The 71,741-nt window shown below is 44.2% G+C and overlaps 2 protein-coding genes across 2 annotated transcripts; one reads left to right on the top strand and one right to left on the bottom strand.

Moving 5' to 3' along the window:
• Nucleotides 1-578: 578 nt before the first annotated feature.
• LOC131920084 (glyceraldehyde-3-phosphate dehydrogenase-like) lies at nt 579-1,511 on the bottom strand. The gene has a single exon (XM_059274502.1). The coding sequence runs from the start codon at nt 1,509-1,511 to the stop codon at nt 579-581; it is 933 nt and encodes a 310-aa protein (XP_059130485.1).
• A 17,040-nt stretch (nt 1,512-18,551) lies between these two features.
• On the top strand, nt 18,552-54,854 carry Gch1 (GTP cyclohydrolase 1). The gene is made up of 6 exons (XM_059274503.1): nt 18,552-18,941; nt 36,568-36,677; nt 40,503-40,558; nt 52,001-52,032; nt 52,905-52,989; nt 54,542-54,854. The coding sequence occupies exons 1-6, from the start codon at nt 18,605-18,607 to the stop codon at nt 54,666-54,668; spliced, it is 747 nt and encodes a 248-aa protein (XP_059130486.1). The 5' UTR covers nt 18,552-18,604; the 3' UTR covers nt 54,669-54,854.
• Nucleotides 54,855-71,741: the final 16,887 nt, after the last annotated feature.

Here is a 71,741-nt window from a genome sequence, read left to right on the forward strand (position 1 = left end):
AAATATGTTTTATTTCCTTCCAGCGAGAACATTGCAGCGCAGAGAGACGAAACATTTCTCCAAGGCCACAGAGTAAACGAGGACTCGGGAATCCCAGTCTGCAGGGCTTCAGTCTGAGCTCTTTGCCTTGTTTTGGGCTCCTTATCACAGTGGCCAAATGGTCAGATTTTTGTGGTCAGAGGAAAAAACAATTATTTTTTGTAGTACTGGAGATTGAACACAGTGCTTCATCCCTGCCAAGCAACTAAGCTACACCCTCAGCCAGAAGAACATATTTTCAAATAAAACTTTCTTTTTCTTTTCTTTTTTTTTTTTAATGGGTGCAGTGAACTTAATTGATGGTGTTCAAGAGAGTAGGGCTCCCTAAGCCCCTCCTGTTGTTCTGGGGGTCTGGGACAGAAACTGAGGGAGATGCTCAGTATCGGGGGCTGAGATGGGACAGGAACTGCTCAGCAGCCGAGGGTCTCTCTTGCTGTCTTTGCTGGGGTGGGTGGTCCAGGGCGGGCTTCTTACTCCTTGGAGGCCATGTAGGCCATAAGGTCCACCACCTTGTTGCTGTAGCCAAATTCATTGTCGTATCAGGAAATGAGATTCACAAAGTTGTCATTGAGAGCAATGCCAGCCCCAGCATCGAAGGTAGAAGAGTGGGGGTCACTGTTAAAGTCACAGGAGACAACCTGGTCGTCAGTGTAGCCCAGGATGCCCTTTAGTGGGCCTTCTGACGCCTGCTTCACCACCTTCTTGATGTCATCATACTTGGCAGGTTTCTGCAGGCGGCATGTCAGATCCACGACAGACACATTAGGGGTAGGAACACGGAAGGCTATGCCCATGAGCTTCCCGTTCAGCTCTGGGATGACCTTGCTCACAGCCTTGGTGGCACCGGTGGATGCAGCGATGATGTTCTGGGCAGCCCCACGGCCATCACACCACAGCTTCCCAGAGGAGCCATCCACAGTCTTCTGGGTGGCAGTGATGGCATGGACTGTGGTCATGAGTCCCTCCACAATGTCAAAGTTGTCATGGATGACCTTGGCCAGAGAGGTTAAGCAGTTGGTGGTACAGGAAGCATTGCTGACAATCTTGAGTGAATTGTCGTACTTCTCATGGTTCACACCCATCACAAACATGGGGGTATCAGCAGAAGGGGCGGAGATGATGACCCTTTTGGCCCCGCCCTTCAAGTGGGCCCCAGCCTTCTGCATGGTGGTGAAGACACCAGTGGACTCCACAACATACTCAGCACCAGCCTCACCCCACTTGATGTTGGCGGGATCTCGCTCCTGGAAGATGGTGATGGCCTTCCCGTTGATGACAAACTTCCTGTTCTCAGCCTTGACTATACCATTGAACTTGCTATGGGTAGAGTCATACTGGAACATGTAGACCATGTAGTTGAGGTCAATGACGGGATCATTGATGGCAACAATTTCAACGTTGCCAGTCTGGAAGGCAGCTCTGGCAACCAGGCATCCAATTCGGCCAAATTTGTTCACTCCGACCTTCACCATCATGTCTCAGGAACAAGGCTGGCACTGCACAGAAAGATGCGGCTGTCTCTGGAACAGGGAGAAGCAGAGAGCCCAAATAAAACTTTCAAATAAAATAAAATACGAGAAAATTCTCTTTGGGGCAGAAAGAAGTTGATCATGGCTTTGAATTCCAGTTTTTTTGTTTATTTGGTTGGGTTTTTTTCTGGGGGAATCAGATGTATGTTTGCTAGGAAAAATGTTTTCTGGAGTTTATCTGATACGTTTTATGGGAAATATTTATGGTCTCAGTTAGGTTTCCAGTGTGCGGACAGCATCCTTCAATTACGTGTTCTTGACACAGTGTAAAGGGAGGAAGTGTGGAGACTCCTAAGATGGGAACAGCCACATGTCACTTAGTAGTAATGTGACCTTGAGGCATCCTCCCAGGCTGATGGAACTTCATCTTTGTGTAAGGATTACGACATCTAGATTGCAGACGTGTCTGCGAGATCTGGATTTCCACAACCTTGGGATAAGAGCCACACTGTTTCTGAATCAGGTTTAGCCTGACCCCAATCCCATTTGTCAAATCTTTGTGTGTGTGTGTGTGTGTGTGTGTGTGTGTGTGTGTTACCAGAATGGGGAGTTAGGGCCCTGCTTTGGGGTGAATGGGACACCGGAAGGTCTTTGCCGTTCAGTCCACCTGTTTGCCAGAGAGATGCTCTTTGGCCAAGCCAGCCAGCTCCCTCCAGGCAAGCACTTCCATGTGCCCTCTGAACTTGAACTCTTAGTCAGCCTTATAGACCAAGTGCCGCTGTGACCCAGAGAGACTCTTCCAGTCCAGGGCATGTTTCCATATGCATGGCAGGTCGGTTACTTGGCAACACACTGTGGTTTCAGAGAGAGGGAGAAAATGAGAGGGAAGGGAGGAGGAAGACAGAGATTTTCAATGTTTTATTCTTTGACGGTTTTATACATCAGTATAATGAGTTTTTCACCCCTCTTACCCTCTCCTATCACCCCCTCTCTCCTGCTGAAAACCTTTTCCTAATCAGCCCCCTACTATTTGATGCCCCTTTTTCTCACTGAGTTTAATTGTGATTGCTTGAATGAGCACGAATTGGGGGTTATTAGTGGGAGCACGGACAACTTATCCATGGCTATACCCCTGAAAAAATGGCCCACCTTCTCACAGCATCCCTTAACCGCCCGTGATCTCTTGTGATGGTTAAACAGTGACAGGTGTGGTGAAAGTCTTGCATCGATAACTAACCACCGCGGCAGCCAGTTTGTGAATGAACTGACCACGGCACCATTTCACTCGTCCCCAACTTCTGACTCTTACATTCCCCCAGGCCCTCTTTCTGGATGTCCCCAGAGTCTTGGAGGGGGTGATGGTAGATGTCTTGTTAAGGGCCAACACTTCTCTGTACTGCTAGGAGATGCAAGCCCTACCATTGCTCTTCAGAGAGTACACCCCTCCCTCCAAGCCCCACACCAAAGCACCAATCCTTACGGAGAGTTTAAAGTTAAACTTCATTCTTCTCGATTCTAAGTCGACATACCTTCTTTTTTTAAAAAAAATATTTTAAATTATGTGTGTAAGTGTGTGTGTCTGTGTTTGGACACGTGTATGTGAGGGCTTGTACCCATGGAGGCCAGAGGTATTGGATTCCCCTGGAGCTGAGGTAACAGGGGATTGTGGACCAGCCAACGTGGGTTTCGGGAATTGGATTTTGATCCTCTGTAAGATTAGTTAGCATTTACTTTTGACTGCTGAACTATATCTCCAGCCCTGTCTTTTATTTCTTTCAATATAATTAATACTGTGTATGTCATAAAAGGGTAAAAACTGATTTTGACATTGTGGAAGAGGAAAGAGGAAACAGGTTCACTAGAGTTAGAGAGTTAGAGCAAGAAAATGAGATTGCTTGTGTGCCAGTTTTTTTCATCTGTGACAAACACCTGTCAATCCCCTTAACGGGGAAGAGTTTCTCCTAGCTCATGGTTACAGAGACCCAGTCTGCCATGGCAGGGGATGCACAGTGCCTCCAGCTGTGTCCAGGGGTACAGCCCGCCATGGCAGGGGAGGCCCAGTACCTCCAGCTGTGTCCAGGGGTACAGCCCGCCATGGCAGGGGAGGCCCAGTGCCTCTATCTCTGCATGAGCAGAAGTACACCTCAGTGGATTTAGAAGCAGACTACCTTGCCGGAACCAGAGGGGTACCTCATTCTACAAGGAAGCCAAAGGCACCTCTGTTCAGAGGCCACAGGATAAATAAATAAATATTTGTGTGTAATAAACATAATAATAATAACAATAATAATAATTATTATTATTTCGGCTTTTCAAGACAGGGTTTCTCTGTATAGCCCTGACAGTCCTAAAACTCACTCAGTAGACCAAGCTGGCCTGAAACTCAGAGATCCACCTGCCTCTGCCTACTGAGTGCTGGAATTAAAGGCATGCACCACCCTTCCAGGCATAAATAAATATTATAAATAAATATTTTTAAACCCACAGAGTCTTTATTGTATCCAGGCAGTCAGCTTGTCAAACAGGGACTTTGAGGGGCATTCCCCAAGAAGACACAGCTGGCCCCACACCATGGACTTCATAGGCTCAGTCCAGGCCCTTGCCCGTCGCCACAGCTGCAGGTGGTCAGATGAAAAGGAAGCACCCAGATAGCACACAGGCCCCTGCAGGTACCCCTACTTGCAGCTTGTCTTCCAACAATGGGAGATGTTAGGAAGAATAGAAGGGAGGAGGGCTCAGGAGCAGGTAAGGCGAGGTTGTACCACCCAGCCTGGCTAGACTCAACACCTATTTCAGCCAACAAACCAAGTGTGTGGCCCTGACCTCCCAGCGGGACAGCAACCAGGGACACAGGCACATTGTGACAGTCTCTGAAGCTCACCTTTAGAGATCCTTGCAATGTGAACAGACACTCCCTGCACAGCCAGAGCTCCAGGCATGGACCTGTGTAAGTGAAGAGGCCTAACTTAACATTAGTAGTGCAGCCACAACAGGCTGCAGACTAACAATGCTAAGACTGGGCCTCACCCTTACAATCACCAGGAAAAGCCACAAACTGTACCCTGTGGGGCACAAATCAGAGTGGAGACAAACAAGTACTAGATGCTCCAGAACATTAAGGATAGCTCACATCACTTATATATATAAGTTGCCAATTTCCTTGCAGCAACGCCAGCACCAATTCCTGTTTGACAAGACTTCTGTTGCCCCACTCCTGCCCAATCAGGAGTTCAACCCCCGTCTGAATCTGGAATTCCCCTACCCGCTATCCTTTACTCCTTAAAATTCCTGCCTCAATTGAGCTCAGAGCTCTCTCTGATCCAACCACTGTGTCTGAATGGAAGGGAGCCCCAAGCTCGAGCTTGCAGTAAAGGCTCTTAGCTTTTGCATATGAACTCGGACTCCTGGTGGTCTCTGGGGGGGCTCATGACTTGGGCATAACATAATTTCTACAAGTCACAGGTTCAGCTCTTCACCCAAACACAGCTGGACAGAGACTACATTGGTGGGCCACCAGTAGGACCAATCCTGCCATCACAGAACTTAGGTCTAACATTTTTCCAGGATGGCCTTGCAATAGCAACAGATACGTGCTCAACCTGTGTGGCACTTGCGCCTCTGTAGAACATCTGTACCATCAGCGCACTGGGGGTGGGGTGGGGGTGAGAGTGGGGGCAAGCCTGGCTACAGAAACAGTACCCTTAGGGAGTAGACAGCCAACCCCAAGCTTGTTGCTGCATGCAATAGCTGCAGCAAGCCAGGCCACCTCCATGCAGCTTGGTCAACGCCTCAGCTGAGTGTTTGAGATCCATGGCTGGAAGACACTGGGTTCAGCGTTGCCCTTTCCAGGGTTCTCAGCATGGATCCAGAAATGACTGTCATCTCAGAAATCAAATACTTTGTCTTTTTGAAAAATTGAATTAGGTATTTGAGCAGTCCTGCACATTCCAGGAACAAGAGGACTATAAACAAATACATATCACACATAAATTAGCATATTCCTTACACTCAGGAAAACAGTATATACTTTGTAGTTAGACACAGAGAAACTGTTGGAGCTTTGGATCAACTCAATCTACACATTTTTGGTCAGGAGTTTCCTTTGTGGGTCAAACTTTTCCACAGATATTAAAGGACAGAATTTTAGCTAAAGGTACTTTGAGAGCCAAAGTTACATTTTAAGTTTTAATTACTATGTCTAAGAGATCTATAAAAAAAAATGCCTCTGATCTGCAAGCCCCTTGCCCAAGGACAGATAGTTCCTGAAATGCTGGAGGCTATTGTTTATGGGAGATAACAAGTCACAGGTTTTCACTCCCCTAAACAAGTTTGTTTGACCCATCTGCACCTGATGTGCTTGATCACATGTGGGCAGGAGGTTCACAGGCAGGAAATATATCAGGATGTATGCTTGCCCCTGATTGGATGTAGGCTGGAGGTACCTCAAGATGTGTGCTTGCCCCTGATTGGACCTGATGGGAAACGCAATGAATTATGGGTTTTCCTTCTTAAGCTGCTGCAAACCATGACTTGGGGCCATTTCCCAGGAACCTGGGTGTGGACATGGCCAGAGCCCATCCACCTGGTTAGTATTTAATTAAAGCTTGCTTCGAATTTGGCTTTAAATGGGAGTGGTAGTAGTCTGATTCTTGATGGGTAGGATTAACAGTAGATAAAGAAGCTTTGAGATTTTGAGGTAATATAGCAGAGAGGATTCATTCATTTGAGTTAATATAGTATTCTTAGAGGAGAGACATACCTTTGTTAAGCAAAACATCACTTTGGGGTGAAAAGTACATGATCATCCGGGCTGAGTCAGGCTGGGGCATTAGTGATATGCTGACATTTATTAGACGTCTCTGCAGTATGAATGGTTTCTTGATTTTTAAACAGGAACAGAAGGCTTACAAACTTTATCAGAGCATTGCATTTGTAGTGTTCTTCTACCATGTGAGTTGCTTCAGGAAATGAAAGGAATTAGGAAAAGAAACTGCTAGCCTTTGTGTGCAATTGAGCACAGTGGTGATAAATGAAGCTTTTACTTCTCTACTTACACATTCCCATCTGTTCTCCCCGGGGTGGGCGGTGTCATGATTTCAAAGGCTCTGGAAGGTCTATCTCTACTGTGCGTTCGATGTCTCTCAACACATTGGAGACAGCTGAAGGCTTTCCCACATGTTTACAGTTATAGGACTTCTCTCTGGTGTGAGTTTTCATGTTTTTGAGAGAACTAGACCATCTAAAGGCCTCATCACATTTATTACATTCATAATCCTGATATTGACATGCTACACAGGTACGGACGGATGTGATGTTTTTCATAAGTGTTTAGTGACCAATGGCTACTTCTCCACAGACATGGTAATCACAAAGTTTATTCTAGGGTGAAGTTTCTAGTTGATAACAAAGCCATTATGTTGTCCTTACCATCTGCATCATGAAGGCAAGGGCCCAAACACCACCAACTCAATAAATTGTTTTATATTTCTGAAGTCATGGGAATCCTCTAAGGGAGAAGTCCAGGGCTGTTGTTTTTGAGGACTGGGATCTCTCTGTCTTTCTACTCAGTAATCCTGAACTTGGGCTTGGGGTCTCCTGAACACAGGAAGGCTAATATACTTCTAGTATAGCTTTGCACTCTTGTGGAGAGAAAGACTATGCGGTTGTAATTGGATTTATCAGCTCAGTATTAGCTGTCCTATTTATTTATTTATTTTTTGGTTTTTCAAGACAAGGTTTCTCTGTGTTGATTTGCACCTTTCCTGGAACTCACTCTGTAGCCCAGGCTGGCCTCGAACTCACAGAGATCCGCCTGCCTCTGCCTCCCAAGTACTGGGATTAAAGGCATGTGCCACCACTGCCTGGCCTATCTGTCCTCTTTAAAGACTCAAATGCCATCTGGCAACAGTAATAACTTATTGAATAAACTATGCACATGGCCACTGTAGCTGTAAGCATTTGAAAAATGTGTGGTTTGTTGTTTGTGGTATTTGTTTTCTTAGTCAAGTCCAGGAACATGATTTCTTTAAGCAAAATTGAAAATCTTTTAGTAAAAGAAAAGATTTAAAAATATTTGACTGGGTATCTAGCACTGACTTCCATAAAGCAGAGGCCCATTGGTACATGGCTTCATCTTACTATTCAGCATCCACTGGTGAGACATCATTGAGTTGGCCATTAAGATGCTTTCCTGCAAAAACTGTTGGATTACCACAGTTTTATATGGGTCTTCCTTGGTTCTTCTAGTTATAAAGATATTTTCAATTTATATAAGCTTCTTCCTCTGGTTATTCAACAAATTAGTAGGATTTAGGGAAAAAAATGTATTAAAATTACTTCAGATCCATCACTGTCATGAGTGATGCCAGAAAATACTTACCAGAAGCCAAACATTTGAACAGCTTTAAACAAGGCATCAGATAAACTACAATTATATCCAGGGAAGAACGGCTTGATGTGTGACATTAAAATGCAGTTCCCCAGGCAACTGGGAGGAAGAGTCATTCACTAACAAGAGAGCTTCCAAGAATCACTAAAATTCTGCAGCACCTTTTTATTTTTCATTGACAGTTAAATTACTACTTGGAAGCATTTGTTGACTAGAAAACAGATCTTCCATTCTTGGTAAACCGGAGATTCTCCACAAACAGCCGCCATCTAAGTGACAGATCAGGCAGAAGACACAGGTTGGATGTGTGTGGCCTCACTCTCAGACGGCGGTGAGCTGACGTCACTTTTTACAGGTGGGTGTTCGTCTGTGTCTCGATCGTTGCATCCCAGGTGAGAGCCTGCCCACTGTTCTAATCAAACGTAAGCTAGCCAAGCTTTCTTGTTCAATGGTTACATTGCACGATGCCTGGGAATGTAGTGTATGGACATTCAGTAGTCGGTGTTATTCAGTGAAATGTATTTATACCTTTTGAGATATAATTCCCTATTTTACAATCAGGTATCTTACTAATTGAAAAACAAACGAACAGAACCAAACTCACGGTACTTAGAGTCCAGTTTCATCTTTCAGAAGACCAAGGTGCTGTGAGACTTTCTGAGCACCGGGTTTTGATTTCACAACCATTCGGATTTCAGATTTTTACATAGGACTCAGAAAAGCTCATGCAGATATTTCTACTCCCCAAACCTCTGAAATATGAAACACTTCTGGCCTTAATTATTGCAGATGAGGGATACTTAATATGGTGGTTAATTTTTTTTTTTTTTCGAGACAGGGTTTCTCTGTGTAGCTTTGCGCCTTTCCTGGAACTCGCTTTGGAGACCAGGCTGGCCTCGAACTCACAGAGATCCGCCTGGCTCTGCCTCCCGAGTGCTGGGATTAAAGGCGTGCGCCACCACTGCCCGGCTTGGTGGTTAATTTTTATGTCAACTTGACATAAGCTAGAGTCATTTGGGAAAAGGGACTCAATTGAGAAAATACCTCCATAAGACTAGCTTGTAGGCAAGTCTGTTGGGCATTTTCTTGATTAATGATTGATGTGGGAGGACCCAAGCCATTGCAGGTGGTGCCAAACCTGTGGTCTTGAGTAGCCTGAGAACGTAGGCTGAACAAACCATGAGAAACAAGTCAATAACCTTGATGGTCTCTGCTTCAGTTCTGCCTTGAGTTCCTATCCTGACTTCCGTCAGAGATAGAGTGTGACCTGAGTGTTGTGAGCTGAACTAAACCCTTTCTTCCCCAAGTTGCTTTTGATCGTGGTGTTTTATCACAGCAATAGAAACCTAAGACAGAAATTGGTGCCAGGATCATGGGGGTATTGCTGTGACAGTCCTGACCATATTGTTTTGTGGAGGACTGTGGAAGTGTTTAGAACTTTGGGCTGGAGAAAACACTGAATATTTATAACAGGCTTTCTCTCTCTCTCTCTCTCTCTTTTTTTTTTTTTTTTTTTTTTTTTTTGGTTTTTCGAGACACGGTTTCTCTGTGTAGTTTTGGTGCCTGTCCTGGAGCTCGCCCTATAGACCAGGCTGGCCTTGAACTCTCAGAGATCCGCCTGGCTCTGCCTCCCAAGTGCTGGGATTAAAGGCGTATGCCACCACCGCCCGGCAACAGGCTTTCTTTTAGGCCATGAACCAGCTCCCAAATCATGACTTGGAGGTTTCTTACTGGTTATGAATGCCTGCCCTTATCTTATGCTTGTCCCACAAGCTGTTATAACTTAATCTCTTCTCTTCATCTCTGTTTTGCCTCAGGGCTCTTTACCTTTCTTTCCTTCTGTACATCTTACTTTCACTGCTTCTCCTGTCTGACTGGCTGGCGACTGCTTGGCTTCTGGCCCTGGGCATGTCCCTCTCTTTCTCCCTTGTTCTCCTTCCCTCTTGAGCCTAGATTTCTCTTCCTCCTTATTCTCTCTGCCCGACAGCCTAGTCCTCTCTTGCCTAGCTATTGGCCATTCAGCTTTTAATTGGACCAATCAGGTGCCTTAGGCATATAAGGTGAAACAAATGCAACCCATCTTTACTTAACTAAACAAATGCAGCCCAATCAAATGTAACACATCTTTACATCATTAACAAAGGCAGCAGAAACAAATGTAACACACCTTCCAATAGTTAAAGTAATATTCTGCAGCATAAACAAATGTAACTTCTTTGCCTAGTAAAAAAATAATACTCCACAAGTATTCAAGGCCTATGGGAGCTTGGAAGACAAGAATGTTGAATGAAATGTAGGTGATGGAGGTCTGGTTTGTAAAGTTTCAGAGAGTTGCTCATATGGGTTTTTTGTGTTAAGAATCTGTGGTTTATCCAGGCAGTGGTGGTGCATACCTTTAATCCCAGCACTCGGGAGGCAGAGGCAGGTGGATCTCTGTGAGTTCGAGGCCAGCCTGGTCTATGGAACCAGTTCCAGGACAGCCAGGGTGACCCAGAGAAATCCTGTCTCAAAAAACCAAACCAAACCAAACCAAACCAAAACAAAAGTACCTGTGGTTTCTGGTCATCCAAAGATGAAGAATCAGTTGCAATTAACACTACTGAAGTGAAACCTTTTCTTTGCTGAGTCAAAGGTTGAGTGTGAGTCAGCCAGGGCTGAAGAATCAGCTTGATTAAGAACAGCTTTATTGAGGTGAAAGCTTCTGGGACGTGTTTCCTCAGGGTTAGCATACAAAAGCTCTAATTCCGAGGGGCCCAAGGTTGTGCCTCCTGCTGGCAGCTGGACTTGGTAATGTGTAAACATTTCCCAGGTAGTACTGGTTTTGAAGGAATGAATGGCTCAGGGAGAGCAGTTGGGGCTCAGCATTCTGAGAGGCCAGGAAAGACGGTTGTTGAGTGTTCAGCCTCAACTGTAGTAGAAGTTTTAGGATTAAAAGAATCGTGAGGAGAAATTAAGACTTGGCACCACGTGGCAGGATCAGAGTCCCTGAAGAGAGGCAGGGGGAGGTCATTGGTGGCGGTAAAACCTTAGTTGCAGTGAAGAGCCCAGCATTTTGGAGATACTAGTATCAGGGAATGACCACCAAGGACAGCGGCAGCTGTGGAGTAGAGGAGGCAGGCTGTGGATGCTGTGCAGGAGAGAACAGGAGAAGCTGCCAGACCCTTTGGAGCCCGTGGGATCGTGTGTGGGGCCCAGAAGCCGAGCACTGAACCTGTTACAGTGTTGACATTTTGCTTTGTCTTGATTGTGACTGTGCTCTGGGTTTTTCCCCTATTAGAATAAGGAAGTATTTAATATGTTTTTTATCTTTTTTTTTTTTGGTTCTTCGAGACAGGGTTTCTCTGTGTAGCTTTGCGCCTCCCTGGAACTCACTTGGTAGCCCAGGCTGGCCTCGAACTCACAGAGATCCGCCTGGCTCTGCCTCCCGAGTGCTGGGATTAAAGGCGTGCGCCACCACCGCCCGGCCTGATCTTTTTTTTAAATTTAACTTTATTTTACATACATTGGCGTGAAAGTGTCAGATCCCCTGGAACTAGTGTTACAGACCGTTGTGAGCTGCCATGTGGGTGCTGAACCCAGGCCCTCTGGAAGAACAGCCAGTGCTCTTAATGAAAGGATGAATGGCACTGGTGGGTCGGCGGAAGAGTCACGGCCACGGCAGAACCCAATGTTAGTTTTTAGAGCTTTAATGGAGGGAAGGGGGTGGGAGGAGCCAGGCTTGGCAGGGAAGGGAAGCGGGGCTGAGCAGAGAGGAAACAGAAAGAGAGCGTGGGGGGTCCGTGTGCGGCTTTTTAAGGCGGAGATTGCGTGACCATGCAATGGTGACCCCTGATGACGTAAGACATTAGACCTGGAAGAGTGAGAGCAGGATCCTGACATTTAACCCCTGAGCCATCTCTTCGGCCCCTGATTTTGATCTTATAGTAGTTCACAGTTGAGAGAAAAGTTTGACTGTCCTTAACATGATAATATGATCTCAATATTAACTTGAGGTCTTGGGGATCAACAAGAAAGTAAAGTTTATGGTATAATAATCCGTTTGTGTGTCGAGTTGACAAGGGGTCAGCTGTGTTGTTTAGTCTTACCTCAACTTGACACAAGCTAGAGTCCTTTGGGAAGAGGGGTTCAATTGAGGAAAATACTTCCATGAGACTAGCCTGTAGGCAAGCCTGTTGGGCAGTTTCTTGGTTAATGATTGATGTGAGAGGGCCCGGTCACTGTGGGTGGTGCCAACTCCGAGCAAGTGGTTCTGACTTGTATAAGAAGGTAGGTTGAGCCGGGCGGTGGTGGCGCACGCCTTTAATCCCAGCACTGGGGAGGCAGAGCCAGGTGGATCTGCTGTGAGTTCGAGGCCAGCCTGGACTACCAAGTGAGTTCCAGGAAAGGCGCAAAGCTACACAGAGAAACCCTGTCTCGAAAAAACCAAAAAAAAAAAAGAAGTTAGGTTGAGTAAGCCGCTAGGAGCAAGCCAGTAAGCATCACTCCTCCATAGCCTCTGCTTCAGTGTCTGCCTGCAGGCACCTGCCTTGGGTTCCTGCCCTGACTTCGCTCCAGGGTGGAATGTGACCTGAGAGCTGTAAGATAAATAAACCCAGGCCGGGGCGGTAGTGGTGCACACCTTTAATCCCAGCACTCGGGAGGCAGAGGCAGGCGGATCTCTGGGAGTTTGAGGCCAGCCTGGTCTCCAAAGTGAGTTCCAGGAAAGGCACAAAACTACACAGAGAAACCCTGTCTCGAAAAACCAAAAAAAAAAAAAAAAAAAAAAAGATAAGTAAACCCATTCTTCCCCGAGTTGCTTTAATCATGGTGCTTTATCACGGCAATGGAAACCTAAGACACTCAGGTTAAATAAGACCTCCACCTCCTCTTAGTATAGTTTGGCTTTGTTTGGCTCTTAGATGTTTATTCTGCTGTCTTGCTATTTTTCTGTCTTATGTCCATGTTTGTCTAACTACTTACAGACCCTCGATTTCTTTGATGTTATTGAAAGTGACATCTTCACATTTCCCATCCCTACCCCCTGGCTCTGCTATAGTTCAGAGCTTGAGGAATTTGCATTAATGACCTTTCTTCCATGAGTGATTATGAAGGTTAGGACAGAGTTTAGCTATCGTAGAGTCCAAAGATAGCATCCATGTTGCTAATCATCCTTTTAAGATGTCGAAGTGCTTCTACTGGAGCAGCCAATGGTTTGGATTCTGTCTACTCTTTCCTCGTGAGGGGACTTTAGTCTTCTTATGGACTCCTGACTCATATGGAGCCCATGAGTCTTAACTAAGAGCTTTCATTTTCTTACATTCTCCCCAAGAGTTATTCCATTCCCCTTCAGAAGAGAATATGGCTTCAGTTAAATTCTCCATATAATGATGGATTATTAGCAGCATTTTAGGATCCTGTTGACTCCACAGTCCTGCTTCTAGCATCAAGGTGAAATAAGGACAGCTTTCATGTGTACCTACCTTAGGATTTCCTCTACTGCGCTAAAACACCATGATCAAAAGCAACTTGGGGAGAAAAGGGTTTATTTCATCCCACATCTTATAGTTCATTATCCAGGGAAGTCAAGGCAGGAATATGTGGGCAGGAACCACGGAAGGGTGTTGAGGAATATTATTTTAAGGTGTGTTACTTTTGTTTATGTTGTATTTGTTTAACTCTGTGAAGCTGTGTTACTGTGCCTGTCTAAAACACCTGATGGTCTAATAAAGAGCTGAATGGCCAATAGTGAGGCAGGAGAGAGAAATAGGTGGGGCTGGCAGGCAGACAGGATAAATAGAAGGAGAAATCTGAGATCAAGGAACGAGAAGGAGGAGGCCTCAGCAGTTGTATTTCCCAAACCTCCTATAAAAACTCCAAGTACCCCCCTCCCCAATTTCTTTCACAGACACCCCTTTCCCATGGGAGAGTGTCTGTCCTTCACTGTTTGAAATACAGTCAAGTCTGTTAAGGTCAGTCTCAGGTCTCTTTTCTGCCTCCTGCCTCTTTAAACTGCTTTACAAATCTAACAGTATGCCAATCACTGCAATGACTGGTTTTGCAAAGGAGAGTTTATACATGAGGTGCCAAGTGTGTGTATGAGTGTGTGTGTGTGAGTGGTAGCCTCAAGTCTCAGATCCACCTCCCTGAAGACTGGCGTGTCTATGCGACTGAGTTGTGGGGAAGGGTATCAGAGGTAAGGAAGCCGGAAATGACTGATGCTCTACATACATAATCAAACTGCATAGTTCTTCATAGGATGCATGCTCAGAAATAGTGGCATTAGTGTGCCCTGAGGGTATGAGGCCACCCACTAGCCATTGGCAGGTGAAGTGTTAGTGATTTTAGCCATTTTGAACTTCCTTTAAGTTCCTGAAAAATCAGCTGTATATTGTTATTGCAAGCCACCCATCACAAGTTTCATGAATCATACTTTGCATTGTTCTGAGAAAAGTACCTGAGAGAATAAAATAAAGGGAGGAAAGATTGTTTTGTTCATTCTTTTAGGAGGTTCAGTCTGTGAATGAGAGTTCCTATAAAGAACTGCCCCTTATGCTGAGCCTTCTGCAGGGCTGACTCATACAAAAGTTCAAGATTGTGGGAAGTTTGGGATGTTCCAATCCAGAGCCAAATTATCTTGGGCCATCTTTAACGCTCTTCATAGACGTTTATTGCCTTTCTCTGTAAATGACCTAACACCTTTGTGACTATTAGGTACTCTGGTGGTTTGAAAGAAAACGGCCCCCAAAGAGAGTGGCACTATTAGGAAGTGTGGCTTTTGGAGTAGATGTGACCTGGTTGGAGGAAGTTGTCACTGTGGGGGTGGGTTCTGCGGTCTTCTATGCTCAAGCTACTCCCAGTGAGACAGACCACTTCCTATTGCCTGCAAGTCAAGCTGTAGGACTCTCAGCTAATTCTTCAGCACCATGTCTGCCTGCACACCGCCATGTCACACCATGATAATGGACTGAACCTCTGAAAATGTAAGCCACCCAATTACATGTTTTCTTTTTTAAGAATTACCATGGTCATGGTGTCTCTTCACAACAATTAAAATCCTAATAATGAGATTTACATCCTTTGGAATATTCACAAACATCACTGGTTCCTCACCAACCAAAGGGATAAGAATGCAGTCAGGTATACCTGAGGGGTATAGGCAAGTTTTCTCCACTTTTCTAAAGCCTGCCTATCCAGTGCACCAAATTATAAGCATTATATATAGGAATTGTAATGATACCATATTTCTAACCCATAAGAGACTCATCAGCAGGTTGTGCCCAGTCTAGTAATTTCTTTCTTCTGAAAGGCCAAGGAACTTTTTTTTTTAATCCTATCATTTCTATGGCATGGGGCAGAAAAAGAGGTAGATAAGAGAGACACATGGTTGGTGTCAAAGACTGATTGCTGCCAGACTAGGGAGACAACCTAGTCAGTTGCCAAGAACAACAGATGAAGAGGCATTAGATATTGAGCAACGCTGGTTAGAAACATGCATATGTCTTCAGGTAAACTTGCTAAAGGCTCTATATTTGAAAGTCAAGCTTTTGGGGAGACTCTGGGTCACAGTGGAATGGTCTTGTGCTAGCTAGTTTTATGTCAATGTAACACAAACTAGAGTCACTTGGGGAAGAGGAACCTCAAGTGAGAAAATACCCCCACCAGATTGCCCCCTTGTGCATTTTCTTGATTAAAGATTGATGTGTGAGGACCCATGTGGGTAGTGCCACCCCTTGCAGAAGATTCTGGATTCTATAAGAAAGCAGGTCAAGCAAGCCATGAGGAGCAAGCCAATCAGCAGCAACCCTCTGTTGTTGGTTGGTCTTTGGTCTTTTGGCTCTTTTTTTTTGGGGGGGGGGTGCTGCCACCCAGCTCCCAAATAAATCACACACAGAGGCTTATTTTTACTTATAAGTGTCTGGCCTTAGCTTGACTTGTTTCTCACCAACTTTTCCTAACCTTAAATTATCCCGTCTACCTTTTGTCTCTGGGCTTTTCCCATTCTCTTACTTCTGTAAATCTTACTCTTACTCCGTGGCTTGCTGTGTAGCTGGGTGGCTGGTCCCTGGTTTACAGAGAGAGTTCCAGGACAACCAGAGTGGTTACACAGAGAAACCCTGTCTCAAAAAACAAAGCAAAGCAAAACAAAACAAAACAAACAAACAAAAAGAGAGTCCAGTCAATCTGGGTGGTGGTGGCACACGCCTTTAGTTCCAGCACTCTGGAGGCAGACACCAGCAGATCTCTGAGTTTGGGGCCAGCCTGGTCTACAGGGTGAGTTCCAGGATGGCCAGGACTACACAGAGAAAATGTCTCAGAAGAAAGAAGACGAAGAAGAAGACGAAGAAGAAGAAGACGAAGATGAAGACGAAGAAGAAGAAGAAGAAGAAGAAGAAGAAGAAGAAGAAGAAGAAGAAGAAGAAGAAGAAGAAGAAAACAACCCAGTTGATCAATAACATTTCAGTTTGTACCAGCATCTGAGGAATGGATCTTTGTACTTAAAATTGATCAACCTCCTATTTCCCCACAAGACACATGTGTGTTTTAAATGAAAGCGCTAACTTTTTTCACTTGCAAATCAATTTTTCCAGGGTCAAAGTTCTGGCCACCACAATGTTAGCCAGCAGGAGGCTTACCACAGGCAGGAACATCATCCGAAAAGCAAGTGAGGCAGTGTTAAACTCGGGGGTAGACTCAGCTGACGGCAAGGAAGGGCTTCTCGCTCTAAAGTGACAGTCTTTGGCCTGATGGAGGTGGTGCACACTTTTGATCCCAGTACTTGGGAGGCAGAGGCAGGCAGATCTCTGAGTTTGAGGTCAGCCAGGTCTACAGAAACATTCTTGGGAAAGCTGTTAGGGAGGCAGTTTATGCAGGAGATGGGTGATTGCAGACTGGTGAGTGCCTTCTCGTGTCTGGAGGTTTGTGGCCAAAGGACTCACAACTAAACTAATCCTAATTGCTGGTAAGAAGATGGTTTTCAGTTATGCAAATCTCAAGAACACAGATGCCTACTTCTTCATCTACTCGTTTTTTAAATGATTAAATTTTTTTTAAATCATTTTTATTATGTGTATGTATCTGTGGGGGGGTTTGTGCGTGTGATTGCTAATGCCCATGGAGGGCAGAGGGGTTGGATATTCTGGAGCTGGAGTTATAGATGGTTGTGAGCTGCCTGATGAAGGTGGTGGGAACTGAACTCAAGTCCTCGGGAAGAGCATCAAGTGCTCTTAACTATCACTCCAGCCCCTCTTGTCTACTCCTGTCACTGATTAATTTGCCAAGGAGCAGTTCCTGGCACATTACACACTGTCAGACTGGAGGATGTAGCTAACTGCTCCAGTCCTCTTGCTGATCACCAGACTCAGGGTAATGAAAGAAAACAACCTTCCCTAATCATTGTGAAAGACAAGGTCAGAGGAGGTTAAAACAGTGGAGCAGAGATCTGGCAGCTTACAAATACTATACCTTCCTAGGCAGAGGTACTTCCAGGACTGCCATTTACTCTAACTCATGCCTTGATGGTGGCCAGAGGGTTCTCTAGAGTGCCAAGTGTGTTGTGTACATTTGAAGTCATTGAACAAGTTTCAAGTCACAACTTCTCTAGCCTTAAAAGCACCAGAGAGGCTGGGCACATGTCTTTAATCCCGTCTGAGGCAGGCAGATCACTGTGAATTCAAGGCCTTCCTGGTGGTCTACATACCAAATTCCAGGCCAGACAGAACTATATAGTGAGACTTTGTTTCAAAAAATAAAACAAGGATGACACCAATGGACATGTGAACATGGACTGGGTGATGACGGTGAATGGGATGACTTCATGAGGCCCTTAGCCCTAGCTGAAGAAGGACAGGCAACCAAGAAATGTTGAGACAGGGAGAGTCTTCCCCAGGAAAAGCACACTAGTATCAAATGGTCAGCTCTGAAAATATATACATACAAGTGATATTATACAGACTGAGCAGGTTGTATTTACATATTTAGGAACACACACACACAGATGTAACAACTCTTAAAGAAAAAGAGGCTGTGAATTTGAAAAAGCAAGGTGAGGAGGGGACAGGTATATGGGAAGGTTTGGAGGGAGGAAAAGGAAAGCAGAAATGAAGTTAATTATAATCTCCAAAAATAACTAAAAAGTAAAAAAAAAAAAATGTTTTTTAAAGAGCGCTGGAGTTGTTTATCACCAGCTTATTTGCTCCACCCTGCCTGCCCCAGCAAGGTCACCTGTTAGCTCATCTTCACAGGGCAACCAGACCACAGCGGTTTTTTTTGTGTTTTTTTTTTTTTTTTTTTTTTTTGCGATCACGCCCCTTTTGTGGAAGTGAAGTGGACCGGACGTCTCTATTCACTGAGGTTCCAGCTCCCTGGACTCCTGTCGCTTTGCTGACTCAGTTCTTCCCATCATAAGCCTGGGGGGTCCAACCTGAAGCTAGTCTTGTGCAACCGCGGGGCTGAGGGGCCAATCGGGAGGGCGGGGCGAAGGGGCGTGGCGAGAGCCGTGACGCAAGAGGTTCGGGCCAATGGGAACACCCTGCGGCGCCGGCGGAGTCGCCCGGGCATAAAAAGAGAGGCGCGGCGAGGCTCCCCAGCTGGCCGCTGCCCTTCACTCGGAGTGTCTCTCTCCAGGCTGATCCCCGGTCCCCTTGACGGCCACAGGTCCCGGCCGCCGGCGAAGCGGAGCCGCAGCGCTTGCAGCACCCCTGGGTGTCTCGGAAGCAGTCGCGCCGGGTCCATGGAGAAGGGCCCGCTACCAGCGGAGAAGCCGAGGGGAGCCAGGTGCACCAATGGGTTCCCCGAGCGGGAGCTGCCGCGGCCCGGGGCCAGCCGGCCTGCCGAGAAGTCCCGGCCGCCCGAGGCCAAGGGGCCACAGCCCGCCGATGCCTGGAAGGCAGGGCGGCCCCGCAGCGAGGAGGATAACGAGCTGAACCTCCCCAACCTGGCGGCCGCCTACTCGTCCATCCTGCGCTCGCTGGGCGAGGACCCCCAGCGGCAGGGGCTGCTCAAGACGCCCTGGAGAGCGGCCACCGCCATGCAGTTCTTCACCAAGGGATACCAGGAGACCATCTCAGGTCCGTGCGGCCGCCGGAGGGAGTGTGGGGCGTGGGGAGGCGGCTTCAGGAAGTGGGGACAGCTCCGGGAACTTTCCCGAGTTGCTCCACTTTTGGCACTGCGAGCCAAGCTGTCACCTCCCAGCCCCAGCCGCAGCCCCGGAGCGTAATCGAGGCGAGTTCCCCTCCTGGGTCGTGTGGCTGGCACCCAGGGACCTTGGGGAGAGGGGGCTCGTGTGGGCCTAGCCACTGACCCTGAGCTCCGGGGCGGGAGGCAATGCGGGACCCCCTCACCTGAGATCTCAGAGCCTGACGAAGCAGGTGCAGTACCCACCCTCCCCACATAAGGATCCCCTGGACACTTGTTGAAAGGGACGCTTCTTCTGTCAGTCTGAGATGCAGCGCTTTTGGGTGAAGCCAGGCTTCCTGTACATCCTGTGAGCCTGTTAGTGAGCAAAGTTAGGTACTTGTAATGGGAGAGGGGGACATCTTCACAGAGTTGTAATTCTCATCCTACCACCTCAAGTTTACTCCAGTTCAGGACTTTGCCGGAATTCGGCACACTTCTGGGTTCGGGCTTCCGCGGTTTGAAGTATGGGGTTTTCTTGGACTAATGTTGTTGCTGAAGGCCATTCACGCTTGCTCTCTCAAAAGAAATAGAGGGACCCCCTTGCTACTGCTCTGAGAGTCGGGGTTCAGTGGACCTGGGAGTCCGTGCTTGTGTGCCTCCCCCAGGCTAAAATCAGCAGTCTGAGCTTGCTGGTAGCAGTCTTTCCCACCCAGTGATGGGGAAGCAGTTGGTGTGGGTAGGGTACAGAGGCAGGGTGAAGAGGAAGTGGAAGATGACGAGGACCTGTGCTACCTGTTTGGTAAGCAGTGTTGGTCTTTATTTTAAAACAAAAAGCTTCTGGTTCTTTTAGCTGAGCTCAGTTTACATCGGTGGATCTCTGACGTGGTTCTTGGCCTCCACCGATTTCTCCTGGAAAAAAAACACAAAAACAAAAACAACCCAAAAAACAGCGCTGCTTTGACAGGTAGTCCACCCTGCCATTTTCCTGCAGGTGTTGAGAGACTGAGAACCCGTCCCAGAAAGAACAATTATTTCTGCCCAACCTCCCCCCACCTCAAAGGAAGGGTGGGAGGGAAATCAGAGCCTGAGAAGGGTGGGGCCCCAAAGGAAACGGAACCGCTTCCTAATGCTAGGAAGCCGACCTAGATCTAGTTCTGAGTCTGGGTTTCATTGTTTTACGTTTTGATGGTGCAAGTTTGGATCTCGAAAGCAGAATGTGAAAACGCAAAGACTGATGAACAGTCATTGGATTTCCTGTGGGTTCAGTGTCTGAGAGTGTTAGTGTGTTTGGTAGTCCAGGATGTAACAAGGAGCATCTGATCTTACATCTGCCTCTTGTAGATGTAAAAGGTGGTCCTCACCTCTAGATCTCATCACTCCAAGGGAGAGGAATCTCTAGTCCTGGTACACGGCACACAGTTCTCTAAAGAGACTGGCCTGTTATTTGAGATCTGCCGTCAAAGGCTTGTCTCATAAACTGAGATTCAGCTACAGAGGCGTCGGGACTCCAAAGCACGCTTCCTTTCAATTTATTAATAAAAAGTCCACTGGCCTGGAGACAGAAGATTGGCATCCATCAGCTGAGGAAGACAGGGCTAGAGAGTGACAGCCTAACACGGAGTTTCCTTTTCCAGTGACAGAAATGCTCAGGAGCTAGACGGAGGTGGTGGCTGCACAAATCGTGAATACTACTGCCGAACAGCACACTTTGCAAATGGCTAACATGAAGGATTTTATAGATATTTTACCACAATAAAAAAATCACAGACTATTTAAGATTACTGTTAGCTGTTCATTGAGATTAAAAAAATTATTATGTAGCCTTGGCTGGCCTGGTACTGGATATGTAGGCCAGGCTGGTCTAGAACTCACAGAGGTCTGTCTGCCTCTGTCTACAGCCTGCAGGGATTTATATCTTTTGTATGTCTGGTGCTCTGTCTATTAATTCCTTGTTGACTTCTGTCAGAAATCAAGTATTTCATATCCTCCCTTTTCCCATTCTCTTCCAGTTTCTTTTCTGTTCATTTCTTGGCTCTGGGGAGTTGGTCATTTTTCCACCACCCTTCTCTGTCACACCTTTCTTCTCTTTCCAGTACCTGCCTTTCCTTGGGAGTGACTGTGGCCATCCATGACAGGGCTGGGTATGTCAGGGTTACCAAGTCTCCCTGTGGCTATCACTACTGGGATGTACCTTGTGGGCCAGGAGGCAGGGTGGAGGAGAAGTCAGCACCTCGGCCAGGGCTGGCTGCCCTTTGAATCTAGCACCAGACTGATGCTTGGTCTAAGTCAGACCGAGTCCCCACTCTCTATTTCTGTCTCCTTCCAGTTTAACCACACTCCTCTTCTCTTCCAGACTTGAGGTTTTAACCTTGATGAGTTCTTCTATGCAAGGCACTTTCTCTCCTCCTCCTCCTGAGTGCTGGGGTTACAGGCGTGCGTCACAACCACTTTGCCTACATTTCTTTTGTTCAGAACCTTAATTAAGTTGGAAGGTCCACTACTCCATTCCCCGAGGCCCTTTGGATGGGCCTTTTCTCTGTGTTATCTTCTCCCAGGTATGAATAGTGACAACCCTCTTGTTGTCATTAGCCACCAAAGGTTAAGTGCTATATCCGGTCCCATCATCAGATGAGCCTTTTCTGAGTTTATGGAAATCCGAAAGTCTTGACTCTTCTGTCGCATTTCTTCATGAGCATGTTTCCACTTGTCCTTCCTGGACTGCCAAGAGTTTTCATGATCATGTCAACAGTGTCCCGGATTTCGGGAAGCATATGGATAATCCAGCATGAGGTAATGGCACTGTTGGGGACATTAAGCCATGGCCCTCCCTCAACCATTTGTGTTGCAGATTGTTCCTGCTCCCTGAAGAGTGTATCCTGACAATGGGATACTTTTTTTTTTTTTTTAAATAAAAACAGAGTCTTCACTACTTCAAGAGAAAATTTAGTAATTGTGAAAGATTTTTCTTCTGAAATCACACATGTATCTGATTTATTAAATCAGGTTGCATTGGTGAACTAAAACCTGATAGCTCTGAAGTATCAAGATAGACAAAAAGTAAAATTCTTAAGATTTATTTTACTTTTTAATTATATGTAGAAGTGTGTGTGAGAGAGAGAGAGAGAGAGAGACAGAGAGAGAGAGAGAGAGAGAGAGAGAGAGAGAGAGAGAACACATGAGGACATCATATTCCTTGAAGCTCTAGTCACAGGCTGTTATGAGTGAGCTGTGCAGTGTGGGTGCTGGGAATTGAACCTGGGTCTTCCAGAAGAACAGTACTTGTTCTTAGCCTCTAAGCCATCCATCTAGTCTCAAAATAAAATTCTTTCCTATTCCCTCCTATATCAGATGGAAGGTAAATTCATGCCCTTAGTTTTAAAATACATATTATAGGGGCTGGGGAGATGGCTCAGTTGATAAAATGCTTACTGAATAACCATTAAAATCCGTGTTTGATTCCCAGCACCTACATAAGAGAGCAAGGCATGGTGGCACACTTGTGTTATCTTAGCACTGAGGAGATAGAGACAGGAGGATCCCTGGGACTTGCTGGCTAGTAGTCTAGCCAAATTGGCAGGCTCTAGGTTCCTGGAGAGACTGACTTAAAAGATGAGAAATTGAGGAAGACAGCTGACATCAACAACACACACACACAGAGAGAGAGAGAGAGAGAGAGAGAGAGAGAGAGAGAGAGAGAGAGAGAGAGAGAGAGAGAGGAGAACAGTTCATTTTATTAAGGGCTGAAATGTTGAAATGGACAAATATGAATGTGAAGCTCTTTTCAATCTTGACTCACTAATACTTTCTGTTGTTAATTTGGTTAGAGAATTATTAAATAGAGCCTATTTGTTGCCAGAAAGAGAACCATGAGTAAAGGAGAAAATAAGAAAGCCGTTTATGTACAGTAGTTTATGTAGATCAGAGCTGTAGAGAACACGGGAGAAAAGAAAGCCAGGAATTAGGCACGTAAAGGCACCACACACAACTTCGAAATGACAAACAGGCATGGCACTTGCCCCAGTTACTTTTCTATTGCTGTGAGGAGACACCATGACCAAGGCAATTTATAAAAGAAATCACGTAAGTGGGGGCTTTCCTATAGTTTCAGAGGGTGAGTCCATGACCATCATGGCGGCAAGGGTAGCGGCAGGCAGGCTGGCATGGTGCTGGAGCAGTACCTGAAAGCTTACTTATCCTCAGTTGGAGCCAGGGGTCTGGGCGTGGCGTGAAACCTCAAAGCCTCCTAATCCTTCCCAAATGGTTCTACCAAATGGGGACCAAGCATTTAAAATGAGCCTCTGGGGGCCATTCTCATTCAAGCCACTACCACAGCATTGGTACTGGTACCAGTGTCTCAGGGCTGCCAGAGGGAAATACCACAACTAGGGATTTCAGCAGCAAACATCAGATTTTACAGCCCTCGAGGCTAAGTCTGAAAATGAGGAACCAGCAAACCCTCTGAAACTGTACTGGAGACCTTCCATGTCTCATCCTGGTTTCTGGTTGTGAAATTCAATCCCTGTTCCTTGGTTTGCATCCATCACTCTAATCTCTGTCCCTGTCAGTGTCCACATTTTTGTCTTCTGAGGACACTGGTGATGGTAGATTCATATTCTAGTCTGTCTCATCTGAATTTACTGAGCCACACCTGTAGCAGCACCGTATTCAACAGAATCCTATTCAGAGGCACCCAGGACTTCAGCATGATTTTCTTTGTAGGGTTCAGTCCAAGCAATTATGAATATTATGTCTTCATATTACCTGGGAATTTTACCAGTGCTTCACTTAATTTTTATTTTTGTTTGTTTGTTTATTTTGAGGTAGGGTCTCTCTAGGTAGGCTGGCCTTGAACTCACAGAAATCCACCAGCCTCTGCCCCATGAGTGCTGAGAATTAAGGGTTTGTACCACCAGGCCTAGAGTCACTTAATTTTTTTTTAACTGTGTTCCAGTAATTGTGCTGAATACTGAGAACAGAATGGGTGAAGCTGAATGTGGTTCTTGCCCTCACAGGAACTCTGTCTTTTAGAGGAAAGAAGCATTAGCCAGTCAGAGGAAGGAGATATGTGACAATAACCACATGGCTCTGTGAGCATTTAGCAAAGGCACTTGACTCGTGCTGGGAGATGGCCGCATGGAAGGTACAGCCGTGCTGGGGCTGCCTGGTGTCTTTGGTCACTGGCTTGGAGCCCTCCCTGAGTCCTTGAAAGGTGTCACCTTGCTCTATCTTCATAATAGCCCTATGGGGCATGCAATATTCCCATGTTATAAATAGGGAAACGGAGGCACAGGGAGGGCTAGCTCCAGGTGGTGGCTGAAAAGAGGCAGAGCTGAGAGGATAATGAACATCATGGGTCATGGATTTCCGTTGATGACAGTGTTTTACTAATTAACTTGGCTCCCTTCTTCTCCTTTGTGGTTTTTTTTTTTTTTCTGCCGCTTGCTTTGTCTGGCTCTAGAAACTCCTCCACGTCCTGGCACCTCCCCAGGTCTACATTTACAGCAGCATCCTTTGGTTCAGTGTTTGGGTGAACAGGACTGCAGTACCAAAATTTACCAGGAGAGGGCTGATGTCTGAATCCTGGTTTCTGGATTAGGCATCTTGGATTGCAGGGACCCTAATTCCAGGCTATGTGAAGGGAGACGTTTCTGACAGTTATCGATTCTCTATTGAGTCTCTGGCAGTTATACTCAGGGATAAGCTAGAGTGAGTTAATTGAGATTATCTGAACTATCTGGGAAATCTGTTATGCTCAAGGCTGAAGATACTGATTTACTAGAATTTTCTTTTACAGTAGAATGTGTTCAGAAAAGAAGGGACTGTAGGCATTCCTCTTTGAATACTCAGCAACTTGTCCCTCACAAGTGACGGACTTAATGGGTATTGGATTTGTTTTTGAAAGAGAGAGAATATTTGGTGCTTTGTCTTGTTAGGATTGTGGATTTAAAAATTATTTTTAAAAGACTCTTATTTTTACTTTGTGTGTGTGTGCACTGTGTATGTGTAGTGCCCATGGAGGCCAGAAGAGGGCATTGGATCCTCTGGAGCTGGTGTTACAGATGGTCGTAAGCCGCCATGTGGGTGCTGGGAACCTAACCCTAGTCCTCTGGAAAAGCAGCTTGTACTTTGCTGAGCCATCTCTCCAGCCCAGAATTAGAAATTTTAAATCTTTTCTTGTAGAATGGTTTCAGTATGCCTGAGAATAGGCTGTGTCCCCATCATGCAGCCTCTGTTACTGTCAACATGAATATAGGTCTGTCCTGCTTTGTCCCTCCTGGCCTCACAACCCTTCTTCACTGAGTCATCTTAAAGCAAGTCCCTGATGTGACATTTCATTGGTTAAACAGTCTTGAAAAACAATAATGTATGCTCACATGTGAAGTTGACCATAGCCCCCTAATATAAGTATCTAGCAAACGTTTGCAGTTATGATTCTCTCACAGGTTTCTTTGTATAAACTGGTCTTGATTTAAACAAAACTCCCACATTATACTGGGAAACTCTCCTTATGGTCCTGTGGTGATATATTGTGACATATATCACCACATGGTCCTTTTGTTGTTGTTGTTTTTGAGACAAGGTCTTTCATGTAACAGCCCTGGCTGTCCTGGAACTCATTATGTAGACCAGACTGGCACCAAACTCACAGAGATCTGCCTGCCTCTACCTCTGAGTGCTGGGATTAAAGGGATGTGCCATCACTCCTTAAGGTTTTTATAAGTCACCCACATTGACTTCTTAGACTCTAGTAAGTTGCTGAAGAAATGGGCCATTTGTCATGCAGGATTTCCCACATTGTAGGCTTTGTTTATTTTATTCCCAAGTTGGTCTAACATGAACCTTTATTTCTTGTATTGCATACACAGTAGTTATCAGATTGGGAGACTTACTCATCTCTCAAAACCAATACTTTTAAGGTTAGGCAAGACTGATTCATAGAAGGAAGCATACAATTCTGTCCGGAGGAGCCAAATATTTTCCTTTTCTGGCATTAAGCTTGATCAGCCTGAAGGGTCTCAGTTGAACTTGTCAATGACAGAGTTCCCAACCAGCTTTTCACCTACTGCTTTAGGAGCTATTGGTGACTAACTAGACCTGGCAATTATTAGAAGTGACAGACTAATGATCTTTGGTCATTTAATTCATTTTAAATTTATTAGTTGGAATTCTCTAAAGGTTTAACAGGACTCTTGCGTCCCTTTATAAAGGGATATAACTCAAAGAGTATAACTCTTTGGCAAGTTTTAAAGTATCTGAAGCTTAAAAAAACATAAAAAAGTTGTAATTTTTTAATGCATTTAATTCTGTAACAGAAAGCTACTTAATTATGGCTTCAATCTAGAAGCCATAAAATATGACAGACATCATAAAAATGAGGAATTTTCATATGTTGAATACCAGTACAAATGGAGTCAAGTGATGAACTGTGAGGAGACATTTAGCACCCCTGTCCTGGACAGTGGGCTGATAGTTACATAAGAAGAGATGCTGGGAAGTGACGGGGAGAAGGGTGAGCCACACAACTGGAAATTGCCAAAGCATGTAAAGAGAAGGTTCTTAGTAAAGGAAATCCAAAGGTCTCCTAAAACCCCAGAAAATATGATTGGTTTCACTTTCCACAAGAGAAACACACAAATCCTAGTTATAGGTACATTATTCTTTGTGGGATTGACAAACATACAGAAATTTGATACTAGAGTATTGAAATTATAAGAAAACATAATGTGTGTTCAAGGTTAGTTACTATCTAGAAATGACTTAAATACCTATTGTCTTACAATGGCTAAATTGAAGCTGAAGTTTTACTGTGTCCCGCCCAGTCCTCAGCCACTCAGACCCAAGTAAACACACAGAGGCTTATATTAATTAAAACTGTTTGGCCATTAGCTCAGGCCTACCACTGACTAGCTCTTATACTTAAACTCAGCCCATTTCTGTTCATCTATATGTGTCCACGTGTCCATGGCTTACCTGTGTGCCATTACATGCTGCTCCCTGGATGGTGGGCTGGCGTCTCCCGACTCAGCTTTCCTCTTCCCAGCATTCTCCTTATCCACTTATCCCGCCTATACTTCCTGCCTGGCTACTGGCTAATCAGCTTTTTATTTATCAACCAATCAGAGCAACACATTTACAGCATACAGAATATCCCACAGCAGCTAAATAGTGCAGAGGTTGAATTTTGTGTGAAAATGGTGTGTATAGGAACAGAATGTTGTGTTAAGAAATTGAATGATAATACCAGCAGTTGCATATTACTGAGGGATAGGGCAAGGATAGAAATGCTCAACAGCACTCCATAGTTGTCTGGTGAGCAATGCTAGTGTCAGGGCACCAATCCCTGTAGAGTTACAAGTTCATGTCTAACTTTGAAATCTTCTAAAAGTTGATAATCTGCTATCGACAGGAAGCCTTACTAGTAACAAACAGGTTAATCCAGAGGTGATATGTTATATGTATTTTTAAAAATATTTATTTATTATGTATCCAGTGTTCTGCCTGCATGTTTTGCCTGCAGGCTAGAAGAGGGCATCAGATCTCATTATAGATGGTTGTGAGCCACCATGTGGTTGATGGGAATTGAACTCAGGACCTTTGGAAGAATAGCCAGTGCTCTTAACTCCTGAGCCATCTCTCCAGCCCTATATGTATTATACATAGTAAAATGTTTATAAACTATGAGAGATCATTTTTACTAGGTTATATAACTTGCTAGAAAGAGGAACTGCTCGAGAAAAGATTGGCAGATAAGTCAACACAAACTCATGAGAGTAGCAATGGGAGGCAGCTATGAAATCATGATGGTTCTACAGTTAATAGTTTTGCAGTGTCAGGCATTGAACCCAGGGTCTTGTGCATCCTAGGCAAGGGCCCCACCACTGAGCTTATCACCAGTCCAGTTAATGCCTTTCCACTTATGATTTAATACTGAAATGTTTATTTACACTTGACTACAAATGGCACAATGTGGGCTATACTTAAATGCATCTGGAGGAAGTTTCACTTTGTGTGCATGTATATGGCTGTGTGTGGAAGTCAAAGGTTCACATTGAGTGTCTTTGTCATTTGCTCCTCCACCTGATTTTTGGGATAGTGTCTCTCCTTGAATTTGCAGCTCTCTGATTGGCTAGATGGCCTGCAAGCCTCTGGGGATCCTCCTGCCTCTGCCTTCCCAGTGCTAGGATTATGACCACCATGCTCATTTTTTTTATATTGGTTCTTTTTTTTTAAGATTTATTTCTTTATTTTGTACACAGTGTTCTGTCTGCACGCCAGAAGAAGGCACCAGATCACATTACAGACAGTTGTGAGCCACCATGTGGTTGCTGGGAATTGAACTCAGGACCTCTGGAAGAGCAGCCAGGGCTCTTAACCTCTGAGCCATCTCTCCAGCCCCTTATATTGGTTCTGAGGGATCTAAACTTAGGTCCCTAAGCTTGTACAGCCAGCACCTTACCAACTGAGCTATTTCTCCACCCTAAGTATTTACTTTCAAAATGGATTTGTGCATCTTGTCAAGGAAGTAAATGATTAAAGCAGATTGCTGTCGGTGTATATTATATATATACCTTAATTTCAGAAATGTTGCTAAGCTAGCTGATTCTGATACCCCCCCCCCAAATTGTCAGAAATATCCTAAGCAACCTATATATAAGTAAATTAACACAGTTCAGTCTTATGGGTCAACTGTACATTAATATATTTAATTTTCTAAGTGCATGTTTGGATTTTCAAATAAACTGAAAACATTGTGACAGCCATGGAATGTAGCTTTAGCTCAGTGAAAGAAGAGCTCCATGCTCATCTCACTATCCAGTGTATGTAGAAAATGGCAAGTGTCTGAACTATGCCCAGCCCTGTAATCAACCCCTGCCAGCCAGTACCTCCTCAAGTCACTCCATGGTGGCTGCCCCACAGACTCCAAACTTGGCTCCACACTGCCGAGCCAGGTTGGTCAATCAAGACCAGGCCCTCACCGGACTGCTCAGGGCTCATCCATTCCAATATATCTCCAGTGCTCTCTACCCGGTTGCCGGTAGACCACCATTTAGCACCGTGAGACCAGTGTCCTCACAGGCTGCACAAATAATGTCAACACATGTAGCTAACACAACACAGACAGCAGGTCCAGCCCTGCACCAGCAGGTGCTGTGGCTGTTCTTGCTGTTCACACTGTTTCCCAGTAAAAATATGCTGCAGGAGTCCCCGGTCCACAGCAGTATCTTAATACACAGCCACCATGCCACAGCCTGCTGTTCATGTACAAGGCCAAGGTCCTTGGACGGCTTCCATGTTGGCATCGGTCCCCCACCAAGAGCAAAGGCAGAAGTCGGGTGAACAGTTGTTTCTCTAATTAAAGCCACACACCCGACTCCTGCTGGGAAGGTCACTGGCGTGTTGTTGGAGGTTGATGACTGGGAACCACGTCATATGGTCGAGTCTCCAGAGTCTCCCCGAGCTATGGCTGATGGGTAGACTGCAAACGCTTCAAGCTGAAGAGGCTGCCTAGGAAGCAGTTAGCCGTGCTATGTTGCTCAGCTGTTAAAATTGCTCAGGGACCATGAATAGAACGGCATGCTTCACCAAAGAAAAATATCTAAACACCAAAATTTAAATATAAGGAAAATTTTGCAAAATTTAAAAATGAAAAGGAAAAGAAACTTTGACTCTTAACATCCCAAGAAAATGCCAAGTCTGGCAAGGAGTGCCAGTCCTATATTACTTGACTTAAAAACAACAAACTCCCACAAAATATTTTATTTTGGGAAAAGCATTCTTTTATTCAATTGTGTATATACATATAACATCTCTGTGGCATCTCTTTTCCTTTTATCCTTTCTTTTTTGAGTCTCACCATGTAGACCGGGCTGGTCTTAAACTCACGGAGACCCACTTGCCTCTGCCTCCTGAGTGCTGGGACTAAGGGTGTGTACCACCACACCTGACAGCAGTTCTGTTTCAAGGAACAGAATTGATAGTGAGTAAGGAAATGTAATTTGAATTATAAAATTCTTGCTTTCATAAAAATTCCTCAATATTACAGGAGCCTGAGCCTGGACAGCTTCCTCACAGGGTTTCTGATGAAGTTGGGAGGATGATGAAGATGTGAGGGGGTGCAGAGGTGGGTATTGACAACAGGAGACTGTGATGAGGCTGTCTAGACTCAGGCGTTGGATGCTGGGAGAGAGGACGAATCGGGGACAGGGAGGGCTAAGTGCAGTGGGCCAGACAGGCAGCCTGGAAGAGGCTCAACAGCCCAGCTCTTTTTTTGAGTCAGTGGCATTTTCAAAACAAATGCACTGAGGTTTCACCTAAAGTCCAACTAGCTGTTGTGAGGAAACAGGTCAGGGTGAGAAACACACTGACCAAGCTAATTCAAACCCAAGGCTGGAAGAGCTGCCGTCCTCTCTGTTGGCTACTTAAACAGTCATTACGGCAAGTCCATATGAACCACTGGACGCTTTGCCCTGGAATTAAAGAGAAGTGGATGCATATGCAGTGCTGTGCCTCCTGATGCTCCAGTCAGCATCACTCACTACACCGAAGTAACCCCATAAGATTTTAATGGAGCAAAACACCCCTGATCAGGACAACCCATTGCCGACGTGTGTCAAGCTCCTCTGTTTCAGTAGATTAAGAGCATAGCACATACAGCTATGTACAGCACCAATACGTGACTAGTAACAAGCCACCGTGTTCCAGGGTGGTGTATTATTATTATTATATTAATATATTAATAATTAATTATTATTTCAGGGTGTGCTCCTACTTATTCAAAACACGTAACAATGGAACAGTCTGCCTCGTGCCTGCAGAACCTCTTCGTCTTGCGTTCACCATACCACTTGATTGCATTATTTTCTCTATGCTTGCTGTAATCTCGTGTTTTGTCTGTCATGGCCTTAAAACAATAGAATATATGCATAAATATCTAAGTATACACACACAGATACACACCATTAATGTCAAGGAGTCTAAGTGATAGCAGATTGTGTAAGCATGTTCCATGGTATTCATACAGTAAAAAACTGCTCAATGGTTCATTTCTCAGAGCAGAACCCCATCATAACCAGGCATAGTGGCATATCCTTGTAATTCCAGCACTTGGGATGTGAGGACTGGCCTACACGAGACTCTTTAAAAAAAAAAAATCCCCATCATTAAGCAATGCCAATTTTGACTTTATTGAATACAGGAAGATAAGAGCTTACACGTGACCCTGTCCCTTAGCTGTATGATTACTGGCATGTCTATAAATTTGTCCTCCTTTTCATTTTATATATGGTGGTAATACTGCTTCACCTGACCTCCTAGAAGAGTTAAGAAACTGCAAAAAGCATTGGAGGCTTGATATACTCCCCACTTCGTGATGAGAGAGAACCATGGTATATTGGCTTACAATGTGTCTTAAGAATGTGAGCCACTTTGGGGCTTTGAGTCACCATATAAATAACCCCAAGGCTTCTGCTCTCTGGGGACATCTTGACCACATGGAGAAACCACTTGCTGGTGGTTGAGACGTAGCTGAATCACTGGACATATGAGTAAAAGCCCCTAGTTTGACTCTAGCCCCAGGTGGAGAGGAGCAGCGGTCAGACACTTGCTCTGGGTCCTGTCTCTTTCTGATCCACAGAACCTGTGGACCTCATAAGCTAGCTGTAGAACACTTCTGGCTATGCAGCAGAAGCATCTGGAACAGCTTCTGAGATGAGGCTACATAGAATTTGCATTTGTACAGAGTAAAGGGAGCGCCTTAAAACAGTTTTAGGCTAGAGATTTAAATGTGTGGATTACGAGTGGAAGGCTGATCCTGGGAGGGTGCCTGAGTACGTGAAGGAGGGGAGGGAACTTTAGATGTCTGAACTGCTAGTGTGAAGTGTGAGAGAACTCCCAAGCTAATTCTGAAGGGACCTTGTGTTGAACTTTGTCTTGGTGCATGGTGCTGTGAGGGCACTGTGGAAACACCAAAGCGTGAAGATGGAGCGTTTACTCTGGCAGTCTGGAACCCCGCGCTCTCAGTACAAGTAGCTGTGGAGGCCTGAGGCCCAGTGACACAGTGCTGTGAGCCTTGACAATTTCTCCTATGTTAGTAACACTGCAGGGTTAGGCCTGTGATACAGATTTTTTTACCCCTCAAACATGATAGGCTTATCTTTGATGGTGCCTTTAAATGATTTAATTCTGGGCAAGAGCCAAGAGTCCCCATGTGCTGGGTTGCACTGCTGCCCCCCTAATCCCTGAGCTCCATTGTTCCTCCCCCTTACCTTTCTCTCTGTTGGCAGACCCTGTAATGTCCTTCCTGTCCCTAGGATGGATGGATGCCGAAGGTTCCAAAGCCATCTTTCATTAGGTTTGAATGCTGGAAGATACATCGAGGATCACACCCTGGCCTTGCCTGCCTTGCTCATGCTCACAATGAAAACAGTAAAAACAAGCTCCACGGACAGGAGTTTTTTAGGGGGCAGAGTCCTTCCCTTTTGCCTTCCTCCCTGGCAGAAACAGGTCTGTTGGTCCTAAACATGCGTGTCCATATTCGAGCATCTAGGAGATGTGAAGGTTCTGTATAGAAATGCAGCTTCAGAACAGGAGCTCTCAGAGCGTGGATCCAGTTAGCATCATGGGTCTGGGACCTTTTCAGAAATCAGATTCTCAAGCCCACCTAGAACTACAGAGAGCCGTGTGCAGATGGGACCCAGCAATTTGTGTTTTAACACAACCACTGGAAGGGTCTGGCAACCCCTGCTGCAAAGGATGCTTAGAGAACATTGCATTGTGGCCTTACTGTATTTTCAGGGGGTTCCTAGCAGGCTAAAAGCTTGAGGGATGGGTGCTGAGCTGTGTTGCTTCGTTGTTTCAAACTGGTAAGTGCAGTGGTGGTGTGGACAAACTTCAGGAGGCTGCTCTGGCTTCCTTTGTGGTTGTGACTAACAGACGGTAGAAGGGAGAGTGCTGTGAACCCCGTTTCCAGGGTTACCTTCTTGCTACTGATAACAGGCAGGAAATTAAAACAATCTGTGATAAAACTTTGTTCTTATTATCCACAGATGGCAGCTTGCAGATATGTGGGAGCAAAACATAAGTAAATATAGCTGGGAAACTTCATTATTGAAGAAAAATGACTTGGTGTGGTCAAGTTTATAGTCTGGGTTCGTTTTAATGAAATGTGATACAGGCAACATGCTAGTGTCTCAGTTCTACACAAAGCATTAAGCCTTAGGAGGACAATTGGGTTTCTTCCTGGTTTGATTTTGAGTATATAAACATTTATATGAACTCAAAGTCAAAACTACATGGCATGGGCTGGAGAGGTGGCTCAGTGGTTAAGAGCACTTGCTGTTCTTCCAGAGGACTCAAGTTCAGTTCCTACCATTTCTAACTCCAGCTCCAGAAGTTCCAATACCCTCTTGTGGACTCCACAGGCCCCTGTGTTCACAGGGGCACACACCCTGCCTCCATACACATAAATTTTATGTATACGTGTGTGTGTGTGTGTGTGTGTGTGTGTGTGTGTGTGTGTGTAATATAACTATATATATAGTTATCAAGCCCCAAGGGCAATGACGATGTGGGCCTTTTCGATCACCCCAAAACTTTCTTCCTGTCATTTTGCAGTCAGATCCTTTCCCACTTCTCTGCCCCCTGTGGCCATCTCTCTTCCCTTTCCTGCTATACTTTTGCCTGTTCTAGAATTTCTTTCCTAGGACCATCATGTGTCACTATGTGGTTTCCTCAGACTACACGTAACTGACCTGAAGAGACTAGGTTGTGACTAGGAGACACAGTCTTCTCAGAGCACCACTGCATACGTGACCTGTCATTGGCTGAATGGTGCAGTGCACAAGGGTAGCCTTCTGTGTTTCCATGTGACTTTATGCCACTAAGAGACTGGAAAAATTGTCATGTGTCAGTAGTTCATTGTGTTTTTCACTGATCATACTCCACTGTTTATACATCGCAGTTGCTGGATATCTTTTTGTTTAAATTTTGAAATAATTTTAGACTTATGACAAATATACCATTTCACCAGCTTCTACCAAAAAAAGCCTTACATGCCGTAACACTTCAGAAGTCAATGTTGGCATAATGCTGCTAACTTCATACTTTATTCAGGTTCTGACTTTAATTTTAATTGCACTTAGCTGTTATATTTCACTAATCTCAACTCTGACAATTTCACAACTTTTTTTTTTACGACCTTAATGTTTTTTTTTTTTCTCAAAAGAATACCCAGTAAGCCATGCCTGATAGTACACTTACCGTCCCAGCCACTTGGGAAGTTGACCTGAGAGGATTAAGAGTTCAAGACTAGCCTAGATATCTCTCTCTCTCTCTCTCTCTCTCTCTCTCTCTCTCTCTCTCTCTCTCTCTCTCTCTCTCTTTTTTCAAGACAGGGTTTCTCTGTGTAGCCTTTCCTGGAACTCGATTTGGAGACCAGGCTGGCCTCAAACTCACAGAGATCCACCTGCCTCTGCCTCCTGAGTGCTGGGATTAAAGGCGTGCGCCACCACCGCCTGGCTAGCCTAGATCTCTTAATGAGACTTTGTCCCTAGGGGGGGGAAAAAAGAAAGAAAGAAAACTCCACTTAAAGGGATCTTATAGTGTAGCATATTCCTCAGCTTTAATCTACACAGGCGGTATCCAATGTCATTATGTCCTAGAAATGGCCGAGCTGCCCCGATCTGCAGGTTTCCCCACTGAAAAGATGCTCTCTCCCCCACTGTGTGCCTTGCCTAAGGTCCAACAGGCAGCCAGTGACAGAACCAGATTCCACCTTAGCCTGACTTGAGGCTGACTCTGTGTGCTGTGTAATCATGAAAACTTTGAAGGTTTCCTTTGCTAGACAGAATGAATGCATGACATCCCATGATTCTATTTTGTTCATTTAGAAACAATGTTTTGTTTTCACTCTTGGTCATATTTCTCATGTGACTAAAGATTTTAGTGAACTGTACGTGCCCTTATCATGATATTGAACTCTTGGAGAAATTCAGAGTACTTCTGGGAATCCCAAGGAGCTCTATTTAAACTGCCTTCAGAAATCCAACCAAAGGTTAGGGTAGAGGATTCTGCATAGGAGACTGCTACCGGAAAAGGAATATTTACTTAGGGGATGACAGAGAGCTTGTCCCTGCCTGTTCTTATCGCTATTGTTCTGTGTATTTAAACCCTACACACGTCCATTCTTGCTGGTCACATAGTGACTCTCCTACCGCACAATCAATCCCAGGCAAGTCCAAGTAGCCTGATGAGAACAGAGGCTTATGCATGACTCAGTAGCAGAGCTCCTGAAGGTCAGGCAGTGGGGGTGGGCATTCATTTGCACATCTCTGACTCAGCCTGCCTTTCTGAGGGGGAAATAGCTGTGGGCAGCTGCAAAGCCATGCTCATCTCCCCACACTTGTCTCCTTGTACTGTGTGGATCGTGTATTCCCTGAATCCTTGGAGTTACACATTAGCTGTCTTGGTGTTCTCTGTTCGGCCAAGCTGTGAGATCAGGGTTTTCCTGTGCGTGTGCCTGTTTTGTTTTTGTTTTTGTTTTTTTTTTTTTTTGATTTTTCGAGACAGGGTTTCTCTGTGTAGCTTTGCGCCTTTCCTGGAACTCACTTGGTAGCCCAGGCTGGCCTCGAACTCACAGAGATCCGCCTGGCTCTGCCTCCCGAGTGCTGGGATTAAAGGCGTGCGCCACCACCGCCTGCGTGTGCCTGTTTTGTAAAAGTGAGAAAACACCCTCTGTGTAGCATCTCTTCTTCGTTGACAATGACACATGACGTTTGTGTACAATATTAGGGCATCCATCAGTTTGTCAGTACCATGGCAATACTACAGTGGTGATGGCTGTGGCTTATATTCCTTTATCTTTCCGTAGCCAGAACAGGATGCTCTTGCTGTCACAGGTTGAGTTCAGTGCTCCCTCCGGTCAGTCTTCTCCTTTGCAGATGAGGAAGGGCCACTTACTAAGCGCAGTTTTTAAACATACAGCATTTTGTCTCTTATATGCCTGACCCTATGTCTGAGGTTCACAGCTTACATGTGACTGCTGCTCCCTAGAGAGGCATACATGTGTAGATTGTAGGATTTATTTCTTTAGGAAGGCAACCATTTAGTGTAAGTTCAATGCTTCCCAAAATAACTTTGAAGAACTTTGCAAAGTGTAGAAAATTATTTGTCTATAATAGAGGCCAAGTTTATAGGCATATTAGATCTGGCCTGAGAAGTCAGAGGGCTAAGGCTTAATGTTTTTCTCATAGGTGGCTTTGTGCATATCTGTTAGAAAATGTAATGGTGGGAAGAACGACCCATCTCCACCTCCAGAAGCAGCCAATCCTTTGTCATACCTGGTCCTCTCCTCCCTTCCTCCAGCTCATGATACAAATACTCTTTGAAGTCTACATTTCTCATGAAACATTGTCCCAAGGATTTTTATATCAATTAAAGAAAAAGACTGCTCACTTAGAAGGGAAATTTGACTAGTTTTCATTTTTATTTTCTTAATGTTTTAGTGAGGGTTTGAAAATATTTCCTGTCTTTTTGTATTTCACCAAGTGGGTTTTCTGTTTTGTGCTTTCCGGATTTCAGATGTCCTGAATGACGCGATATTTGATGAGGATCACGATGAGATGGTGATTGTGAAGGACATAGATATGTTCTCCATGTGTGAACATCACCTCGTTCCATTTGTGGGAAGGGTAAGATTCTGCTTGTTGCCTAATCATTTAAGAATGTATAGTAAACATTTTAAATTAAAATTAGTTATATTTAAAACTGTCACCAATTCTTAATATTCTCTGTTTACAGTTTACATAGATATTCTTATTTTATCAATTTTGGCTAACCTAATAATTGGAAATTTCAGCTGGGTGGTGGTGGTGCACGCTTTTAATCCCAGCACTCTGGAGGCAGAGGCAGGCAGATCTCTGTGAGTTCCAGGACAGCCAGGACTACACAGAGAAACCTTGTCTTGTCTTGAAAAATCTTTTTTTTTTTTTTTAAGGACATTTAAAAAGAGAAGCAGCCAGGTGTAGTGGCGCACACCCATGACATTAGCACTCATGAGGGAGAAGCAGGATAGGGAGTTTGAGACCAGCCTGTGTTATATAGAGAGACCTTGTCTCAAAAACAAACAGAACAAAACCCAAAGATGTCCAGAACCAGACTTTCATCTTTAACACCATGTTAGTATATTGGGACAACGAGGTTAAAATTTAATCCTTTAAAGGTGGTTGTTGCAGCTCTGAAAAGTTTTGCTGTATTTTGAGTGAACTGTTTGATCTAAGATCCATATGTGCAGAGTGTGACATCATGACATGAGCAGGGATGACTGCAAAGTTTCTGGAGGCAGAGGTTATGGTATTAGTGGATTTAACTGGATTCTATCCCTTTTTATATTAGGAAAAGAGAATCCAATGCCAGATAGATAATAATAGTCATGCAGTTGTCATTCAACACACCTTTGAGAACATGTATGTTTACAACAAAGAAATGTCCTGTTAGGCCCACTATCATCATAGTTTAATTCTATTCTGACTTTCTGTTATTGATTTTCCAACAGAAGACTTGTAGGAAATAATATCAATATTTACCCATTATCTAAATTTAATAAGTACTAATATCTGCTTTGTCTTTTTGCTAAGATATTTTATTTTACTTTCTTATGATTGTAAAACATAGAAATAGCACAGCACACAAAGATATGTTTATTTTCATTGTAATACATTATTACATTGCACAAACTGCAGTTCAGCACTTGGTGAACACTTGTGTTTTCTTTTCTTGAAATTAAAAACATTATGGTTGCCAACTTTCTCTCGGTGCACATATGCATCATTTTTGTATGTAGGAGTGCAACTGTAAGATCATAAGTGTGTTGCAAGATATTTGACACCCCGAGACTGTGTTAATAATGTTAACTTTGAACCGGAGGGTAGAGCCAGGGACTAGTTGACAAGAATCAGTCATAGAGTATATGGAGGACCCAGGATATGGATAGAGAGGCACAGGAAGGAATAGGGAGGGACTTGGAGGTTCATGGGCTTTTTGGACTTCCTCTTCCATCTGGGAAGTGTAGAGAGAAGGTCAGCTGGTCACTCCTCCACTGTTTCTTTGATCTATCAGATTTTCACCCCAATATCTGACCTGAGTTTTTTTGGTAATAAGTGTGTCCATATTCACCTTACTCCCTGCTGACCTTTGGCTTTGCAAAGTGGTTGTACCAATTTGCTTTCCCAGAAGCATGTGGAAGTTATCAATATTTAATATTCTAACAGCATTTGCCACTTTCCTCTGAAGTTCAGTATTCAGTGTACTATCTATCTATCTATCTATCTATCTATCTATCTATCTATCTATCTCTGAACACTTTTATAAAGGAAAAAAGTTGAACATATAATAGCAGAAAGACTAGTATTATGGAGTTCCATGTTCCCATCAACCAGCACCAGCAGTTATCAATACAGGACCAATCATATTATACATAGCCACTCAATGGTACTACATTAAGTCCAATCTCAGATTTTATTTCTTCCATAATATCTTCTATTTTTCTGTAAAAGATAAGGATTAAAAAAAATTTTGGTAAGTTATCAATTAGCCTTTCAACAAATTAAAGAATGTATCATGCATTATGCATAGCACTAATTATTAATTGGCATTTCTGTGATATGTACCAAATCATGATAATAATTAACATGTATTTCTAAAATATTTTCTTACAAACCACCACAGAAATTAATAGTATGTCCTAAGTAGCATTAGTAACCCATGTCTAAGTTTTTCCAGCTCTTTCAGACAATTTTTAGTGTTGGTCTGTCTGAAGAAGGATCGAGCTAATATTCACATTAGGCCAGGTATGTAGAGACTCAGTGGTAGAATGCTTGCCTGGCATACATAAGGGCCTATGTGCAATCCTCAGTATTGAAAAGAAGATGAGAGAATCCTGTCTGTTTTTACATTGCATTTGGTATGTCTCCTGAGTGTTGTTTATTTTGGAATACCTCCACATCCTCCTATTGAAGAGCCAAAGCTGGTTACTCTACAGAGTGTCCAGTCTTCTGGATTTGTTCATGCAACCTCTGGATTACCAATAAATTAGATTTGTAGTATTAATTAGGCTGAACATTTCTGACCCAAGTAGTGTTTACAGAGTGCTGAAGGCTTCATATTATATCACACCAGGAGGCATGCAATGTCTGGCCATCTACAGTTAATATTGAGGGAACCTTTTTTGCTCATCCTTGCCTTTTATTGTGGGTGAGAAAGCTGGTCTGTTGTCCAAGATGATGGGAAGGATTAGTGGCCTGGCTGGGCTAGACTCAGGGCACTTTATCCTGTTCTCAGCCCTTCACTGTTGCGTTCTGCTGCCTTCTGTAATAATCCCTGTGTTTGTGCCACTTTGCTTTGTTTTTCCTGTCTATCAGGAAGACAGTGCTAAGTACTACTACATGGGCTCTATAAATGTATGATCAATATTAAGTGAACACGTGAAAACTGCTTCATGCTGGCATTTAGGATGCAGTTGTATTGGAACAAATTTGGCTGACTGCCAACAAATGACCTTTTACTTTATTAGTACTTTTAAAGGTATGTTTTCTCATACTTTAATTCTTGGCTCAAAAAGCAGTAACATTTACACCACAGCTATCCACCCACTGATAGATTTTAAGATGCTAGTGTTTCAGGTTGATCTCTGTGAGTTTGAGGCCAGTCTGGTTTACAGAGTGAGTTCCCGGACAGCCAGGGCTACACAGGGAAACCCTGTCTCGAAAAAACAAACAAACAAACAAACAAACAAAAAAAACAAGACAAGAGAACCTGGGTCATACGTTCATGTTCTTTAAGAGCTGTCGCATGGTGGGTGTCCTTTTTCTTCTGTCAGATGGTGGAGCTCTCCAGCAGCTTAGAAGGGACAACTAAGAGCAAAAGGACATGGAAACGACAGGGCAGTAGGGCTCTGTGTGACACATGGAATAGCGACATTTATATATAATTTCTGCCATCTAAAGGGGTCTCTTCTGATTACACCTTGATGTTATGGGGTCATCTCCCCCTTTGCCAAGTGTCTTTTTCTTAGAGGAAAGACTTTCAGATTTGAATCAAGAACTTACGTCATCAAGGAGCATTACAACTTTACTTTTGTCATTTCGGCAACAAGTCTTTTTTTTTTTAATTTCCTTTACTGCATTGGTTGAAGGTATCAGATCCCCTGGAACTAGAGTTACAGACAGTTGTGAGCTGCCATGTGGGTGCTGGAAATTGAACCCAGGTCCTCTGAAAGAGCAACCAGTGCTCTTACCTGCTGAGCCATCTCTCCAGCCCAAGTCTGTTCTTATATAGTTTCCTTTTACTGTCTTCATAATTTGAAAATATGTGTGGAACTGATTCACAAGTTTTAAAAATACATTGTTACAGTGATAAAATTACATGTATGTATGCTATGGTCTTCCTATACCCATTTGTGTTGTTACAAAAAAAAATGCTGTTCTTCATTTAGCTGATAATTTCTCTCTTCCATGAAGGTCCACATCGGTTACCTTCCCAACAAGCAAGTCCTTGGCCTCAGCAAACTTGCCAGGTAAGAATGAGCTAATAGAATTGTTCCTATCTGCTGAGACCCTCAAGATTTCCTACCTTCACCTCTGTGGATCTAACTTAGAAAGTAATACTGTAACTTAAAAATCAGTACTTGCATAGACAGCCCTATTTTCAAAACCAGAAACACTATGTCTCTGCCTTTTTCTCTTTCACTGCCTGTTCCTCTCTCCCCAGCCCATCATTGGCATATGAGCTCATAGCTTTCTCTGCAGAGTTTTCCCTAATTGGAAAAGATCCAAGATTACCCCCAGTCCAGCCCTGGGTCTTAAAGGGAGGTTAGTTAATGGTGAGGGGAGGAAACATGTGCATGGGTCTAACTGCACAATCTTTATATTTTGGGGGGCAGGGAATAGAAGAGCGTCTACATATATGGAGAACAGTGTCAAGTGTATTGTAGGAAATATAGGCAAAAGTCTATATAGGAAAAAAAAACCACACATCTAGAAGACTGGCTTTGGTTTTTTACTCACAGTAAGGCCTAGTCTTATGAAGACATGTCACATGCCTCCTACACTGATTCTCAGTGAATGCAAGTAGAGGCTTTTGCTTATCTCACTGTTGAAGATTTTCTGCCAGGTGTATTCTTTTATGCTCATGAACTGAACAGAAACAGCTAGAGACTACAAACTTCATATTAGTGAATTCTCTCCATTCACATGGGTGCTAGAAAGGGCTTGTGGTGATGCAGCCTTCATATATTCTTTATTGGGGTTTCCCTCCATTGTGAATCCTTCATGTTATCAACAGAACTGGACTGATGGATACTTTCCAACATTGCTGACACAGATAAGTTTTCTTTCTAGTGTGAGTACGTTCTGAAACATGAAATGATTCCCACCAGACAGAAATACCATGTAGCTAAGGAGTGTGGGAAAACCTCCACTGGTTATAATTCTTTCTATAATGTAACAGAATTTATACTGGAGAGAAACACTATGTGTAAGCAAATGAAAAAGAAAAAACAAAACCAAGTGAAAGATTTCCCACATTGCTGTACAATACGGTTTCTCTCTACTGCACACTCATTTATATATTGGGACGTTACTCATAAAACACATTCATGGGATTTCTGTCCACTGTGAACCCTTTCATGTGAATGAAAGAACTGGGACAAGTGAAGGGTTTCCCTTTTGCTTACACATAGTGTTTCTCTCCAGTATAAATTCTGTTACATTATAGAAAGAATTATAACCAGTGGAGGTTTTCCCACATTCCTTAGCTACATGGTATTTCTGTCTGGTGAGAATCATTTCATGTTTCAGAAGCACTGAGGATAACTGAGGGTTTCTCACTCTCCTTGCATTTATGTCTTCTGTCCGTGTTCCTGGTATTCATGGAACTGAATTTCAATGGGCATACTTAGGGATGAATGGCCAAGTGGGACTTCTGTACTCTCATTGTTCCTGTATGATTTTACATGAGGAGGAGTTTTCTTATTCACTGTGTGGTCTGGAGATCAGGTAAAGGTTGGTCTGTATGGATCACCTTTTTTGTGTTCTGAGTCTCTCTACCACTTCACTTTGTAGCTTTCTTCTAGGGTTTTTGTGGTATTTTCAGTGTTCTGGCCTTTCCATTATTTTCTATTTCCAAGCTTTTAGAGTGTTGTGGTATCTTAACCAGGACTCTTGGAGATCTCACAGTAATGGGAGCCAAGCCACTTGGGAGCTCTGTTAGTATGTGAACTGTGTGTTTTTAAACTTTTGGCAAACCTGCATATGGGGCTTTGGCTTCCACTTGCTTTTCTTGGCATCTGTGCCTTGTGTGTTTCTTGGGGTTCTGCAGGCTAGTCCATTCACTTCTCGATCATCTGCCTCCTCAGATACAGGTCATATCACCCTTTACTTTGTTTACTCTCATCTTTTTTTCCTTACATGTTCATGACTTCAAAAAACCATTTTTGAGCTGGGTGTGGTGGCACACACCTTTAATCCCATCACTCAAGAGGCAGAGGCAGGTAGATCTCTGTGAGTTCAAGGCCAGCCTGGTCTGCATAGTGAGTTTTAGGACAGCCGAGACTATATAGAAAGATCCTGTCTCAAAAAATAAAACAATAAAAAAAACTTTTTACTCCCACTTTTATTTGGGATTTGGGGAGAAGAGGTGATGTGTATACATGGTAATTTGTGTTTAACTGAAAGTCAGTGTGAGGTTTGTGTTCATATATCTCTGCTAGGCCCTATCCATCAGTGTTTTATTTCCCCTAAATGTCCTTTTGTGTTTTAATTTGGTTTTATGGAGTTAGTGAATCTTACATTATCTGGAGAAATACTGAGGTGTTTGTGTGTGTGCGTGTGTGCGTGTGTATGTGTGTGTGTGTGTGTGTGTGTGTGTGTGTGTGTGTGTAGAACCAAATGAAGTGGCAGGTAATGAATATGCAGTCATTGCATTTAAAGCTAAGTTTGAATCACTTGATTGAGGTTACAGTGACCTCAGTCACAATTGGAACAAATAAATCTCCATGACTGACTGTTGGCTTTGATGGGTTATAGTGAGATTTACCATAGTCCTGAAATGGTAGCCTTCATATTTTTCATTTCATTTTTGGAATCTACATAAACCTGTGGTGGTTTGAATGACAATGTTTCCAATAGGCTCATGTGTTTGAACACTTGGTCCCCAATTGTTGGTAATGTTTGGGGGATCTAGGATGCCTGGACTTGCTGAAGGAAGTATGTTAATGGGGTAGGGCTTTGAGGTTTCAAAAGTCTCACGCCATTTCCAGTGTGCTTTCTGTGCTTTGGGCTTTTGGTTTAAGACATGAGCTCTCAGATTACTGTTCCAGTTTCTGTGCCTTCCTGCTGCCATGCCTCCCCGCCAAGATGGCGATGGACTCTTATCCCTCTGCACCCAAAAGGCCAGACAAATCCTTCCTGTTATAAGTTGTCATGGTCATGGTGTTTTATCATAGCAACAGAAAAGTAAGAGCAGTCTTCCCCTAGTCACTTACTCCCAAATAATAGTAAAAACAAATTTATATCAACTGTGAATAATAGTACCATCAGCATGCTTATTGTACACCATCATAGGTCCAGTGTTCTAGTGTTCTTTTTTCCATAAAGAATGCTAACTCGGGGCTGGAAAGATGGCTCAGAGGTTAATAACACTGACTGCTCTTCCAGAGGTCCTGAGTTCAATTCCCAGCACCCACATGGTGGCTCACAACCATCTGTAATGATATCTGGTGCCCTCTTCTGTGTACATAATAAATAGATAAATCTTAAAAAAAAATGCTAACTCTATGCTTTTATCATGGAAATTCTGGCAAGTTTCTGTTGAAACTGTAACAGACTGTCTATACAGCGAAGATGAGTTGGGGGATGGCTTCCATACTTAAAAGAAGTTTCACAAAGCACTGTAAGCTTAGATGTGGTCTTTTTATTTCCCTCTCTTGGATGCTGAGGCTCAAGCCCAGGGCTTCATTCAGTCTAGGCAAGTTAATGGCTCTGCCACTGAGCCACACCCCCAAGACCCCTGAAGACCTTGATGACCATCCTCTAATCATGACTGACAGTATGAGCAATGGTTTCTAGGGTGATCCAGTGGGGTCATGGGATAAATGATGAGTCAGAGGCACAGGAGGACAGTCTTGATTCTGTCCTTTCCCAGTGAAAAGATCTTAAATAGTTAATTCTTCTGTGAAGCAGTACAAAGAAGCTGATTGTTCGTATAAGGATTTGCCATTGTGCTAATAGGATTAAAATTTAGGAATAAAACGGAGCACCAAACCAAGTCGTTGAGTGTGTGTTACTTTCATGTTTTGTAAAAAAAATTGAAAGAAAGAGTCTGTTAAAGAGAAAAGTCAACTGAGATGTTTATCCAACTGCCCATTTCTTTTAGGAAGTAAGAATGCTCAGAGAATGAGGAGTGATACAGAAAGCTACATCTTAGCAAAACCTTACTGTTCATTTTAATCTTGGGTGTGAAGTTTGTTGTGTGCTCACCTTTAAATGCATGACCTTTCTGTTCCCGTAAAGTCAAATATCAAGCAGGGAAGCCTTAAGTAACAGGAAGACACCAGAAGTGAGTTGGTTTGGTTCTAGGGGAAGTCTAGAGTAAACTCACATCAAATAGAAATTCTCTTTGTTGCTAAAAATCTGTTTGTTTTCTTACCTTAGAACAATTGAATGAATATAATCAAATCTTGAATTTGGAATCGTAGTTCCAGCCTTGGCTAACTTGTGCATTGAGTTACCTGGTGTGGAAGGGCTCTCTAGGCCAGCTACTGCCATGGCCAGAGAGAAGGAAGCAGCAGGAGAGTGAATGTGACAAGGTAGCTGTAGCCACAGAAATGTCCACCCTCATGCCCACGGTCCTGGGTTCATTCCAAAGTGCCCCAAACAGGTTTGCTTTGAACCTCTAAGTTCAGAGGAACCATGGTAACAGTGGTGTGCTGGTGCTAAGAGAGCCAGAGGCAGAGTGATGCACAGAATCCTAAACGGGGGAGACCTTCAAAGGTGTGGTCAATGCCTAGACCAAGGCAAATGAGAACATGGGGGAGAGGCATGCTGCAGTGTGTGCAGTCAGATTCGGTAACAGAAATAGGGGATTTAACTCACGGGTGATGCGGAGACACTGTAAAGTTGGTTTTGGCTACAAAAGGATTAAAAACTGTGACACTGTGCCCAACACTACAACTTTCTTCAAAAACATTTAAGCCTTGTTTATTTTTACTTTATGTCTGAGAATGTTGGGCCTGTATTTGTGTCTGTGTACTACACATATCCCCGGTGCCCATGGATGCCAGAGGAGGGCATCAGATCTTCAAGAACTGGAGTTATAGATGATTTTGAGCCACCATGTGGGTGCTGGGAACCAAACCCAGGTCCTTGACAAGACCAACAAGTGCTCTTAACCGCTAAGCAATCTTTCTGGCTCCTTAAAGAATTTTTTTAAAAAGTGTTTTGAAATTCCTTGACATCTTTTAGTTCCAAAAACCTAACTTTACTGGGCTTTAATCCCAGCAAGGCAGATTTCTGTGACTTCCAGGCCAGCCTGCTCTATCCAGCAAACTCTAGGCCAGCAAAGGCTACATAGTGAGAACCTGCCTCAAAAAACAAACAAACAAACAAAACAAAAAAAAAAACCCAACTTCTTTTTCAGGGCCACATTGCATTTCTTTGACTGATTCATTCCCTTGCCCAGCTTTTCACACAGGTGAGTATACTTGGCAGTTTGAGACTGTTGTCAAAATCAGGGAGCATTGGGTGATGTATTTCAATATATTATTTTTGCACACTTAATCTACCAACAAGATAAGTTACTAGAACAGAACTTTCTGGATTGAGGTAGCTGAAGTTTTGGTGTTGCTGAATTGTTCCCCAAAAGGTCACACCAATTTATCCCCTGATAGTAGATTAGGGGAGTATGCTTCTAACTCCACATGGTGACTCAAAACACTTTGAAATCTATACCAACAGATAAAGAAAAAGATGCTCTCTCTCTCTCTCTCTCTCTCTCTCTCTCTCTCTCTCTCTCTCTCTCTCTCTCTTACTTTTTTTCCTTGAGACAAAGTTTCTCTATGTAACAATCCTGTCTATGTTGGAACTCACAGACCAGGCTGGCTTTGAACTCACACAGATCCACCTGCCTCTGCCTCCCGAGTGCTGCGATTACAGGCATGTGCCACCATTGTCTGGCATTATCTATTTTTTTAAAACTATGATTCATTTCTTCTATCCCTACCCCATTTGTCATGCTGGGGACTGCACTTTGAGCCTTTTACATGCTAGACAAGCACTCTACCGCTGAGCTATCCCCAGCCCATTTTGAACTTCTTTAATTGCATAAGGTTGATTTTTTTTCCCCCAGAAAGGCTCTAATTTTCCATTGGTTTGCATACATGTTGTTGTTTTCCACATATGGGAGAGAACATGATACTTGGTTTTCTGTATATAATTTATTTCATTTAATATGATGACTTCCAATTTCATCTGTTTTCTTGCAAATGATAACATTGTAGTCTTCTTTAAGGTTGAATAATACTCTGTCATATATGTGTGTGTATACATATGAATATATACATATATATATATGTGTGTATACCCACATTGCATGTGTGTGTATACATATGAATATATACATATATATATGTATGTATGTATGTATGTACATGTGTATATCCACATTGCTTATGTCTGTTCCTCTGTTAACAGGCACCTAGGCTTATTCCATAACTTGGCTATTACAAATAGTTCCATGATAAACGTGGTATAGAGGTATCTCTCTTGTATATTGGTGTCTTTCCTAGCTGGATCGTATTGTGTGTGTGGAATTTCTGAGAGACTTCCATTCTGTCCTACATCGTGGATGTAGTAGTCAGCATACCCATTGACATTGTGTAAGGGTCCTTATTTCCCTACATCTGTCTAAGGCTTTACTTTTGTCGTTGTTTTTCTGATCATAGCCATTCTGATTAGAAGAAGAGGGAATCTCCTTGTAGTTTTGATCTCGATTTCCTTAATGGTTTTCCTTTTTATCACTAAGTTCTACAGCTCTTTAACTTTTCACATGTGTCAATGCTTTTCATCTGTCTCTTGATTTTGCTTTACAGGTTTTTGTTTGTTGGTATTTGCTTTTTGTTTTTGAGACAGGCTCTTGCTGTCATAACTAAGGGTAGCCTCACACTGTGTAACTGGGGCTGGCCTTGAACTTGGAATCCTCCTGACTCAGCCTTGGAGTGCTGAGACTACAGGCCTGCACTGCTGTGCCTGGCTCTGCAGTATTCTGTTTCCACAAAGAAACTTTATAAACTGTTCTCTGGTCACAAGCTCTGTACTAGTTTGTATGGCTTCAGGCTTTATTTTATGTTCAAATCTTTGTTACATCTTGATGTATTTGGGGCCAGGAATGAGAAAGAAGCCGTTCATTGCTCCTGGATGCTCCTTGCCTCCTCCAGCTCCCGTCTTCTGCCTGGCATGTCCTTGCTGCTGCCCTCTGCTGAGCCTCCCTCCTCTTCCTCCTGGATTGTCTATGAAGGTCCTGACTCTACTCTGCCTCTTCTAAGGGTCCTTGAATCTGGTCATGAGTGCTGCTTCAGTGTAGATTTAATTATGCCGTCCCTTTTGTGACTGTCCATTGATTTTAAGACAAAGTTAAAGATCTTTGGAATAATTGAGAGAACTGAAGTTACAAGTCCAAACATTGAAAATACTGAATCAGAGATTCCTGACTGAGGGGATCCATGATAATATTTAGGAATGAGACAACATAGCAAAAGGTTACCTTAAAAGCCTCAAAAACTTCTTGTTCTTCTTGAGGCAGGGTCTTACTTGTAGTTCAGGCTGGCCTAGAATTCATGGCAGTCCTCTTATATCAGCCTCCTGAGTGCTGGGATGGCAGGGCTCAGTCACCATGTTCAACAAGAGTTTAAAAAGCATTATAAATGGGTTTTCAAAGATGAGGCAAGAATGCAGTACGTTGGAAGCCAGGAGAGCTGCACATGAAAATGACGACAGAGGACGTCAGATTAATGTTTCGGTAAAGGAGAGTCAGAGCTGTTCAGTTTTGTGAGTAGTCCTCCTTGTTGACTAACCAAAATAACCACTCACTTTTGATGTATTAATAAATTCACAGAATGGTGTGGAGGTGCATACCTTTAATCCCAGCACTCAGGCAGGAAGAGCTCTATGAGTTCAAGGCCAGCCTGGTCTATGTAATGAGTTTCAGGGCAGGCAGGGTTACAAAGAAACACATTCTCTCAAAAAAGCCAAGAAGAATTCATAGAAGAACCTGTAAGGTTGCCTGAGTAAAGTGATGATGTCACCTAGTCCTGATAACATAGCCTGATGAGACTTGGTAATAGTTACAGATTGAGCTCATTTACAAATATAGTTGCACAAATTCTGAATGTAAAAACTTTACTCTAACATGTTAGTTACACTGCTGTTTTCAGACCCAACGAGCCTCATTCTTATTTAAGTGCTTTACACTAACATCAACAACCACTCTCACAGAGGTATGGTGAATGAGGTTGTGGATGACTGCCTGGTCCTGTGTATGGGCGGTCACGCTTTGGGGATGCATAATCACCTGCAGTGAGAATGTGTAGGACTTAGTGCCTAGCCGTAGTCTGTCCACAGGGCACATCAGAGGAAGGCTGTGATCCTTGATTAGGAAGAGCGGGAAGAAGCACCCACAGGTTCATGTTCCCAAAGCCCTGGGCAGCTTTCAAAAGGCCCAAAGCAGGTGGTGCAGTTGATGGGGATGGAGAGAGGGCTCTGTCCCACAGTCTCTAAATATTTCAGTACTTTACAAGTCCAAGTTTTCTTTACAAATCCAACATCTCTTTAAAAGTTCAACGTCTCTCAACTGTGGACTCTGGTTGGAAAAAAAAATCAAAAACTAGATAAATACTTTCATACTTTAAGAGAGAAGAACCCGGGTACAAGCAGGGCACAACCAGGGCACAAGCAGGGCACAGGTCCATTCAGGTCAAACCAAAGCACAGTACAGCAGTGTGAAGTTCAGTGTCAGGTATCTGGGACTCACATCTAATGGACCTCAGAGGCTTGAGCAGCTCCATCCATCCTCCATCCATCCACTCCACAGCACACATGTGAGTCTAACAGGCCCTGTGGCTCCACTCTGCAGCTGCTGCTGTCCTTGGTGGTCATCCTGTGGTACCGGCGTCTCCAAAATGCTGGGGTCTCTGTTGAGGCTGGGCTGCACTTTCACCAATGGCCTCCTGTGCTCCTTTCTTCAGGGACTCTGACCCTGCTACTCAGTGCCAAGCCTCAACTTCTCTCCATGACCTTTTCAACCCCAATCCTGGGGCTTCTACTGCAACTGAGGCTACACCTTCATCAGTGGCCTCTCCTGGCCTCTCAGTGCCGAGCCTCAGCTGCCCTCCATGACCCTTTCATGCCTTCAAAACCAGTAGCACGTGGGAGACTCCTACACATGACCAAGTTCGGCTGCCAGCACGAGATGCAGCCTCGGGCCCGTCTGGATTACGGCTTCTGTGTGCTGACCCTGAGGAAACACTCTCAGGACATTTCCCTCAATGATGCTGGTCTCTTCTGAATCACAACTCATTCTTCAGCCCTGGCTGACCTGTGTGGATTGTCTCTGCAAAGTAAAGGTTTCACTTCAGTGGGTCTAGTCTCTTGTTGGTCACAGCTGATTCTTCAACTCCAGCTTACTAGACACTATAGATTCTTAATTCAAAATATCACATGAATGGCCCCGATAGACACAGATTCATTCTGAAACCTCACAAACTTGGCTTCTATTGTCTGCATCATTGTCAACATTGTCTTCGAAGTTCCCACAACAGCTCAAGAGACACTGAATAGTCACTGGCTTTTCCAGGTCAAAGTTCCTAAATCCTTCACAAGCCTCCTATAACAACATGGTCATGTCTGTCACAGTAATAGTCCACTCTCTGGGACCAGTTTTGGTCTTTCTTAGGACTACTACTGCTGTGATAACACACCATAACCAAAAGCAAATTGGGGAGGAATGGGTTTATTTCATCTTAGAACTTTTATGTTATACCCTATCACCTAAGGAAGTCAGGGCAGGGACTCAAGGCATGCACCTAGAAGCAGGAACGGAAGCAGAGACTGTGGAGGACCTTGCTTAATGACTTGTTCCCCATGACCTGCTCAATCTGTTTTCTTATTACTACCCTGGACCACCTGCCCAAAGATGGCACTGCCTGTAATGAGCTGGACCCTCCAACATCAACCATTAATCAAGGAAATGCCCTATAGACTTGCCTACAGGCCAAACTTGTGGGGACATTTTCTCAATTATGATTCTCTCTTCCCAGCTCTATGTTTATATCAAGTTTTTCCCAGCTATACCCATGTTCATATCAAGTTAATAAAAATCAAAGAGCACACATGCTTCTTACTTGAAAAACAACTAAATTAATAGTTATAAGCTCTCTGAGCACAGGGAACATGTTTGCCACATAACCACATAGGTATTCAATAAAGATCTACATGAATGATGTACCCTCTGCCTCCCAGTCCTGGGAATGGAACCCAAGGCCTTGTACATACTAGGCAAGTGCTCTACCACTGATCTATACATCCAGTCATATAGATGGTCCTCTTGATATGAAAGCAACTCATCACTAGAAATAGGCAAGCACTTTAGGTGATTTTAAAAATGTCAGAGACAGTCCTGTTAAAGTGTAGAGTGGAACATGGACACCCAATGTTACCACCATTTGCCTAATATTACATCCTCAATTCTACTTAAGGAAAAGAAATGCTAAAAAGAGCTTTTGACTATAAATTAATGACATCTCCTACTTATTTGATAAACTAATCACCTAAAAAAAACACTGTCAGAAGTAATATATACAAAAATTTAGCTCAGTAGCTCCTGTCTCTGGTTTTAAAAAACTACTCTTTTTGCTCAAACTAAAACAATATCCTATATCTTCAACATTTTAAACTACTGGGCCTAAGAATCAGAGTGCTTCTTGCCATGAAGGGTCCCCAGATTGGGCGGTAAACTTGATGGTATTCCTGCAACTGAGTGTATCCATGATAGCTAAAAAGGAACAATTTGCCAGAGGGGTGTGTGTGTGTGTGTGTGTGTGTGTGTGTGTGTGTGTGTGTGTGAGAGAGAGAGAGAGAGAGAGAGAGAGAGAGAGAGAGAGAGAGAGAGAGAGAGAGAGATATGTCTCATAGAAGAAGTGACTCTTAGATGGAGGGGTGTGTGTGTGTGTGATGATAAAATGTCTCATAGAAGAAGTGACTCTTAGATGGAGGTGTGTGTGTGTGTGTGTGTGTGTGTGATAAAATGTCTCATAGAAGAAGTGACTCTTAGATGGAATTCAAACCATGAGCAATCAGTAATGCTTTAAAGCAAAGGTCTGTATCTGACTCACCACCTTCACGTGGGCTATCCTCTCTGCCACCTGGCAGGTCTCATTGTCAGGCCAGAGCCTCTCGTGTATTTAGGAGAGCATTAATCCTGTGAAATACTTATATAAACCTTCATAAAGAAATTCCTGAAGAAATCAAATCTGCTATAATCTGATTACTGTAATAGATTTAGCTGGTTCAGTAGTTGGCCTACTATTAATTAACAAATGCCTTTTTATTTTTAACTTGAACTTTAAGCTTTGATAAGACAATATGATTAATTAGAGCGCTCGAGACTTAGCCTGAAATTGACGAGCAGGGAGCATCAAGGCTTGTTACTCCTCTGTAATTACGTTTTTCCTGAGCGAATGCTGCACTAGAACTTACTAGTACTCCCTGTCTCTCTTCCGAGACAGAGGAAGCAGAGCCGAGGTGTGACTGGTGGTCTCTGCTTGAATGTGTCTCTCCCTTCTTCCCATAAGCCTCCCTCCTGCCTGCATTCCCCCATTGCTGCCACAGAGTCCCTTTTCTCTCACGAGGAAGGTTTGCCAAATTCATTTCAAGTGTGTGACTAACTGAAACGATTCTTTCTTTTCTAGGATTGTAGAAATCTATAGTAGAAGACTACAAGGTAAATATTTACAATCCTCAGTTACAGAAAACATTTCCCTTTAGAACAAAGACCCTTACTCTGTTAGAAGTGTAATAAATGCAAAGGTCAGAAATGGAGCCCTCCGAGGGAAGTACAAGAGAGTCTGTTTAAACCTGTAGAGGAAGCCCTGTCATGCTTTTCTATCCCTACTATGTGTATGCACGCATCAACAATAACAAATCAGACCGTACCCATTTGAACAAGGATGGACTCATATGTGATCCGCCTCACTTCCCTCCCATTCCCCTTTCACTTAACACATGTTGAACAACCCCCACACCTCACACCCCTAACCATGTCGTTCACTTCTGTGGCTGTTTCAAATTCCATTGTGTGAACTAATCCGCTAGCCAGTCTCTCCCCTGGTAGACATTTGGGGATTTTTGTCAGTTTTCCGACATTGGCACAATTCTCAGAAATGTATTCAAAGACAAGCTGTTTTTGTCAGCATAAGAAATTGAATTATTTAGGTTCCAACACTGGATTTCAACAGTCCAGCAGTTAGCTTCCATACTAACTCTGCTGAAATGTAATTAATTCTTCACTCCACTCTACATCAATGGAGATGCTTGTGAGCCGGTATTGGTTTTCTTGATGCACACAGAAGAGATACTTGCTGCTCAAGTCCCTCCCCTGCAGAGGTACTGGGGGGCCAGGGGTCTCCCCAGGACCTATAGTGCTTGTGAGGACACAGACCTGGGACTTCTTCAAGACTTAGCAGATAGAATGATCATGAAGAAAGCTGGCATGTCTTAGATGTTAAATCCCACAGACATCTGCTTTGTAAGATCACAAATCTTCCAGCTGTTTGTGTCTGGCTTTTCAACCCAGCTCTCTGTCACACTCCACAGTTCAAGAGCGCCTCACCAAACAAATTGCGGTGGCCATCACAGAAGCCTTGCAGCCTGCTGGTGTCGGGGTAGTGATTGAAGCAACGTAAGTCCAAACCGCCTTTGATAATGTCTTAGTGGTACCAGCATCGACCTCCACCTCTAGTGCCGTCCAGCTTCTCTAGGACAAGCAAGGAACACTTACTGCTGCTGGTGGCCCCCGCCCTCAGCTTCTCTAGGACAAGCAAGGATCACTTGCTGCTGCTGGTGGCCCCCACCCACAGGCCTGCAGCTGCTTTTCTCCGTCCTCACTGTGGTGCTGACCGAGGAGCCAGGGGATCGAAAGGGGATTTTTGTTTTGTTTTCAGTCTTCTTTGAATCCTGTGTACATGTGTGCCGGTGGTGTTTGTGGAGGCCATAGGTAGAGTTGCAGGTAGTTGTAAGCCTCTTGAAATAGGTCCTAGGAACCAAACTCGGGTCATTTGATGTCCCTTAATCACTGAGCCATCTCTCCAGCCCCTGGTTTTTGTTTTTCCCTTTTGTGAGAACTTTGGAGCTCTTGGGAGTCGTGTGTATCATTGTAAAATTCTGTGTGTGCAGTCAGTATTTTTGTGTCTTGCCTTTTTCCTTAGCTTTTTTCTTTTGTGAGTGCACATTTGCCAAATAGAAAAAAAAAGTAAGAATTGGTACAAAGGGCACTGAAGACACTGTTTTTAAAAAGAACAGATATTTTCTATTTTTCAATTTAACTGTTAACTGAGATTTTAGTAAACACGGAAACAATCTGCTGATGATCTACAGCATGGTATCTTGATAGCTGTAAGGCTGCACTGTTTAGATTGGGGTTAACTGTCCCTATTCCGCAGACACTCATCATCCTCTCTAAGGAAAGCAATTCAAAAGCCTCCTCCTGCTTTTGAAGTAATGCAAACACCGTTGTCATCTCCACTCACCGGACTCTGCGGCAGCAGGTCAGGATTCTCACTGGGTTTAGCTGTGACTTCAAGCCCATCTACCCAGCTCGGTGCTTCTGGCCTCTGGGAAGCACTGTTGCTGTTCTGTTCCATGAGGTCACCTCCCTCAGATCCCACATCGGAGTGCGAGATTTCTGTGTCTGCCTTATTTCACTCCTGTCAGGATCTGCAGACACTCTTGAAGCTGGAGTGAGTTATGAGAATTCCTCGATTGTGTAGACAGTTCTCCCCACGCTATGGAGTCCCCGAGCTCGGCCCTGTCTTTGCTGTCCAGCTCCACCATGTTGCTTAGACACACTGACCACTTTTACCTTCATTCTGCTGGCAAGCTTAGTGTCCTTGAGTATTTATCTCTCAAGACACTGTCGTTGGCACGGTGCCATTGTGGTCCCAAGGGTGGATCAAGCATGATTTCTGAATCTCTTTTGATTTAGAACTTTTGTGCTTCTTCAACCAGGAAGAACATTTGGCTTTTCCCTTCTGATTAGACTCAACTGCAAATAGGAATAAAAGCTGTATGACATAAAATGATTCAAGAAAATGCTTAATGTTTTTCTAAGAAGGGATGTTTTGACAAGGTTGATAACGGTGAACTGGAGTTAGTCTTTGTCCTGCTTTTTATTTACTGAAAATAAGACAGCACTGTCTATGCCTTTCAACCTGCCCTGTCGTCTTGTTTTATAGACACATGTGTATGGTCATGCGAGGCGTGCAGAAAATGAACAGCAAGACTGTCACCAGCACCATGCTGGGGGTGTTCCGGGAAGACCCGAAGACTCGGGAAGAGTTCCTCACGCTCATCAGGAGCTGAATGAACTTCGGTGTGCACATAGGACCTGGTTCGCAGACCCCACTGCTACCGGCGTTATCTGTCTCAATCATGCATTCCAGTTTCAATTGGTACAGATGTGGATTTTGTTCCTCACCATGAATTGTATTTAATAATTATTTATAGGTATGTCCAATAAAAGTAATTAACTAAGGGGTGAGCATTCTGCTTTTCTTCTTACCACCTCCTCAGTGGCCATGTTTAAAGTGAGCTGCCGAGAGTACGGGTTCTCCACATTGACCACTGCCATCAGATCCCCCAGGATGCTGTCAAGGAGGAGAACTCATGCATTGCTCGAAATCATAGCTGACTCATTAGCGGAGGGCACTGGACATTCAAGGGGCTGTGGCCTCTGCGCCATCTTCTCACCTCCAGCGGACACAGCAGAATGCGGAAGGACGTGCTGGGGACAGTGGCTGTACAGAGAGCATTGCTCCCTGCATTCCAACACCACAGACTCCTCTCTGCTTTGGTCATGTGTGTGAAACCACCAGTGACGTTTTACTCTGGATGTAGTTATTAACTGTCTGCCTGTCACATTAGTCTCTGAGGGAAGGTGGCGGGACAGTTGTCTTAACTTTGCTAGGAGTTAAAAAGGCACCCTCTATATTTTAAGTTTGGAGGAGATGGAATTCATTCCTGGCGTCAGCATCCATGGATGTAGAGGGTTGACTCTGTGCCTTGAGGAGAATATTGCACCCTTTGGAGTGTAGGTACTTTTTCCATCGTTTAGGAAAAGCCGTTACTTCATAAGTTTATAAGTGCCAACTCCGCACATAACTAGCCCTTGTCGATTTCCTGTTAGAAGGTCTTGTGAGTTTGTTTTGTCTATTCCGAGGAGATGCTTTCAAGGCATTTTCAAAAACTCTTATGAAGTGTTTTTCTAAATATTTTCAGGATCTTTTGCAACTGCCTATCCTGTCTGCTCTGTAGACTCTTAGCTCCTCAGAACTGGAAGGAGCATGGACTGGGCTGAGGGAGGCCTGCATGGGGGCTGTGCCCACGGCACCGGCCAATCCACGCTGCTGCTGCTGCTGCTGCTGCTGCTGCTGCTGCTGCTGGCGTCTGTGCGGATGCACTGGGGACTTTGGTCTCGTTTCTTTCTTGTGGGTGTGTGTCTTGTCTTCGGAACAAGTGGGTTCGGATGGTGAAGCTGTTCAGAAGCTTGGCTTCTTACCACTTACTTTCAGTATCCTCCACGGGGGCAGCGTGGGCCAAGTGAAAGCGCAGCATCCAGCTCCCCCACCCCCACACACACACATGAGCATGGCTGTTCCATGACAAGGTCTCCCACTGGCTGACACAGTGCTCTCTCCATGTGTCCACTGCCGCTTGGACACTCATCAGCTTATGATGAAGTAAGATGACAGAGCTGGCTTTTTATTATTATTATTATTATTATTATTATTATTATTATTATTATTTTATCTTTACCTTTCCCTGGCACTTTCTATATTTAGAATTTCTAAAGTACAGTCGGGTTGATTTGGAGTTCCCTTTCAAATCTAACCTGATTACAATGTCAGCCCACTTACTATTCAGACATTTCTAGGTAGAATGCTAAGTATTCAACTCATGTTTGGTATTTTCAAATAAAACAAAACTAATGTGAATTGACTTATAGGACCAAAGAAATTGTTCGCCATACCTTCATCTTTTGGGGGTGATCATTTATATCCCTTCTGAATGCCTCTGTTGGCTCATTCCCTAGAAGTTCTTAACAAAGAGCCTGACATGGCCACAGGCTAGTCTCCTCAGTACCTGCTAAGTGACAACCTTGTCTGTCTCACTCTGGTCTGTAGTGCTTCAAAATTCCTTTTCACATCCCTGACTCTGAGTCCATCTGGGGGATTTTTAAGAAGCTGATGTATTTACATGTACTGTTCAATTACATGGTTTGGATTTTCTGTATGTGTATGTATGTACCTGAAGTTGGTTCTATTTAAATGATTAAAGTATTATAATTTTGTTCCTGTGAATGCTTCTTTTTCTATCACCAGTATAAATATAGCGTATCAATTAATTTGATTGTTTTGGTCCCGTTTAGCTAAAATACCCATCACGAAGGTGAAGGCTTTGTTTATCCAGTAAAGTGTGAGAGTCTACATCTCCATGAATATGTGGTGTGAAGCTCTGATAGTTCCTCTTTGGTGTATGATGGTGTTACTAACTCCAGCCTCTTGCTGGTATTGGGGAGTGGGGGAGGTCTGGGGCAGGTGCAGCCTCCTGGGGACAGGCACTGCTCCTGTGTGAGACGCTGATGAGGAAGGAAGGTGGCCAGGGCAGGAAGTGCACACGGTGAGTGAGATGCAAAGGGTTTTCCTGGCTTTTTTTTCTGCTCTGTGTCCGGGTCCATGTGTCCTCTTACTCATGGTCTTCCATATTGCTCTCCCCGACAGTGGCTCCAGCCCTCACTGGTTGTCTGTGTGTCTAGGTGCCAGGCACTGGACTTACAATACCCTGCAGATGTTGAGTGTTCAATCTTGCCATTCTGTGGAATGCTCACTGGTATAAAATAACTCCCAAAACAAAGTTCCAGGTGTCAAAACTGAAATGCTCAACTCAGCCCAATCTGTTGGCCCTGAGATTTTTCTCTGAAGCATGTATAAGTCCTTGGTCACCCAAAGTTGAAAGAAAAGCTTTCCAGAGACAATGTATGCCTTTAGTCCCTGTGCAAACTAGGCAGAGGCAAGTGTATTTCTGTGACTCCAGGGACATCCAGGGGCTTCACAGTGAGACCCCCTGTCTCAAAACCAAAATCAAAACAAGGTTTTCTACCAACCTATTATGACGGGCATGGGTCTTTCACAGGCAGGGAGAAGAGGAAGCCTTAGGAGATGAGTTCAAGGGGAAGTGAATCTGTAACTACCATACTTTCCCCAGAGAAAACTGGCTTGTTTTATTTTTTGTTATTGTGCAAAATAAAACATGTACAGCAGTAGAGACTCTAGCATATGAACCCCACATACCTCTTCCAGCTTCTGACATCTTGTGTATAATGGTTACACCTACCATCCCTACTGGACTGTTGCAAGACAATTCCCAGGCACTGTTTTTCCTCCTCCTCTCCTTCCTTTTTCTTCCTTTCTTCTTCCTCTTCCTTCTCTTCCTTCCCTCCTCCTCTGTATAGAATATTATTTTAAGGTGTGTTACTTTTGTTTATGTTGCATTTGTTTAACTTTGTAAAGCTGTGTTACTGTGCCTGTCTAAAACACCTGATGGTCTAATAAAGAGCTGAATGGCCAATAGGGAGGCAGGCAGAGAGTATAAATAGAAGGAGAAATCTGGGAGAAAGAGAAGTAGTCAGAGATGGGGGAGGACTCCAAGGGCCAGCCACCCAGCTACACAGCCAGCCATGGAGTAAAAGTAAGATTTATAGAAGTAAGAGAATGGGAAAAGCCCAGAGGCAAAAAGTAGATGGGATAATTTAAGATAAGAAAAGCTGGCTAGAAACAAGCCAAGCTAAGGCCAGGCATTTGTAATTAAGAATAAGCCTCTGTGTGATTTATTTGGGAGCTGGTAGTTGGCCCCCTCAAAGAGTAAAAACCCCCAACAACACTCTTCCTTTCTTCCTCCTGCTTCCTTCTTCTCTTTCCTTCTTCCTCTTCCTCCTCTTTTTTTTTTTCCTCCTTGCCCTCCTTTCTTCTCTGGTTCTGCTCTTTTGAAGCAGGCTTCAGTTTTAAAATATCTGCCATGTGGCTTCTTTACCTTCAACTTAGAGGTTTGCTTGGCTGCCAAGATTTTGGTTAAGGTGGAAGGTTATGTTAGAACTGGAGATAAGGATGTGTACAAGATTTTGCATCTCTTCTAGGGCCTATCCTGGTGTAGCTTGAGTTTTCCTGCCTTGCCCACAGTCAGGACAAATCTCTGTCACCTGCCAGTCCCACAGCTGCTCAGACCCAACCAAGTAAACACAGAGACTTATATTGCCTACAAACTGTATGGCCGTGGCAGGCTTCTTGCTAACTGTTCTTATATCTTAGATTAATCCATTTCCATAAATCTATACCTTGCCACATGGCTCGTGGCTTACTGGCGTCTTCACATGCTGCTTGTCATGGCGGTGGCTGGCAGTGTCTCCTTCTGCCTTCCTGTTCTTTCTTTTCTCTTCTCTGTTAGTCCCGCCTATACTTCCTGCCTAGCCACTGGCCAATCAGTGTTTTATTTATTGACCAATCAGAGTAATTTGACATACAGACCATCCCATAGCATCCCAGGGAACTTCAAGAATTAGCTTGGGAGGTAGGAGTACTTGGATTTCCCCACTTTGCCTTTAGTCTCATTTTGGTGACCCTCTGGGCAGGAATATCTGGCTTTGGCTGGGGGTGGGGTGAGGTAGGGGTGGGTAAAGGAAAGTAACACTTCAGGACTCCTACCTCTGTCTCTCTGCCTTCCTCCCTCCCTCTTCCCCTCCTCCCCTCCCTCTCCCTGCAGTACTGTGGATCGAACCTGCGGCCTCTATAGTCAAGGCAAACACTGTAGCACTGATCTCCAGCCCCAGCCCTCCAGTAGCCTCTTCCAGTCTCTCCCTCAGAGTGTAGCAATGCCCTTGTGAGTCACGTGGGGTGGACCTCCCCCGTGTGTGGTCCTCCTAATGGTCTGCTTTCCTTTCTTTATTCATCCACTTGTTTTGAGCAACATGTGCACAGCTATGTCCTTTTGGGAACTCCCTTAGCTTCTGGAACTGACTCTGCTGGCCAGGGAAGTGGGTTTGATGGTTGGTGAGCACTGGGAAGGCTGGGCTGAGGGGATCCTGTGCTGTGATGCCTGGGCTTGGTGAAAACCTCCAGAGGTTGTTCATTATTTTTTTTTCTGATTTTAGGAGGTGGGATTCTTCCTCTCCTGCCCCTTGCTGGATCTTCACACTTGAAAACACTCTGAACAGGCAGACAAATAAGATGTTTTTGGTTTGTCTTTTTGTGTTTTTTTTCTACTACATATGTGGTGATGCTAGGTTTTATTTTTGTTTGTTTGTTTTGTTTTTTGTTTTTTTTGTAGCCTGTTCTGTCTTGATTGTAAATTTCTTTATGCAGGTTTTTCTTTCTTTTCTTTTCTTTTCTTTCTTTTGTTTGTTTGTTTGTTTTTTTCTCTTGACAGTTTTTTTCCTTGTAGAAATACAAGGAAGTTCAGAGAGATACACTGAATAGCATGGAGGAAAGCTGGAAAAGTTGGGGCTGGGGAGATACTTTTGTGGATAAAGTGCTTGCTGCATAAGAATGAGGACCTAGGAAGGATGCATGGATCACCCAGTGAAGGAGAAATAGATCTACATGAGCAAACTGGGGATGAGGGGCGGGGTAATGGAGGGCAAGGGATGGGGGATGAGAACATAAGGGAACGGGAGGTTTGAGCAGGAACAGGGACAGAGTGGGAGAGCAAGGAAAGAGATACCATGATAAATGAGGACATCATGGGAATAGGGAGAAACAGAGTGTTAGGGAAGTTCCCAGGAATCCACAAGGATGACCCCACCATAGACTACTGGCAATAGTTGAGAGGGTGCCTGAGCTGGCCTACTCTTGTGATCAGATGGCTGAATACCCTGACTGTCATCATAGAGCCCTCATTCAGTGACTGATGGAAGCAGATGCAGAGATCCACGGCTGGGTGCCAGGCTGAGTTCCAGGAGTCCAATCGATGAGAGAGAGGAGGGATTCTATGAGCAAGGGACATCGAGATCATGATAGGAAAATGTACAGAGACGACCAGCCAAACTAGTGGAAATGCATGAACTGTGGACCAATAGCTGAGGAGCCCCCATGGTACTGGACTAGGCCCTCTGGACAGGCAAGACAGCTGTTTAGCTTGAACTGTTTAGGGGGCCCCCAGGCAGTGGGATCGGACCCGTCCCTGCTGCATGAGCTGGCTTTTTGGAGCCTAGTGCCTGTGATGGGACACTTTGTGCAGTCTTGGTGCAGAGAGGAGGGGCTTGGGCCTGCCTCAACTGAATGTATCAGGCTCTGCTGACTCCCCACGGGAGACCTTGCCTTGGAGGAGGTGGGAATGAAGGGTGGGTTGTGGGGGAAGGCTGGGGGCAGGAGGAGGGAGGAGAGGGGGCTCTGTGGTTGGTATGTAAAATAAATAGAAAATCTCTTAATAATAAAAACCTAAGTTTAGATCCCATCAGCCATGGAAAAGCCAGGTACAACAGCACACCCATGTAACCCCAGTTCTTGAAGGTGGTTCCTCCCCGTTTTCCAGAGCTTGCTGGCCAGCCAGTCCTCCTGAGCCCCAGGCTCACTAAGAGATCCTGTCTCAAAAAATCAAGGTGAAATGTGATTGCAGAAGATACCTGACATTGACCTCTGGCCTTGGCACACAAGCAAGCATGTGAACCTGTGTGTACAACACACACACACACACACACACACACACACACACACACACACACACCATATACATACACCACACCCCAGCTTAAAACAATTCTGAGTAGCAGGGACTCCAGAGTTACTTCTTTCTGGCAGTCATTTGCGAAGTTCCTCTAACCAACCAAGGGCAGCTAATCTCAGGTAAAATTTCCTCACTAGAGTCTTGGCTCTGGGTTTCTGAATGTTGATGTGCATATAAGCACAGAGCATGGGCATATAAAGTCCTCATCTGAGCCGGGCGGTGGTGGCGCATGCCTTTAATCCCAGCACTGGGGAGACAGAGGCAGGAGGATCTCTGTGAGTTCGAGGCCAGCCTCGTCTACAGAGTGAGATCCAGGACAGGCAGGGCTACACAGAGAAACCCTGTCTTGAAAAACAAACAAACAAACAAACAAAAGTCCTCATCCAAGGCTTATCTGAGTACCTCCTGCCCAGTTGTCCAAATAACTTTCTTCCTGAAGGGGGAAGAGGAGATTGATCTCTGTGACAGTGTTGACTACCCTAGCAGAATCTCTGTATTAGTTTAATATTGAAAAGTAATCATGGGCTGGGTGTGATGTGATGTATATATGATAACAGAGCTTTGGAAGCAGGGAGATGACACATTCAGGGCCAGCCTGGGCTGTATAGTGACATCCCCTATGTCAAAACATCAAAAAAAAAAAAAGTTGCAGCACTTTGTAGTTTCATCTAGTCTTAATTAAATTCTCAAATTGTCCTAGGATTACTTTTATGGGTGTTCCTGTGCTTAGCACAAAGTTCAGATAAAACAAAACATCCCAACGGTAGAATGTGACTTAGAGTGGGGAGTGGCTTCTGTAAGAGTCAGAGTGTAAAATTCTTCCTGACCATTTTTATGGAGTTCTTCTAAAGTTAGTGTGTGTTAACCGTCGTGAAAAATGGAAAAGCAAAATTATCTGCATAAAAAAAAGGTGTCGCTTTGCAGAGCTTTTTAACACCCTGGCTAAAGAGAAAGAAGCTCCGGGAACTGAGTGCCACGGCAGACCCACTAGAAATCTGGTTCCTTTCTGCCTTCACTTTATTTGATCTTATAACACACTTGCACAGAGCCCTGAAAGACGGGAAAGACAGAGAAAAAAAATCCCCCCTCTTCCTGGCACCCAGCCCTCTTCCCTACCGCCCCCATTTTCTTGTGTATTCTTCCAAAAGGATCTCAAACATATTCACACACATTTATTTATATCAGGGATTCTCAGCCACATGTGCCTCCCCCAAACCACCTAGGAAGCTTTTGTCAATACATATGTCTGCACCCTATGGAGAACTACTCAGTATCCTGTAATTGTGTTTGGGGAAGGAAAAAAAAAAGCCCTTGGTTATTCCAGTGAGTTCCTTCTGTTGAGAACTACTAGCTAAAATTACAATTCCTTGGACCCACGGTACTAGACCACTAGGAAACTTGTACGCTGCTGCCTGGGCAATTTGGACAGAGAGCCGAACGTGGGAGAATGGGCTGCAGCTTCCGGTTTTAGGCGGTTACGAGGTCTGCAATCACTCAGCTGATAAGTCTAAAGGTAAATTGCCCCTTAAGAGAGACTGTCTCCAGATTAATACAATCAGTGCCACAATTACCTGTGTATGAGTAACTTAATCCTCTGGTCTAATTCTTCTGAACCTATCATACTTCCACTCCCTCATTCATCATGGAAATCTTAGAAAATAGAGTAAGGAAAAAAAAAATACCGGTTACTCAATTGTATACCTCGGAAGTCACAACTGTTAATATTTGTTTTCTTTCATTTTATTAATTGTGTAAATAGTACATATATATTTTAAAATATATGGTGATTTAAGGCAATTTCATCCAGACGTTATTTCACCTGTATTTGCCTCAGAATGTATTACTGATGGATAAGGAGTAAAGAGTTAAACAGACCCCACCCCACCCCCAACGTATAATATTAATTCCTATCTGATTCTGACTCCGCCTTGGCCTTTCTCAGATGGTTTTAAATTTCCTTTAGAAACCAAAAAAAAAAAAAAAAAAAAATTAAAAAAAAATTTTTCAAAAAGGCCGGGCGGTGGTGGCGCATGCCTTTAATCCCAGCACTCGGGAGGCAGAGGCAGGTGGATCTCTGTGAGTTCGAGGCCAGCCTGGTCTACAAAGTGAGTTCCAGGAAAGGCGCAAAGCTACACAGAAAAACCCTGTCTCAAAACCACAAAAAAATAAAAAATAAAAAGTAAACTTCTTTTAGAGTCAGACTTTGACATCTATCCCCCCAGTGTCTGCCCTGTCTTCTTTGATGTAACTCTCTACAGCCTTGGAGACCCTAAGTAGCTTTCCTTCCCCTTCCTTGGTCTCCTGTCTTTATAGCTTTGTTTAAAGAGTTACATGGAATTCCTCGGTATAAATAATGCAGGCAACAATTATTTTCACAATGACAAACTTTTAATTGTTTTCTGTGACAAATAACGTTACACTGAATACCTCTATTTCCAGAAGGTAGGATTCTAGTGTGGAGTCCTTGAAACAAAATAACTCATCCGTCTCTCTCCCTAAAGTAGCAACAATGGATGTCTTCAGATGAGCTATTTGCCTGCCTCTGGCTCTTGCATGGTATAATTGTCCTCATACATCTTAACCGTCTTATAGCTAAACTTTTAATGGCACACAAATTTATTGGAGTAACACACTAATATTGAGATTGCTTGTATCTCCCTTGTGTATGTGTGTTACATTCTGTGATTAACTCACTCTGAGTAAGTCGTATATCCACGGACAGTGACTATACTGAGCAGTTCCAGTCATGGGACCTACCAAGTTGTCCATTTCATTCATGACTCCACCACCAGCCCCTTCACATTTCAAAGACTTTGGGTCCATACTTCAAATTGTTTCCTGACAAGGTATTACTAAATTCAAGACACAGCAGCACTGAGTGTGTCAGTTTTAAAGTGCACTATGTTATTGGGAAGGTGTATGCAAGGGTTTGGGCACTAGATGTATTCGAGGGGGTGTCAACATGACCACTCCATCATTAGGGTAAGGTGTTTTGTTTTGTTTTGTTTTGTTTTGTTTCCCCCCGAATAAAAGAGAGAAACTATCCAGAGGCATCTGGAAGAGTCCAGAACAGAGAGAAAGAAGAGACTGGACTTGGCTGGGCCTGGGGAAGTGGGAGTGTGGGAGACAATAGAGGAGATAGGGAGCTAGCAAGAGATAGAGAGATGTGAGGTTAGGGAGAAGGGAGGGGGAGGGAGGGAGGGAGGGAGGGAGGAAGGAGAGAGAGAGAGAGAGAGAGAGAGAGAGAGAGAGAGAGAGAGAGAGAGAGAGAGAGAGAGAATGAGTAGTAGAAAATAGTGGGTTATAAGGAAGATAAGTAGCTGTGGGGAGGGAATGGCCAGGAGACTAGTGTGGACTTTGAAATGTGTAACAGGTACTTGTGATACCGAGGGAGCCTGCAGGCTAGTACTGCTTTGATATGCTGATAGGCACTACAGGTTGCCAAAGTCCCTTCTGCCCGAAGTAAGAGAAAGGACCCCTTTGGGTCACAAATTCCCGAGGAATGATGGCTTTTATCTAACCCTCCAGAAACCCTTCTGAAGTCCAAGTTGAGCTCATTTCTAGTATATGGACTGCTTGTGAGACCCAACAATAGGTGATGTCAGAGGCAGCAGAGCCGAGGCACAGGTCCACGCTGTCACTCACAGCAAGCAGGCCTTTGTTACTAAATGGGGGGAAAAAAGAAAAAAGAAAAGGAAAGGATATGACTGTTCCTAGGTATGGTGGAGGAGACAGGGTTTCTCTGTGTAACAGTCCTAGCTTTCCTGGAACCAGCTCTGTAGATCAGGCTGGCCCCGAACTCACAGAGATTTGCCTGCTTCAACCTCCCAAGTGCCAGGATTGAAGGTGTGCACCACCACCTCCCAGCAAGGAGAAAGTTTATCATAGATATGTGGGAGAGCATAGTCAGAGGCAGGAATGTCAGGGAGAGTCCGGAGTGGACATGAGCAGACTGAGCTGGGTCGTGTGGGGCGACAGGGAGAGGAATCAGAAGGGAGAGAGGGGAACCAGGTGTGGCAGCCAGGAGGACAAAGGTCCAAAAGGGAAGGGAGGGGCGTGTAACCAAAATGGCTGCATTATACAGGGAAGAGCTGCTGGGGGAAGGGCAGCCTAGCCCCTGGGCTGGAGAGTTCAGGGAAGATGGCAGCGTATGCAAGCCATACCCTGTAACAGGTAGGGACTGAAGGATGCTGGGAGAACCTGGCAGCCCTGTCCAGCTTTGGTATGTTAAATCGGCACCTCAGCTGTTTGTCCTGGGTTTGAAACTTAACAGTTACCAGCCCCCAACCCCCCAATAAGATCAAAGTGTCTGTGGGTCAGTAAAGAGTCCCAAGATAAGCCACTCCTGTGACAGTTTGAGGAACAGCATCTGCTGTCATGTAGTAGAAGGCTGCTGACCATGATTGGTTAGCTCATTGCCTCGGCTGGACAATGGGCATTTCCACCACCAGGGTCTCCATGCGGGAGCAGTGTATAAAAGGAGACAGTGCAGACTCGTCAGCAGGCCAGCTACTCCAGAATTCAGTGTTCTGGGAACCCTCAGGAGCATGGCGTGCCACGCTTCTTACTTAGAAGCAGTGTGCCAAGAAGGCTGGCCACCAGCTCAAGTCTGTATTTTCTCCTCCAACTCCTTTAGTCTTTTAGGAACCTCAACTCAGGTAATACAGGGTCCTTGACCTCACTGCAGAAAAGAATTTGGGGATGAACTAGTATGAAGTAGAGTTGGAGTTTATTTATTTTTTTAATTTTTTAAAACAATTTATTTTTATTTTATGTGCATTGGTGTTGTCTACACATGTGTCTGTGTGAGGCTCTCAGATCTTGGAGTTATAGACAGTTGTGAACTGCCGTATGGGTGCTGGGAATTGAACCCAGGTCCTCTGGAAGAACAGTCAGTGCCCTTAACCGCTGAGCCATCTCTTGGAACTCACTTGGTAGCCCAGGCTGGCCTTGAACTCACAGAGATCCTCCTGGCTCTGCCTCCCGAGTGCTGGGATTAAAGGCGTGCACCACCACCGCCCAGAGATGGAGTTTATTAAAGATGTTTTTGACATGGGTTTTATGCATGAGGGTTCATAGAAAGGCTCTCGGGAAGAAAGCCAGGCATGTGAGAGAATGGGTCTCCTCAGACAAGCATCAGCCACAGGTCCAGGTTGGTGGCTCTCAAGCATGTCAAAGGGTTGCTAAGAAATTCCACTCCCGCCCCCTTTTTGAGAAATGAGATTTCAGGGTGACTTTGGAGGTACTTTGGATGAGATTAATACAGCAATCAGATAAGTTAAAGGAGGAGACACCAGGATTGCAGAGGGGGTTTAGGGCATGTCCTTTCACCATAAATGCGGCTTCAGGTGAGATTTTACTAGAAGACTATAAGCTTTCCAGCCGGAAGGGAGAAAGACTGTAAGTCAGTAGTTTTCAATCTTCCTAATACTGCGACCATTTAATACAGTTCCTCATGTTGTGGTGACCCCCAAACATGAAATGATTTTCATTGCTACTTCATATCTGTAATTTTGCTACTATTATGAATCATAATGTAAATATCTGATATGCAGGATATCTAATATGCAACTCCTGTAAAACAGTTGTTCAACCCCCCAAGGGGGTTGTGACCCACAGGTTGAGAACCACTGCTAAGCGAATATTGTTTCCATGCTGGAATTCCTGATTCCCAGTAGGTGAGGGGTTTCCTGGACTCATGGTCAGGGGCTTCTTCCCTTCCTGTGTCCTCACATTTTTCTGTGTCTTCCTGCCCCGCCTCAGATAATACTGATGATGTCTATTTTTACGTCAAGGTTCTGGAACACGGACCGTCAGCTCTGCTTCCCGAGTGTGTCCCAGCCGTTCTCCTACAAGGAGAGGGACAGATGTTCCACCTCTCTGGTTGTCCAATACTCGGAAAGATTGTTTTCAGTGAAAACCAAATTACTGAAGCTGCCAAGTGCAATAGCATGTGGATTTCCATTTTAACAAAGCTGCTGCACATTTCGGAAACACTGCTTGTGGGCTTGAGGCAATATGCGTGCATTTCAGGTTTTGGTGCTGACGGTCAAAAGTAAAATCAAAAAGCCTTGCACAGGTTGTACAAACACACTAAGCACATACCACACACTCTAAGCACATGCCACACACACACTAAACACATGCTATGTATACACTAAGCACATGCTGAGCTCCTGTTAAGCATGTTCTACCAGTGAGTGACATTCCCAGGCCATGAACGATCCCTCCCTCCTTTCCTCCCTCCCTTCCTTCTTTCCTATTTTTCTCTTCGGGTGACCTTGAACTTCTGATCCTCCTGCCTTCACTTTTGAGTGCTGGAACTGTAGATGTGTACCACTTCCCTGGTTTTATGTGGCACTGGGAACTGAGCCCAGGGGTTGGTGTGTGCTAGAAAAAAAATTTGCTGACTAAACTACATTCGCAGCCTTCTCCAGCAGTGGTATTTTCTTAATGGGTTTTCTGGAGATAAGCAAACTGGAAAACTTTGCTAACGTTGTTAAAGGAGTTTTATCTAACTCAAAAGATACTTTAAAAAACATTTAATAAAAATTATTTTCTTGAAGTTTAAGTCATCTCTGGGAGGCGGTGTGTGTGTGTGTGTGTGTGTGTGTGTGTGTGTCTGTCTGTCTGTCTGTGTCAGTGTGTGTATGTGTGTGTCTCAGTTTCCCTGTTTGAAGACATCTCGGGGACACAGGGCTCAGTTTCCCTGTTTTGAAAATGCGTATATATATTTTTTCTGCTAGGTAAGGTAGGTAGTGCTGTCTCCTTTGTGGGGTCAGAACGCTTACTGGTCTGCAGTGGTGTCAGTGGGGATCTACTTGTGTTGTGAGCTCAAATTTCTGCTGAAGAAATTGGAGTTGAGGCAGTTATAAATAACAGATTGGAGAATGAACTTGGAATAGAGAGGATGTCACCCTGTGTGGTGTAGAGTGTAGATGGCATGCAGAAGACTGTCCTCAAGCAAATGTAAGTGGGGAGGTACTTTGATCAAATATTTAATTTAGGATGAGTCAGTCCCCAGCTAACCTGGAGGAATTAACTTACAAAGATACACTTTAATTTTAATCATGTAGTCATGTACACTTTAGATCAAGAAATTATAGATGGAGTATGGACAAAGAAGAACAGAGTCTAAAATGTCTTTATACATACATATATGTTGTATACATGCCATTTAAAACAACAGTAATTTTATATATACTTTGTTCCAGCAATTCTACTTTGGGAGCTTTTTTATCCTCCCCCCATCTCTGTGTGTGTGTGTGTGTGTGTGTGTGTGTGTGTGTGTGTGTGTGTGTGTGTTTGCATATAAAAGTGACTCCTGTGTATATGGTTATTTATTGTGGTATTTTAAAGTTCTTGTTTATAAGTCAGTTCTAAACCCAAAGCCTGTGCCATGATCTCATGTGGTTTAGATTGATTTTTAGGGTCCTTCTTCCCTGACCCACTGTTCACCTTATCTCTTCAGCTCATGCTAAGCACAGTTTTGAGGCTGGGCTGGACCGTGGCTGGTTCTCATTGTGAATGCCTCAAAGCATTCATCATTTTGTGTATGAGCATATGTGGATTGGGGACCATTGTTGTAGAATATTATTTTAAGATGTGTTACATTTGTTTATGCTGTGGAACATTTGTTTAATCATGCAAAGATGTGCTTCATTCTTTTATGTTGCATTTGTTTAACTCTGTAAAGCTGTGTTGCTTTGCCTGTCTTAAAACACCTGATGGTCTAATAAAGAGCTGATGGCCAATAGCAAGGCAGGAGAAAGGATAGGTGGGACTGGCAGGCAGAGAGAATAAATAGGAGGAGAAGTCTGGGAGGAAAGAAGAGCAAGAGGGATCAAGGAGAAGGACATCAGGGGCCAGCCATCCAGCTACACAGCAAGCCATGGAGTAAGAATGAAAGTAAGATATACAGAAACAGAAAAAGATAAAAGCCCAGAGGCAAAAGATAGATGGGACAATTTAAAGTTAAGAAAAGCTGGCTAGAAACAAGCCAAGCTAAGGTTGGGCATTTATAATTAAGAATAAGCATCTGTGTCATGTTTTGGGAGCTGGGTGGTAGGCCCCCCAAAAAGCCAAAGAGTAAAAAACAGCCAACAGAGCATGGCCTTCTTGCTTTTCTGTTACTTTCAGAGACTGGAGTAGGGAGGTCAGGGGCTTCTGGACAAGGTGCTCTCCAAACAGATGATAAAGTGGTTGTGTCTGTTCATTTTCAGAGGGACATCTGGGCTGTATAATTTGCTTTGTAGATATGCAATTGCTTTAGTAATCTGCAGGGTACTGTGATCAGGGAAGATGGTAGCTGGATACCTAGAACTTCTCACAGTTTTGTTTCATAAAATTCCCCTACTAAAGCTTTCAAATGTGCAGCAAGGAACAACAGAAGGAGACGGATTTCTCTAGGGCTCCACCTACATACGTAGCCACAGTGTGAACACCAGTTGCTGAGTTCACTGAAAACGGAGATATCCTTGATCTCGGGAGGAAGGGTGGTGTGAGTTCCATTCTCATCTGTCACAACACTATTTGGGTAGCATCTAAACTGATCAGCCTGGAAGAGCAACCCAAGGGTAATTTTTGTAACTAATAGACGGGATAGCCGGAAAGTCTCATAGGTACCTTCCTTTTTCAGTAAGGCGATGGGGCCACGTGAGACAAAGGACCCCTTCAGTGAGACACTTTTTCTCTGTCACTATCTGATGATCGAAAGTTGGGTATCTATACTCCTAGCACTTAGGAGGCAAGAGGATTGCCACGAGTTTAAGGCTAGCCTGGGCTATGTTATGAGTATGAAGCCAGCTTAGGGGACATGGGGACCACTACCTCAAAAACATCACATGGGGCTGGAGAGATGCCTCAGTAGTCAAAGAAGACATAGTATTTCAGAGGACCTGAACCCACTTCAGGTGGCTCACAACCACCTGTAACTCCAGCTCCAGGGGACCCAATGCCTCATCTGGTCTCCAAGGGCACCTGAATTCATGTGTGCATACATGCTGGCCCCATATATACCTGTGACTTGAAAACAACAACAACAACAACAACAAATCAGGTATATTTACTTTGCTAAAAGTGAAACTCCTTTCTGGCTTGAATTTTTGCATGTTTATTATTCTGTAACTCACAGGCTTTGAGTAGTCTAGACCACAGACTAGCAACCTTTTCCTGGAAAGTGCCTGGGAGTAAACATTTTTGACTTTGTAGGCTGCATGTTTTTGGCCTACTCTGTCACCACAGTGTGGAATTCTCTATAGAAAATGTCTTGGTCACTGTTCTACTGCTGTGAAGAGACACCATGACCACAGCAACCCTTTTAAGACAAAACATTTAATTGGGGCTGGCTTACAGTTCCAGAGGTTTAGCCCATTATCATCACAGTAGGGAGCATGGCTGAGTGCTGGCTGGCACTGGAGCAGCCGCAGTGAACAGTGCATCCTGATCTGCAGGCAGAAAGAGAGACTGGGCCTGGCATGGGCTTTGGAAACCTCCAGTAATACACTTTCTCACACAAGGCCACAATCCTTGTAATCCTTTCGAACATTCACTGGTGACCAAGCATTCACATATATGAGGCTATAGGGTCCATTCTTATTCAAACCACCACAGAAAATATATAAGTGGATCAGTATGGTTTTTTTTTTTTGAAGTAATTTTATTTATGATCACTGACATTTGGATTTCACATAATCATTTTTAAGATATACTTTTTATATGTGTATTTGTGCATGTCTTTGTGTGTGCCATGTATTTGCAGGTGCCCAAGGAGGCTGGTCAAGATCATAGATCCCACGGTGCTGGAGTAACAGGCGGTTGTAAGCCACCTGACATGGATGTTGGGGGAACTGAACCTGGGTCCTCTGGAAGAGCAGCAAGTGATATTAACCACTGAGCCATTTCTCCAGCCCCTTAGATAATTTTTATGTGTCATGAAATATTGTTTTTTTAATTATTAAAACATGGAAAAAACATTTCTTAACTCACGGCACATACACAGACAGATGGAGGATAGGAGTTGGCCAGCAGCCTGTCATTGGCGGACTCTTGCTCTGGATCCAACACGTTGGTGTGGCTCCCTCCCAGGCAGAGCAAAGAGCTCCAGCCATCTGGGCTGCTGTGGGAGCTTTTGTGGAGCAGGCAAGCAATCACAGCGACGGGGGTTGTCTTAGAGGGCTTTGAGGCCCATTGGACCCTAGAGAATTAACCTTGTTCTCCTTTCTCTTGACCTTTTCTCAGGTGTGTGTGTGTGTGTGTGTGTGTGTGTGTGTGTGTGTGTGTGTGTGCAGGTGTGTGTACATGTATGCTCACATCAGGCCAGATGTTGGGTGTCTTCCTCTTTTAATCTCAATCTTAGTTTTCCAGACAGGGTCTCTCACTGAACCTTGAACTCACTGATTCAGCAAGACTGACTGAGCAGTGAGCGCCAGGGATCCACCTGTGTCCGTCCCAGCCCTGGGGTTAGAGATGCATGCTTCCGTGTCCAGCTTTTACACGGGTGCCAGGGATCTGAACTCAGATTCTGATGCTTGCATGCAAACACTTTACATGCTGAGCCATCTCCCTCATCCTGCTAATGTATCTTTAACTGTCTAAGTTTAGAGACATCCCTGCAAATGAAGCCATAGTCTAGTTTCCTTGGCATAGGCAAAGATACGGTCT

The sequence above is a fragment of the Peromyscus eremicus genome, chromosome 9 (assembly GCF_949786415.1).
Source record: "Peromyscus eremicus chromosome 9, PerEre_H2_v1, whole genome shotgun sequence".
In the NCBI taxonomy this organism is placed as follows: Eukaryota; Metazoa; Chordata; class Mammalia; order Rodentia; family Cricetidae; genus Peromyscus; species Peromyscus eremicus.

What these genes read in the sequence shown, in the direction of transcription:
- LOC131920084 (XM_059274502.1), bottom strand. Translation starts at nt 1,511, where the DNA reads ATGGTGAAGGTCGGAGTGAACAAATTTGGCCGAATTGGATGCCTGGTT.
- Gch1 (XM_059274503.1), top strand. Translation starts at nt 18,605, where the DNA reads ATGGAGAAGGGCCCGCTACCAGCGGAGAAGCCGAGGGGAGCCAGGTGC. An exon ending in GGCCTCAGCAAACTTGCCAG is followed by an intron (nt 40,559 to 52,000) that starts GTAAGAATGAGC and finishes TTTCTTTTCTAG; the next exon opens with GATTGTAGAAATCTATAGTA. An exon ending in CTATAGTAGAAGACTACAAG is followed by an intron (nt 52,033 to 52,904) that starts GTAAATATTTAC and finishes CACACTCCACAG; the next exon opens with TTCAAGAGCGCCTCACCAAA.